This window comes from Xenopus laevis, chromosome 8L (genome assembly GCF_017654675.1).
Source record: "Xenopus laevis strain J_2021 chromosome 8L, Xenopus_laevis_v10.1, whole genome shotgun sequence".
Classification (NCBI taxonomy): Eukaryota; Metazoa; Chordata; class Amphibia; order Anura; family Pipidae; genus Xenopus; species Xenopus laevis.
Window position 1 is genome coordinate 32,262,823 of NC_054385.1, and position 70,348 is coordinate 32,333,170.

A 70,348-nucleotide genomic window follows, 5' to 3' on the forward strand; every position below is an offset into this window, starting at 1 on the left:
TTCTGTTATGTTACACATCCAGTTACTCCAGCCTTTATACATTACATTTTTGCCTAACTAACTATATTAGAAACACAGATGAGGGATGGTTAAAGAAAGCTGAATAGACACAGGCTGAATATTGGCACAGGATGATTTATGAATATGTAATATTTTGATTGATCACTCTTCAAGTGGAAATGCGGAGTTAGATTCTTGTTTCAGTATTAATTTTCCATCCATGGACCATCTCTAGCAGTAACTAAACCAAAACCAGTTGTGTATTACAATAGCTTCTACACTTTTCCACACTAATCTACCAATTTCATTTTTTTTAAATTAATTTAAACTCTTTTGGATCAATTATCATTACCCAGACCCAAATGCAAGAGCACTAAGAATTGTAAAATTGTGCCCCTTTATGAACAGAGCACTTGCTTCCAGGGCAGTTGTTGCACTCAGCATTTAGAGCCAGATTAAAAATCTGTTGCAAAGATCAGAGCGTAGCACGTCATCTGCAAGGCAACTCTGTGCTTAACACTTGCCATAGTTAGTTATTAATTATGTCTTTTCTCTGTCTTGCAGACCCAGGTACATCCTAGCCTGTTGCTTGAATGAAGCACAAGCGATGTGGCTACCTGGAAACTCTCACTAGCTGTTCACCACTCTTCCTCTTTGGGTGCAGCCCATAGTGCTAAATGCAAAGTACAAAAAAACATTTTTTATTGTTACACCTTGCAAATGATCTTAGTAGATGAATGCAAGTGACACTACCCCCTACTGTAAATAATAAAGATTTTCATTTTCATTAAGCGGTTGACAACCATTAAAAGGCACAAGGCTGCAGGCAGAGTTATACAGGAACTCTGAGTATCACTTGTGTATTATAAGGGATTATGTACCCCCACTGTAAATTTTAAGGATATTAAAAGTCACTGAGTGGTTCAGGACCATATAAATGCATATGGCTGCAGGCTGAATTAGTCATTTGACTATCACTCGTATTATAAGGGATACTGCAACCCCACTGTAAATAGTAAGGATATTAGAAGTCACTGAGAGCTTGTGACCATGTAAAGGTGCAGAACTACAGGCTAAGTGATACAGGGGACTCTAAGGGATACTGTACCCCTAAATGATATGGGCGTTAGATGTAACTGAGGGTTCTGTGACCATAAAAGACACAAGACTGTGGACTAAGTTATACAGTGGACCCTAAGTATCACACAGGTATTTTAAGAGATTGTGAGCCCCCTACCATAAATGTTAAGGATATTTGCTTTCACTGAGGGTTTTGTGACTATATAAAGTCATGAGGCTGCAGGTTGAGTTATACAGAGATCTTTGAGCATCATTCATATACTACAAGAGACCATACTCCCTACTTTAAATGATAAGGATATTAGTATTATATATATATATATATATATATATATATATATATATATATACTAGACATTAAGCCCGTTAAATTAACGGGCGCTAGAACATATCCGTGGGCAGGGCCGGGCCAAGTAGTTTGGCACCCTAGGCAAGGACTTCAATTAGCGCCCCCCTCATCTTGTATTATACACAGGTATTTTAAGAGATTGTGTGCCCCCTACCGTAAATGTTAAGGATATTTGCGTTCACTGAGGGGTTCTGTGACCATATAAAGTCATGAGGCTGCAGGTTGAGTTATACAGAGATCTTTGAGCATCACTCATATACTATAAGAGACAACATACTCCCTACTTTAAATGATAAGGATATTAGAAGTCACTGAGAAGTTCTGTGATAACAGAATGACATAAGTTTGGAGTTTTTCATCTATACAAGTGAGAAATCTCCATAAAACTATATATATTTGGTATTGGCGCATTCAGGAGACATAGAACATTCCAAATCTGCTGTGTTCTCTTACATAAATAAATTATGTTTCTGATATGTGTTTGATTTAGGGGAAACATGATTTTTCTTTCATTTTTTAGACACTTAGAAACCAATATCTTTTTACAGAAGTGGAATTACACCAAAAATCTACCACATTTTGAAAGCTTAGGTTGTCCTAAAAACGATATATTGTTTTTCTGGGTAAACTAAAAGACCCGCCCAGGAAAGGCCCCTAAAGTGAAAGAGCGCATAAAAGTACCAAATCAGCCAAATTGGCTGGCAGTGAAAGGGTTAAAGTTGAACTCCATTCAAAAACTTTTTTGGCTGATAAAAATGTAATTCTAAGCAGCTTCCCAATATCCATTCAGTCTTCATTCTTTCCTGTCCTCTGAATTGCTGGTTATAACTCCTGAAACAATGTACCTCTAAGCAATTTTTCTAATATCCTTTCGTTCCTCATTCATTCTATTCTCTGAACTGCTGGTTCGGACTCCTGAAACAATGTAACTCTAAGCCATTTTCAATATCCATTCATTACTCATTCTTTCATGTTCTCTGAACTGCTGGTTCTAACTCCTGAAACAATGTACCTCTGACCCTTAAACGATGTAACTCTAAGCAACTTCCAAATTTCAATTAATTCCTCATTCTCACTAGGTTTATAGACATGTGTAACTGTCACTGCAATTACCTGTCTGTCTCTTTCTGTTCTCTTAACTGCTGGTTCTGACTTTTGAAACAATGTAGCTGTAAGCAACTTTCCATTATCATTAATTCCTCATTCTCCTAAGTTTATAGTGATCGTGTAACTGTCATTGTGATTGGCTGTCAATCTCTTTCTGTTCTCTGAACTGCTGGTTCTGACTTGAAACAATGTATCTCTTAGCAACTTCCCAATATCAATGAACTCCTCATTCTCACTTGGTTTATAAACATCTGTCAATATTTGTTAACTGTATTAGCAAATGCCAAATAATACACAGTACCAGCTCCCCCAGTATGTTCCTTTATACTTATACTGTATACTGTCCTTTCCTTTCCAGAAAATACTCTCTTTCCGTGGTGCCATTGATTTGGCTCGGGTTAAAGGTGGCGAGATTGTGATCACTGATCTCAGCAATGCTTGCAGGAACAGATACCCCTTCCAGGTAAGTCAAAGAAGTTCCTTACACACATTGTCATTTATCAACACTGGGCAAATTTGCCCATTAACCCATTCAAATGACTGCATTCATTGTTCTGCTTGCAGCTGGCTTTAAACAGCTAATCACTGATTGGTTGCTATAGGTAACTGCCATGGGGTGTTGATAAATGAGCCCAATTGTCTTTTAACTGCCTTCCAATTATCTCAGATGTGGGTATGCACGTGAAAAGAGATGTAACATCATAGGACCCCATAGTCTCATTGGTCTCCTGTTTTACCTCATGCATTTTGTTGACAAAGTCCATGGAGATCTGAATGTGGAGTACTGTGTTTGCTACAGGAGTTAATTCTGCTTACAGTCGGCCTTAGAGGGGATTGTGTGGGGGTGAGAAGGAATGTAATGCTTCTCTGTCCATTAGCCGGACCCCCACCACCACTACCACCACAAAAGCTTCTCATAACCTGTACAGAGAGTTACCTAAAACAAATTCCATCATAAACATCCCCCCTATATCAAGCATATCCATTTATTAAATGCCTGTTATAGTATCAATGGGGCACAATGCTTAGAAATGCTGTTGGATTGTGGCCTATTGAGTAAAGCAATATTTAATACATTCCAAATCATTAGAGTTTCATATGAATAATACTATAGTAGGTAGAATGACCTTATCTCTGTGTATTTCAGCCCCATCATGTACATATTAACCCAGTCCCACAGCAGCAACTCACCTGCAGAGATTATTAAACCTCCAGTTCTTCAATTAAACCCATCTTTGAGCAACACCACACAGTTTTACCCAACCCTGTTCTGCACTTGCAGATGTTCATCAGCCCCAGCGGTATTATTTAGATACACAAAACGCACATCCCACACACACAATTGGTCAGTCACCTTAAGCAGAATGAGGCACAGGAGACCCTCCCCTTCATTATTCCACCATAGTTATTCAATTAAAAACACAGAGACATGTTTATGGGAAACCTGTTGGTGGGAACAGGAGATTTATTGATTTAAATACTCCATTCATTGGTTGGGATCAACAATAATCACAGCTGATGATCCAGAGGAGCAAAAAACCCCAGCACTTGGCCAATTTGAACTGAGGGTAAAAAATTTCTTCCTGACTCCTTCAAACGGCAGTCGTTTTTACCCTGGATCATGGCTAGACACGACACACACAACATAGACAAACACTCACAGACACACATAGACACACACAAACACACAGATATGCACAAACAGCCACAGAAGGCATGCAAGGAGCAGGGTTGCGTCGGTGGCAGCAGAACAGTCTGAAGAGTCTTCTGGTGGAATGCTGAAAAGAAAAAGTTTAGAAATTGTTAAAATAAAAATTAATTACAGCATATCCACTACCTGGCATGGCACCTTTTATTTTATATTGATCACCTGGTGCCAGTCTTGATTCCAATGAGAAACCCATTCCCAAAGGTGGATATGTGAGCCAGTGCTACAGCAGTCCTATCAGAGTTACCTACCTCTCCCCTCATTGGCCTACTAGAGAATCAGAACTGATATCTGTAGTCTTGGCCAGATTCTTACCCAGAGTACCTGGCACAACCTAAAGGCACCCCTACACCCGCCTAGCAGTTACGCACCATGACCGATCAGCACGTGAGTGTAGAAGGAGCCATACCCACTGTGGCCGCCATTCTTTTATTCTACTCATTCGGGCAGAGAGCCCATATGATTGGAACAGCAGGAAGTGAAATAGAGTTGCACTGGCCAACATGGGGCATCTGCAGATGAAAAGCAACAGCCAATAATTAGATACATTACCTAAATCCTCTGTAGTCCTTCCTTGGCCGTTTTCGGAGGGTCAGCCTTTCTACCTCCGGAGGAGCTTCTTCTCCATCTACTCGCTCTTCTTTATTCTCCGCTGCTGGATCTTCCTCTTCATTTCTTTTCCTCTTCATTCCTGCCTGTTCTTCCACTGCAGGAGATTGCTCCTCCATCTTCTCCTCCACTGCAGGGGCTTGATCTTCTGCAGGACCTCCTTCTTCTGCTCCCTCTTTCTCATTCTCTTCAAGAGCTTGCTGTACTTCTCCAGGAGCTGCTTCTTCCTCCTCTTCTTTCTCTTTTGCTCCTTCTTTCCCCTGTGAGGCAAGGGCTCCCTCTTCTGCTGCTGCAGTGGCTCCATACTCCTTTTCTTTAGCTGCAGGAGTTTGTTTGTGCGTTTGTTTCTTACTAGGTTTGAAGGGAAGAACATGTAAAATATTGAGTCATTATTGTCATTTGTTTCCAAAGTATTGCAACTACAATTCTGATCACTGGAGGATTAAAATAGCCAGATAGACTTGTACCTAAGTAGTAACATTGTACCTTCTACACACCTGTCCCTACTGTAACACATTGGGCAGTTACTGAGCTGAGAAAGTTCCATGCTGGGTTTCACGCAGTGATACATGCGGAGATAGGTGCTTTGGTTGTAGGGACCTAAAAAAGTTCCACAAGTTTCTGTGCTATTTATTATTAGTATGGCCAAAGCACCCAGAGCTATGAGAAAACATCTATTTTTTGAATATGTTATGTGCCAGTAACTGTAATTGAAAGTGGTAATTGCAAAGTACATACCCAGCAGCTTCCCGCAGCTTCTGCTCCCTCAAGAGCTCGATGTGGAAATGCCGAAAGTGATGTTTGATGGTCTGTCAGCACAGGGGAGGCACAAGGATAGGAGCAAAGAGGAAAGAATGGAGACAATTAGGATTATGCCTGTACGTGTGCTGCTAATAGTACCTTTATATGCTGAGGGCAGTGAGGGTGTGGGATTCCCCGCCGGCAGTTGATGTTGAGGCATTGTAATTATGAGCATCAGCCTTTTCTCATCATTGGGAGAAAAACCAGTTCGCCCCCAAATCACCCCAATGTACAGTTGTCCAGGTGAACTTACATTCTGCAGCCGCAGATACTCATAGTTCTGCCTCCGGTTTTGCAGTCGTGTTGGATGACCCTGTGGAAGAAGAGAGTCAGTGTTAAGCGCTTCTTTGTACCAATGCCAATATTGTGCCCATGTGGCCCCTTGTAATAAAACTCTACGCAGTGTCTGTGCATAACCCCATTTTTATTGCTGGTGAAAATGTCACTTGGATGGTTGACTTTAGATGCCCCCCCTCCTCCCAGGGGAGCAGGAGATAGAATAAATAATATTGTTCTTAATTATTATAGAGACACACAGTGAATAATAACCTCTCCTATAATAATAATATACTAGTGACACTTACAGGAGGCAGCTTGGCATTCTTGAGGGAGGCACGTTCCCTCTTGAGCACTTCCTGTAACATAAAGAAAGAAGCGTGAGATAAGAGCTGGCAATCTAATATCATTTGTTCCCTATTTATCAAAACCTCTATTCTGCATTACATACCAGTGAGTCGAGCATTAAACTGTATTGGGCAATGTTCTCCTTAGCCCTCATCCTCGGGTCCTCAATACACGTAAGAAGGAAGTGTTTTCTGAAAAGGAAAAATACCACTGAGCATTAATAAAATATTTTCCAGCCTTATTGCCCTTGCAATTAGCCCCGGGGCAATAGCAAATGATTCCCAACATGTCCATTTATGTTTTACTTACAGGTTGAGGTTCTTGCTGTTTTGGTCCTGGTAGTGATCTTCTGCAGAAAAAACACATTTCCATTAAATACTGAGCTAAAGGGTGAAAATTCACATATAATAAAACTAAAAACATTAGGAACTGATAAAGAATATTGGATTTTACCGTAATAAGAGGCAAGGGCCTCAAAGTCTGTATATTCCTCCCTGAAGTTCTTCAGGACGGAGTACAGCGTCTGTAAGTGAAAGGAAAGAGCATTAGTGACAGAATACTAAAGGGCTCTAAATGCTGCTCATAGTCAGTCTCGCTCTGAGGAGAGTAGAGACAGAAAAGGGTTTGGGGTTTCTATGGGGCAAACATGCCAGGAATAAGGACATTGTATTCTGAAAAGGAAATAAACATAGTGATAGGATTCCCTGGATGTCTGTTCTACCTGCACAGATGCAAATGGTATGGCAGCTCCCACCTATATGTATAAAGGAAATGGTGCAGACAGCCAGCCAGCTGCTTATGGAGAGCTTATATAGAAGGGTGAAAGGGAAACACCAGTTCAGATGAGAGAGGAACTTTTAACACACAGGCATTACCTTGAGAGATGGATTTCTCAATGATTTCTCCATCGTCGAAATCTAAAAGGACAAATGGACATAATCAGGCAAAATGAAGTCACAGTTAAAGGGTTTGTTCACCTTTAAATTATTTTTTTGTATGATGTAGAGGGGTGATATACTCAGACAATTTTCATTCGGTTATCATTTATTGTTTGTGGTTTTTGAGTTATTTAGCTTTTTTTTCAGCAGCTTTTAAAAATGTTAATGAAGACCAATTGAAAGTTGCTTAGAATTAGCCATCCTATAACATACTAAAAGTTAACTAAAAGGCAGGCCATCCATTTATTTCCTTATCTGTATTCCCCCATTTATATGAAACATTGTTCCACTCAATGATAAAAGCCCATTATTAATGCTGCTGATGGATTTGCTTCTTATAAATCCCATATACAGTAACTGTATGGGCTCATATGCACAAAGCCACGTGGGACTCCACCCCCCAAGTGAATTTAGGACAGACTCGCTGAAGAAGAAATCAAGTGCTGTTGAATTTGCAAGATTACCTCTTAAAGAAGATTCTCCTAAGGGGGAAAAAAAGGGGGCGGCACAAGGCCGGGCCACCCCGAGGGGGGCCTTCCCTAAGGAACCCCTGGCTCTCTCTTACACTGTTCAGATGAAGATGTTATTAACTGAACAATGGAGAAGCCAAAAAAACCCAGGTGTTATTAGGCAGGTGTGAAGCACAGAAGTCGCTGTCCAAAAATGCAGGAAAAGCACCGTAGCAATCTGTATAGAAAAGAGAATAAAAAGACAAGTTAATGAATTTAGTACTTAATATTTCCTATATAATACAGAGGAAGGCAGAGATCTATTTTCCCCTAAACTTGAGCTTTGTGTCACTTCTAGCAGGTACTGGGCCTCAGTTCTAGAATGCTGGAAGTTTCCTCACACAGTCAATTTGCTGAAAGCCCTGAATAACTGCCAAATCCTGGTCTGTGTCTCCCAACCAGCACTAACATTAAAGGCATCTCCCAAGCACATTTTATGGGAAAAGTCTCCAAATTCACTAAAATCAGGGAGAGGAGCAACATCTGCTAGTCTGTGGGCATCACCCAACCTTTTCCCCGTCTTTCTTTTACTATAGTAAAGGTTATTTGTCAGAAAATCTCTCAGATAGAATATACACTTAACACAGATCCAACCAACGGACTAAACTAACTGTCAAATCCCTAGGGTGAAGTCTCCTCTCTTCTATGGGACCTTGCTATATGTCCTCCACTTATTTGCTATCACCCCCGCCTGTCCCCATGGCACTTGCATCTGCTAGTTCCAGACTTGTATAAAGGGAACATGTATTTAGCTACAATGTTGGTACATAAGAGCAGGGCACATCATACACCCAGGGGGCAAAGGGCAAATCTCTAAGGAGCCTGTCAATACTGGGAACACTAATTTATCAGCTTATGTTGTGGTACAGGGGTCCCCAAATGTTACCTTCAGTAGATAATGTGAATATCTGCCGACAGTCCTGCATTAATTGCCAAATCCAGGGTCTGTGTCTCCCAACCAACACTAAGAGTAAAGGCATCTCCCAAACACATGTTAGGGGAAAATCTCTAAATTCACTAAAATCAGTGAGAGGCACAACACCCGCTAGCCTGGGGGGGCAGAAAATCGCCCCAATTCCCCCTCTTTTTGCACTAAAATAAGGGTTAATTGGCAAAAAATGCCCAGAGGGAAAGTTTGCTTACCTCTCACCACAGTGCCAACCAACGGACTAAACCAACTGTCAAATCCCCATGTGGAAAGTCACCTCTGTTCCCTGCTCTTAAAGGGGAAGTGTCCCTTGTTGATGAGTGAGGTTTATATGGCATTTATTTCTAATTAGATGTGCACTACATACACAGCCTATTAAGTACACAGAACATTGCTTTGTATGTGTGGCCTATTGAATCACTGCAGTTACTTCAGTTACTGCGCTGCCATATTTGTTGGATCCATTCATTCATCAGCCATGGTATCAATCAGTGCTTCTGCTGTTGCTTAGTCTGGTACAACCGGTTGGGGCCTTTGCTTGTAGGGGATCCCTTCTTCAGGTAGAGATGGGGGTTACAATTGTATTTATTGCTTATTGAGCATTTTGTGATTATTTGGAATATGTCCAGCCAATCTTGCTCAGGGATTGTGGTTTGAGTCCATTTCCCAAGACTTAGTACAGTTGGGTTAGTTGGGGGGTTTGAGTTCCAACAGGACCCTGTACGTTAGAAAGAGTCTGTGACGTGTATTCATAGCGCTATATGTTTCAAAGCTGGTTAGTGGTACACAGTATTTTCTATTGATATAACGTTTCAGCTGTAGGTACCTCCACTTGTTCCCAACTCACTGCTTTCTTTGTTTTTTAGGAACATGGGGATATGGTCTTTTTCCGTGCCTAGAAGGTGCCTCGATTGAAGATTCTGGAGCCCAAAAACAGTTTTGTATCCTTTATCTCAATCCCAGGTAAGTAGTCAGTATTGTTTCTTATTGGGGTCAGCGGTGATGGATGTGGAGCCAGTGAACAGTTTTTGTTTAGCTGGTGCCATATAATTAAGCTATTGGCGTTCAGTGGGTGTTCTAGGATGAGGGTTGGGGTTTTTGGATGTACAATTTATACAGGCATATGGTATGGTACAGACTAATTTGTATAGGAAATACATTAGCAGAAATTCCTTGGGTTAGCAAGCAAACAATGGCAGGGCTGTTGGCTTTTCAAAGCCTTATAGACAGGATGTAGGCCATAGAGTCTAAAGTAGGGATGCACCGAATCCACTATTTTGGATTTGGCTGAATCCCCCGAATCCATCTTGAATGATTTGGCCGAATACTGAATCCTAACCCTAATTTGCATATGCAAATTAGGGGTGGGAAGGGGAAAACATTTTTTACTTTCCTGTTTTGTGACAAAAAGTCACGCGATTTCCCTCCCCGCCTCTAATTTGCATACGCGGGTTCGGCCAGGCAGAAGGATTCGGCACAATCCGAATCCTGTTTAAAAAGGCCGAATCCTGGATTCGGTGCATCCCTAGTCTAAAGCGACCTTCTCAGGTAAGTATTCATTTAGGGTAGAGACTATTCCCAGTATCTTTGGAGTGCTGGGTATTCCAAAAGGGTGTGAAACTGCAATATGCTGTTTGCAGCAAAGGCATAGTGGTGAGAGCTCCCGAGTTTATTCTGTGCAACTTTTCTTGGGTATGATTAGCCCTATACACAAGATAAAGCTGTAGGATTTTACATCTAAAGTATCTCTTGCCATTGTGTATATGTCAGGTTGTCGCCCTCCGCTTCCCAGGCTACCTGGCACTTGAACTCAGACTTATTGTTCATATACTCCTGGATACTTCTATACACCAGTGAGAATTTGCACTTGGTCAGGTGAAAGTTTGTGACAGTTAAGGGAGTCCAGGAATTGGTGTATTTTTCCCAGGTGGTTTTTGCTGAGCCTGGAGCTATATAGGGAGGCATAGAAGTCTGTTAGAGTTTTGTTGAATGCGGGTTGGGTCAGTTGTTAGTTCTCTAGTGGGGAGTTTTAGTAGGGTAATGGCAGGGTAGTTGTCTGTACTCTATCCAGGTGCGCTAGCATTCTCCCTGCCTGCTCTCAAAATCAAGAATATTGAGTTGTTCCTGCGCTGTTTGCAATTGGCTAAACTTGGTGGACAGCCAGCTCATCCTGTAGGGCTTTAACTCGGTTCTCTAGCTCCTCTTAAGCTTTCTGTGCTTACTTTTTGAACCCCTTAAAGGAGAATTCAACCTGTGGGGGGAAAAAACTTGTACCCCCCACCCCAGTTAGACCCTGTCCCTCCTACCCCCAGGCTAACTACCCCCCCCGGGGGAAACGTCCCATACTCCATACTTACCCCACGGTGCAGATTCTTCTAGCGGAGTTGCACGCATCTTTCTTCCGTGTCCTCTGTAAGCTGACCAACCTGGCTATTAGGGTGGTGACTCCAGATGAGTTGGTGGAATAAGTGGAGTGGTACTCCCAGCCCACCCATGGTCTTTTTAGCGCCATAGCTTATACTGCCTTCAAAATGTGGTTCCTGAAGAACCACTATGTTGGCACCTGCTTTTTTTTTACCAGGTCTAGCACCAATCTACGTTTAATTGGGTCATTCAGCCACCCAACATAAGTCTCTTTGCAGGGAGAAAGTCAGTAAATAGGTAAACACAAGTATTGTTCTAGGGAGACAGTCAGTAAATAGTTAAAGGGGTTGTTCACCTTTAAATTAACAATTTGCAATCGGTTTTCATTATTATGGTTTTTGAGTTATTTAGCTTTTTATTCAGCATCTCTCCCATTTGTGATTTCAGCCATCTAGTTGCTAGGGTTCAAATTACCCTAGCAGCCATGCATTTGAATGAGAGACTTGAATATTAATAGGAGAGGGCCTGAATAGACAGAAGAGTAATAAAAAGTATCAATGACTATACATTTGTAGCGTTACAGGGCATTTGTTTTTAAGATGGGTCAGTGACCCCCTTTTGAAAGCAGGAAAGAGTCAGAAGAAGCAGGCAAATAATTGAAAAAATGATAGAAAATAAATAATGAAGAACAATTGAAAAGTTTTTTCGAATCGGCCATGCTATGACATACTAACTAACTTAAAGGTGTAGCACCCCTTTAAACACAAGTCTTGTTCCAGAGAGCCAGTAAAAAAGTGCAATATCTTTGCAGGAGAAAGCCATCTAACAGCAAATTTACACTTCCAAACTTTTGTAGGGAAAAGGAAGACGTGAAGCGAGTGCAGACGGAAGCCGGTTAGTCCCAAGTCAATGAAACATCAAAAGCCAGAGGAGAAGAATCAAGTCTAGGAAGGAGCCAAGTCGTAGCTTTAAATTGGTTCCAACGAAGCGAGAACTTTGCCAAAGTCAGGAGCAGAACAGGAGCGGAACTTGGTGAGTATCTTCTGAGTCACCAACGATAACTGCGCCCGCTAATGTGCAGAGGCATGTGTATGCACTGACCTTATTTTGGGGTACGGCAGATACTTTATTAATCCTATGTACAATGGGCAAACAAAATGTTCAGTGGACCCCTGGAATTCATCTCTTATACAGATAACTAGAATCTCAGCTGCCATAAAAAAAGCCAGGACTCTCTGTTCAGCAAACTTAGGGGCTGTTCCTGCTGAATTGTGCTTAGTACAGGGGAATACCTATACTCTATGCTGGCTGTACAAATATATATTTACTTATGTTGGATTCGCCAGAATCTGTTCTTTTTAATAATGTGTCATTTTCTAGGGTAAACCTACTGTTAGTGGAATGTTTGGCCTTGAAATCAGAAGTATGCAGTTTTGTGCTGCTTGTAGTGGTTCATCTATACAAGTGATTTTGCATAGAAGTCATTAGGGTTGAGGAGCCTCATACAGATTTAAATAAAGAAAAGGATTCCTTTTCTTTATCTATACAAGTGAGAAATCTCCATAAAACTATATATATTTGTATTGGCGCATTCAAGAGACATAGAACCTTTCCAAATCTGCTGTGTTAGCTTATATTAAATAAATCATGTTTGTGATATCTGTGTTTGTATTATGGGAAATATACTTGATTTTCATTTTTTAGACACCTAGAAGCCTATATCTTTTTACAGATGTGGAATTACACCACAATTCTAGCATATTTTGAAAGCTTAGGTTGTCCCTGAAAAAAACAATATATTTTTTTCCTGGGTAAACTAAAAGACCCTCCCAGGAAAGGCCCCCTAAACTGAAAGATAGCAAAATGGTCTGGCAATAAAAGTACCAATTCAGTCAAATCAGCTGACAGGGATAAGGGTTTAAGTGGAACTCCATCCAAGAACCTTTTTTGGCGGATAAAAATGTAACTCTGAGCAGCTTCCCAACATTTATTCATTCCTAAATCTCATTGGGTTTATAGACATGTGTCACTGTGATTGGCTGTCTGCCCCTTTTTGTTCTCTGAACTGCGTGTTTCTGACTCCTGAAACCTTGTAACTCTAAGCTGCTTCCCAATACATTCAGTCCTCATTCTTTTCTGTTCTCTGAACTGCTGTTTTCTGACTCCTGAAACAATGTAACTCTTATGGCAACTTCCCAATATCCATTCATTCCTCATTCTCACTGGAGTTTATAGTTATGTGTAACTGAACTGCAGGTTCTGACTCCTGAAACCTTGGTAACTCTTTGCAACTTCCCCAATATCCATTCATTCCTCATTTTCACTAGGTTTATAGTCATGTGTAACTGTCATAGTGCATTGGCTGTCACCAGTGGCGTAACTGCAGAGGAAGCCGACCCAGCAGTCGCGGGGGGGGGCCTGGGAGTACAGGGGGCCGAGCACCGAATATAAACATTGTGAGCAGAGCACACATCTTGCCAAGTTGCCGGCCCCACCACAGAACGCCGCTTATTATTTGCAGCTCGCACTTGTGCATTAAGAATAGTCGTGCCCCAAAGGCGGTATGTACTCGCGTGACGTCACAGCCTCGCAGCATGGATTAGAAAACTGTTTCAGAATATCTGGACTGTCCTACTAAAAGCGTGACTCTTGGGCGGCATGCCTTAGTATCTGTGTGAGCAGGACAGGGTCGTACCGGAGGGTACCATGGGAGTATTTACTCCAGGTTTAAGCTGGGCTGCCTGTTTGGCTGCTGTTTCTCACTTTGTTATTCAGGCTGGGCCTTCCAGAGTGAAATGCTTCCCGGGAAGGGCTGGAAAGAGGTGAGTTGTCGGCTACCAGCTGTGTTCACTCTGCTATTGCTGTTTCTTTCTAATGTGAGGATCGTGACGAGGGCCACAATTTTCTAGATAATGTTCTGGATATGCACACTGATCAAGCCTTGGGAGAATATATTTGGGTATTGCGCGGCGGTGGTATGACAAACTGCACTGAACTGCACAGCATGCTAATGATTACTTCCAAGGCGCCTGAAAATCTCATCTATTAAATAAAACAATATTATGCCGGCAAATGATTTCAATTGTTTTATTCTCATTTAGGGTTGCCACCTGTTCAGTTTGGCCCAAACCAGTTTTTCTTAGGCCTGTTCGGATCTCAGCTGACTGTTCAGTTTTCAGATTTGGGCTAGGAATGAAATTGTACATGGTAGAATTAATTATTTGCAGTGTAATTTAGAATTGCCATACCATAAAAATCATGACGGCATCCCTTTAAGTTCAGTGCAGATTTTTTTTATCCTTGGTCTCCTGCTCCCATCAACCTTCAATAAAAAAATTAAAGCAAAAGTATGTTGCAGTCCAGCAACACCTGAAGTGCACTATAATGTGTTTGTTGCTTAAAATTCCTAATTATTTTCCAGGACTGAGTTATCTTACTTGATGCCCTTTATAATTTTTCTTTTGAAAAAAAAACCCCTGTGCCACATGAATTTAACATGTGTGTGTTAACAGTGGCGTAACTACCGAGGAAGCAGAGCCAGCAGTCGCGGGGAGGCCCGGGGTACAGGGGGCCCAGTAGGGGGCCTGATTCCTCAGTAGTATGTGCAACTGGCAGGGACCATTTTGGGGGCAGAGCACTGTCATGTCGAATGAGCGTGTCCACCTAATCCTTCGCTCTCACATCAGTGAGGCGGGTGCTTGAGTGTTCTGTGGTACCGTGAGAGTTTGCACTGCGGATGGAGCTGGCGGCTGGGGCAGGATAAGCAGTGGGGGGGAGTCACAGCCAAAACAAACCATCTCTTGTCTGTTTACGCGTCTTCACACTTGGCTACTTTAAGCACAAAGCCTGGGGATCGAGCTCCGTTTGAAGGCCTCAGTCACAGTTCCTTGTTAGAACTTTTTCTTTCATTCTCTTTGCGGTTCTTAGAATGTTCTCCACCGTGAATGATGCCCAAAATAAATATAGTGGCAGGTGTGAATACCGTTTCATTTGCAAGACATGGAGTGCTGGAGTTGGAAGAACTTTCTGTGTTGTGTTGAAACAAACTGTACTTTCTACTTTTATTGTTGTACACTGAATATGATTTTTCACAGAGTTTGCTTTGCATTTTCTGAATCAGCTGCTAGGACTATTTTTTTTCAGGAAATGCAACCTTATTGGTGTGTGGGTATAGCTACCATAAGGGGACTGGAGAAGGTACAACAGACAGGTGACCCTTGGCATTCAAAATAGGCCCTGACATTTCTAGCATGCAGAGGCCCAAACAGCTCCCCCACAGGTCCAATAAGTAATGTATGTCTATGGCATGTTACAGCAGCCCCTCTGGCAGGGGAACTAAAAGAGGTGCAAAGTTTCTATTTGAGAGCCACTAAGTGGGCAGAGGTTGTGGTGAGTGGGTTGGATTTGATGGATCGAATCCAACTAATTTTACTGGAGGGGCTGGGAAATGGGTGTGAACAGTGTGCATGGCCCTGGGAAAAGTTAGGCCCAATATGGGAGCAATATGTCAGCCCAAACCCTCGTGACTCACAGATAAACCCGTAGGTTTCATCCTTGTCTACGCCATGGCGAGCACAGGGCTTATGGTCTGCAGGTACAGGTCGTACCTTTCAATGAAATAGCAATAGCCATAAAATACACAGGTAGGGATATAGTTAGTGTAGGGACCCATAGGTTTTACTATGTTCCTATGGCTTTAAATCCCTACCCTTTACTTCCCTAGTTACTAGGCAAAAGCCTATGTATCTAATTTTAAGCTCTATTTGCATAACCAGTAGTTATTGGCCATAGGGTGTAATGAACACTTCCTACCACACTTCAATAGTGTCTGGAAAGGGGTGGATCTTCCTCTTTGGCTCCTGGTGTCCTTCCAGCTGGGTTATTCCCATTGAGCCTGGGTACACCAAGGCCCAGTAAGCCACCGCCCTAAAGGGACAGCACCTTTAGTGTTTAAGTCGGGGACCAGGAATCCCCATGAATGAGGATTAGTAAGTGCGGGATAGATTGTTTCATAGACTCTCTAGGAGATTGAGATAGACAGCTTATATAGCCAAGAGCAGTTTGTGTGCTCCATCAAGGATCAGTAGCAGGGAGTAGCTTCCCAAATGGCTTCCTTGTATGCCTTTAGTGAAGGACCACAGTGGATAGGTGTTAGGCTAGACTTCTTCTCCCCTAACCACTCCACTGGATGGGATCCGGACCACTTAGAGGTGTATCTGCCTGAGGGAATTGATGTACGGCTTGACTACTATGCCTTATGGGAGTGCACATCCTTCATTGCCTGTATCATCCTCCTCTAGTCTACTTGAAACTGTGATATGTTAATACCTCTTCATACGTGAGTAAACCTGTAGTCATTGCTTGTGCTAAATAAACCATCCATTTGTTTTCACCCTAAGAACCTCCTGTCATCCAATCTTTTTCCTATGTCATGTACAGTAGCCTGAGTGTTGTAGTTCCACTACACCTTTATGGGAGACTTCCACTTAACGAAGGCCCTGATCCTGATGTGTGAGTCCAATGTAACCCTATGCTCATTACCATTAGCTGGACAATTAACTACTTGTGGTCTGGATAGCCCAGATTAGAGTTACATTAGTTAGCCAAAAATGTAATATATAAAGGCTGGAGTGACTGGATGTCAGAACACAACTCCCTGCTTTGCCAGCTCTCTGGTTCTACCAGGCAGTAACCAATCAGTGACTGAGGGGGGTCACATGGGTCATAACTGTTTGCTTTTGAATATGAGCTGAATGCTGAGGATCAATTGCAAACTCACTGAACACTTATGTCCCACGTTGCCCCCTCAAGTTGCTAACTAACTCAGATTTAGAGAGCTGAAAAGCAGGAAGTAGTGTTCTGTTATACATCCAGTCACTCCAGCCTTTATACATTACATTTTTTGCCTAACTAACTATATTAGAAACACAGATGAGGGATGGTTAAAGAAAGCTGAATAGACACAGGCTGAATATTGGCACAGGATGATTTATGAATATGTAATATTTTGCATGATCACTCTTCAAGTGGAAAGGTAGAGTTATTGGTCAGATTCCTGTTTCAGTATTAATATTCCGTCCATGGACCATCTCTAGCAGTAACAAAATCATCTACTGAAAAGGATTTCACAGGCCTTCCCTTCACATATATAGAAATTTGCTCTGCCTTATTTAGAGCTGCGCATTGAGATCTAATTCTTTTAAATTATACAGTTTAACATCAGCGCTATGTAACCCCAGAATGCACACCATTTGTGTATTACAATAGCTTCTACACTTTTCCACACTAATCTGGCAATTTCATTTTTTTTTCATGAATTTAACTCTTTTGGATCAATTATCATTACCCAGACCAAATGCAAGAGCACTAAGAAGTGTAAAGTTGTGCCCCTTTATGAACAGAGCACTTGCTTCCAGGGCAGTTGTTGCACTCAGCATTTAGAGCCAGATTAAAAATCTGTTGCAAAGATCAGAGCGGTAGCACGTCATCTGCAAGGCAACTCTGTGCTTAACACTTGCCATAGTTAGTTATTAATTATGTCTTTCTGTGTCTTGTAGACCCAGGTACATCCTAGCCTGTTGCTTGAATGAAGCACAAGCGATGTGGCTACCTGGAAACTCTCACTGTTCACCACTCTTCCTCTCAGGAATGCAGCATATTCATAATAAGGTGAATAATAAGGCTAAATGCAAAGTACAAACAAACATTTTGTTGCACCTTGGAAATGATCCCCTTTATAAGCAGGCAGACCATCTAGACATTCTTATCTGAAATAGATGGATGCAAGTGAAACTGTACCCCCTACTGTAAATAATAAGGATATTCGATTTCACTAAGCGGTTGATTCTGCAACCATATAAAGGCACAAGGCTGCAGTTTGTTAAACAGGAGATTATCACTCATGTATTATAAAGGATACTGGAACCCTCACTGTAAATTATAAATATATTAGAAGTCGCTGAGGGGTTAGAATTATTCAGGGAACTTTTGATGATCACTCATGTATTATAATGACTAATGTACTCCTACTGTAATTTATAAGGATGTTAGAAATCATTGAGGAATTCTGTGGCCATATAAACGCACAAGGCTGCAGGCTGAGTTATACAGGGATCTCTGAGTATCACTTGTGTATTATAAGGGGTTATGTACCCCTTTCGGTAATTTATAAGGATATTAGATGTCGCTGAGGGGTTTTGTCACCATATAAAGGCACAATGCTGCAGGCTGAGTTATAGAGGGAACTCTGAGTATCATCCAAGTATTATATGGGATAATGTACCCCCACTGTAAATTTTAAGGATATTAAAAGCCGTTGAGAGTTTCAGGACCATATAAATGCATATGGCTGCAGGCTGAGTTAGTCAGTTGACTATTACTCGTATTATAAGGGATACTGCAACCCCACTGTAAATTGTATGGATATTAGAAGTCACTGAGAGGTTGTGACCATGTAAAGGTGCAGAGCTACAGGCTAAGTGATACAGGGGACTATAAGGGATACTGTACCCCCTAAATGATATGGGTGTTAGATGTAACTGAGGGGTTCTGTGATCATAAAAGACACAAGACTGTGGACTAAGTTATACAGTGGACCCTAAGTATCACCACAGGTATTTTAAGAGATTGTGTGCCCCCCACCGTAAATGTTAAGGATATTTGCTTTCACTGAGGGGTTCTGTGACCATATAAAGTCATGAGGCTGCAGGTTGAGTTATACAGAGATCTTTGAGCATTACTCATATACTATAAGAGACAACATACTCCCTACTTTAAATGATAAGGATATCGGGATCATATATATATATGGTATTGGCGCATTCAGGAGACATAGAAAACATTTTCAAATCTGCTGTGTTCTCTTACATAATTAAATTGTGTTTCTGATATATGTGTTTGATTTATGGGAAACATGATTTTTCTTTCATTTTTTAGACACTTAGAAACCAATATCTTTTTACAGAAGTGGATTTACACTAAAATTCTAGCATATTTTGAAAGCTTAGGTTGTCCTAAAAATGATATATTGTTTTCTGGGTAAACTAAAAGACCGCCCAGGAAAGGCCCCTAAAGTGAAAGAGCGCAAAATGTTAAAAAATGGTCAGGCAATAAAAGTACCAAATCAGCCAAATTGGCTGGCAGTGAAAGGGTTAAAGAGGAACTCATTCAAAAACTTTTTTGGCTGATAAAAATGTAACTCTAAGCAGCTTCCCAATATCCATTCATTCCTCATTCTTTTCTGTCCTCTGAATTTCTGGTTATAACTCCTGAAACAATGTACCTCTAAGCAATTTTTCCAATAACCTTCCATTCCTCATTCTTTTCTATTCTCTGAACTGCTGGTTCGGACTCCTGAAAAAATGTAACTCTAAGCAGCTTTCCAATATCCATTCATTATTCATTTTTTTCTATTCTCCGAACTGCTGGTTCTTAGTCCTGAAACAACGTACCTCTAAGCAGTTTTCAATATCCATTCATTCCTCATTCTTTTATGTTCTCTGAACTGCTGGTTCTAACTCCTGAAACAATGTACCCTCTGACCCTTAAACGATGTAACTCTAAGCAACTTCCAAATTTCAATTAATTCCTCATTCTCACTAGGTTTATAGACATGTGTAACTGTCACTGCAATTACCTGTCTGTCTCTTTCTGTTCTCTTAACTGCTGGTTCTGACTTTTGAAATAATGTAGCTGTAAGCAACTTTCCAATATCAATTAATTCCTCATTCTCACTAAGTTTATAGTGATGTGTAACTGTCATTGAGATTGGCTGTCAATCTCTTTCTGTTCTCTAAACTGCTGGTTCTGACTTGAAACAATGTATCTCTTAGCAACTTCCCAATATCAATGAACTCCTCATTCTCACATGGTTTATAAACATCTGTCACTATTTGTTAACTGTATTAGCACATGCCAAATAATACACAGTACCAGCTCCCCCAGTATGTTCCTTTATAATTATATACTGTCCTTTCCTTTCCAGAAAATACTCTCTTTCCGTGGTGCCATTGATTTGGCTCGGATTAAAGGTGTCGAGATTGTGATCACTGATCTCAGCAATGCTTGCAGGAACAGATACCCCTTCCAGGTAAGTCAAAGAAGTTACATACACACATTGTCTTTTAATTGCCTTCCAATTATCTCAGATGTGGGTATGCACGTGAAAAGAGATGTAACATCATAGGACCCCATAGTCTCATTGGTCTCCTGTTTTACCTCATGCATTTTGTTGACAAAGTCCATGGAGATCTGAATGTGGAGTACTGTGTTGCTACAGGAGTTAATTGACATCTTTTTTCCCATAATTATATTAATAATGATTATGAAGATATAATTATAATGACCCAGACACCGGGTGCCAATAATACACAGCAGCACCCGTGTGTCACTTGTAGTAAACATCTTGCCCCTCAGGGGAGACAATCCCAGAGGAGTAAAACACAGCGAGCACCTATTCTCTCTCTAATAAAGAGGCTGTTCTGCCCTTTACCAACGCAGGGAACCCGCCCCTTTTACCCACACAGGGATCCCGCCCGCCCCGTTACCCACACATGGAAACTGCCTCTTTACCCACAGAGGGAACCCGCCTCTTTGCCCATGCATGGAACCCGCCCACCCAATTACTCATGTAGGAAACCCACCCTCCCCTTTACCCACGCAGGGAACCCGCCCACCCCTTTACCCACGCAGGGAACCCGTTTGCCCCTTTACCCATGCATGGAACCCGCACACTCCTGCCCCTTTACCCTTGCAGGCAACCCGCCCCTTTACCCATGCAGGGAACCCGCCTGACCCTTTACCCATGCAGGGAACCCACCTGACCCTTTACCCATGCAGGGAACCCGCCTGACCCTTTACCCATGCAGGGAACCTGCCTGACCCTTTACCCATGCATGGAACCTGCCCACCCCAGCCCGCTCCTTTACCATGCAGGCAACTTGCCCGCTCCTTAACTCATGCAGGGAACCCGCCTGCTCCTTTACCCACACAGGGAACCTGCCCACCCCCGCCCACCCCTTTACCCATGCAGAAAACCCACCCGCCCCTTTACCCCCGCAGAGAACCCGCCCAAACCTTAACCCATGCAGGGAACTGCCTGCCCCTTTACCCATGCAGGCAAACCACCCGCCTCTTCACCCACGCAAGGAACCCGCCTGCCCCTTTACCCATGCAGGTAACTCGCCCACCCCTTTACCCATGCAGGTAACTCGCCCACCCCTTTACCCATGCAGGAAACCCACCCGCCCCTTTACCAACTCAGGGAGCCCGTCTGCCCATTTACCTATTCAGGAAACCCATCCGCCCCTTTACCCATGCAGGCAATTCACCCGCCCCTTTACACATGCAGGAAACCCGCCTTCTCCTTTACCCACACAGGGAATCCGCCTCTTTGCCCATGCAGGAAACCACATGCCCATTTACCCACGCTGGCAACCTGCCCGCCCCTTTACCCATGCAGGGAACCCGCCCGCCCCTTTGCCCACGCATGGAACTTGCCTCTTTACCCACGCTGGCAACATGCACGTCCCTTTACCCATGCCTGTAACCCGCCCACCCCTTTACTTATGTAGAAAAGTCACCCACCGCTTTACCCACTCAGGCAACCCGCCCACTCCTTTACCCACGCAGGGAACCCGCCCCTTTACCCAAGCAGGGAAACGCCCGCCTTTGACAAAGCTACTAATTTTTAAACTATTAGGCAGGGAGACGGTCCATTTAGTTTGCGGGTTGGTGAATGGGGGAAGGGTTGGTTTGGATGGAAGCAAATGGTTTACACTATGCTGAGAGTCTGAATTCACTTCTGCTGAGACTTTTAAACTTTCCCCTACAGTACATGGTGGTACACGCACACCAAGGAAACTGAGCGGCTATATTCCGGGGTGCCAAATGAGAAGCACATTAAGAGAACAGTGCTGGTAGAATCCGGAAGTGTATAATTTAAAGTACATCTATGGTACTGTGCGGGTGAAGTCCTCTGTGCTTTGTCATTTAGTACTATAAACGAATGGTGCGGGTGGAATCAGCGATGCTTAATTGCAAGCACACTAATTGTACAAAAATGACTGGAGCTTTTGAAAAGTAAGTTGTCCAAAAAAATCCTGATATAGGTATTTTTTTATTGATAATGTTCATACATTTGTCTTTATCAGGAATATGCAGATAAGAAGCAGAAGAAAAGAGCAGGGGATGGAATTGAGATCAGAAGACAGAGGAAGACAAGACATTTCCCTGGGACACACTCATGGTAAGGATTATGGCTTTGGTCGTATAGAACAGGTTCAGACTTAGTCCGGCATTGCTGTGGGAGGTACTTCCAGAGACAGTTTAGAACTCAGCAGTGAGAGTTACATCTAACAACATGTCAGTTGAGATGACTTCCGGATCATAGAACCTCTGATTTCTTAAGAAATTGCAGGTGAAACAACACAGATAATGGGGCAATTGCAGCTTTCCTGCAGCCCCACGTGCATTATTGTATTTATAATCAGTGTAACATAGTAAGTTAGGTTGAAAAAAGACACTTCTATCAACTCTATTTTAACCTGTCTAACTACTAGCTGATCCAGAGGAATGCAAAACACCCCATTTGAAGACTCTCCAATTTGCCTCAGAGGGGGAAAAAATTCCTCCCTGACTCCAAAAACAGTCCCTGGATCAACTTGTACTATGAGCTAACTTCCATAACCCTGTATTCCCTTGCTAAACACCATCCAACCGCTTCTTAAAGCTATCTAATGTATCGTGCCGCATTTGAAATCACGGGGCACCATACAACAACATTTTCTGGGCCCCTCCCTCACTGGCTCCCAAGCCCCACCCCAGATCCTGCCCACTCCACCCAAGCCCCACTCCATCCCGCAAAAAGACCACACAGACATCAGCCCTAAAAAAGTAAACCCCCCCCCCAGACAAGTTCTATAAAAAAAAAAAAACATTGGTGCCAGGGCCCCCCTTACAAGTTAAAAAAAATTGGGGCCCCAAAAAATATTTTTTAAAAAACATTGATGCCAGGGCCCCCCCTTACAGGTTAAAAAAAAACATTGGTAGCAGGGGCCTATAGAATATTAAAATAATACATTGGTGGCCAGGGGATTAAAAAAAAAAACAAATTGGTGTTCAGTAGGAGGACTTCACCTCCTTTTGTGACTTTGGGTCTTTTCGCCGCTTCAGGACTTCAGCTTAGGCTATTTTCGTAGCTTCGGGTCTTTTGGCCACTTCGGCTTCGGATGTTTTTGTGGCTTCGGGTCCTTTCGCTGTTCGGCTTTTCAGCACTTCCACATTTCCGCCGTTTGGGATAGCCGCACAGCTTTGGCACTCGCTTCACTCTCTCTTCCCATGATTCAATTTTCTCTGTTTCCTCTCTCATTCTTTCTCTTCCAAATTCTCTTTCCTTGAATACTCCATAAAACTATCATGAAAAAAAAGATGAGGGGAATGAGATGTTACTGGGGAATAGTGTGTATAGTAAAGACAAAGTCTATCAAGTCCAACCCCCCCAAATGAAAACCCAGCATCCATACACACACCCCTCCCTACTTTCACATAAATTCTATATACCCATATCTATACTAACTATAGAGCTTAGTATCACAATAGCCTTTGATATTATGTCTGTCCAAAAAATTATCCTAGCCATTCTTAAAGGCATTAACTGAATCAGCCATCACAACATCACCCAGGAGTGCATTCCACAACCTCACTGTCCTGAACCCCCTACGTTGCTTCAAATGAAAGTTCTTTAATTCTAGTCTGAAGGGGTGGCCTCTGGTGCGGTGATCCACTTTATGGGTAAAAAGATCCCCTGCTATTTGTCTATAAAGTCCTTTAATGTACATATAGCAAGATGGTCTTATAAACAGAGACTGTAACTGTGGGATAGGGTGTATAGTAAGTCAAGATGACCTTATTGGTAGTGAGTATAACAATGGGATAGTGTGTGTAGTAAGGCAAGATGTTCTCAGGAATAGGGGCATGTTTTTCTCCATATCCACTTTTTTTTACTGTAATTTTCTGTCCTGTACTCTGGGATTTTGCTAAAGTTCCACTCACGCTGCTTCCTTTATGTTAACAGGATTCGAGTTGCAAATTTTTACTAGTGACTTGATATACAGTGTTGTACCTAAAATGGGTCAAGCGAGAGCAATAATTAAATGATGTATAGGATGTATTATGGGACAGATCTTGTGTAATCAGTGGCGTAACTAGACCCCTTGGGGCCCTGGTACGGAATTTACAACTGCCCCCCCCCACACACACACAATGGGCTGGAACATTGGGATCAACCATCATTTTTACCGGCCAGGCCGGTAAAATACCGGCCAGGTGACAACCCTAGATGTTGGGACCCTGTGAATCTGAAACTCAGGCAAAATGCTTCTCTACACTACTATGAAACTACTGGATGCATATCATTTTGTGTGTCCTTTGTGTGCACATCCTTGTCCAAAAGCAAAAGATGCCCCAGTAGCTCCCCATCTTCTTTTTTGCTGATTCACTGCACATGCTCTGTGCTGCTGTCACTTACTGAGCTTAGGGACCCTCTCAAAATATACAGTACACATAGAATAGAAATGTCACAATATAAAGCTGATTAGTAATTAATACAGATAATTACTACATGGCAGCTCAGAAATCAGTGCAGTTAGCACCAGAATTTAATAATCAGCCCTGTAGCATCAGCTTATATTACAGGCCAACCTCATTTTCTTAATTTGTTAGTAATCCATATTATGCAAAGCTTCAAACCTGCTGTCTGGTTTCACCTCTCCCAATAACTTGCATAAAACTCCATTGTAAGATCAACGGCCCCCAAGATCTATAGAATCGTATTGGTTAGGGAAAGAAGGGATAAAAGGAGCCAAAGAGCCCTACTCTGGAATGTTTCTATACAGTAGGTGCATATGCTTTTATCTGCCATCATTTAAAATCATAGGAACATATGATTGAATTGATGAATATGAGTTGCTGCATGGAAAATTTTTGCAGCCAAAAGCCACCCAATAATAATTAGCGAAGGCAACACTCTGACATAGCAAAAGGCTCTACTTCAGTTATACTACTAATGGGGGGTCTAGAAAAACTCAACCCGCAGCCAGCTTCCTCCCTCCATTTATAGGCCCACCCCACTGATGACATCACAAAAGAGGCAGGACAGGCGCAAGCCTATAAAACAGAAGTCGGAAGCCAGCAGTCTATGGTCGCGGGCGGGAGAGCAGGCAGAAAAGCCCAAACCCACCTGTGACCAGAAAGAGGTGCAGCAAGGTTGGCCCGAACCCACCTGACCCCTGGGTATCGACCCACCCCGCACATCACTAATTGATGATTAAAGGAAAACTATACTCTCTCCAACAATCTTATTCTCTATAAAAATATAATGTATAAAAGCTTCATCTCAATAAACCTTTTCATAGAAATAGACCTTTGAGTAGTATGTACCATTAGGTATTCCTAAATAAAATATGTTAAGGGCTGCCCCTGCGATTGTACAGTGCACACAAACTAACCAAGGGCAAACATACATGTTATGTGACATGAGCCAGTTAAAGGGGTTGTTCGCTTTTGAGTTAAAGGACCAGTAACATCAAAAAAAAATGTTTAAAAATTCCTTCCCCGTGGATCGGCTTCCCTCCTTCGATCTCCTCACCTTCCTCTCTGTCTTCCCTCCTCCCCTACTCAGAGATAGAGATGAGGCAAAGACAGCAGCAGCAGCAGCCGCGGGGCACAGAATGGGTAGTGATTTAGGAGTCGGTGTGAGCGGAGGCAGGGGACGGAGCACTTGTCTGTGTGTGAAATCCAATCCATCCCTTCGCTTCATACAATGGCAGAGCACGGGAGAACGGCAAACAATCCTAGCACTGTGTATTTGATTGTCTGCTTCTTTTGCCCCCGCAGAGAGAAATACAAAACAGGCTGCCAAAGTCCCCAGACTGAGCTAAGTTGCCTGCTCGTTCCTGTGAGGAAAAGATACGTGGAGCTGCTGGGATGGGAGCAATACCGGCAAAGACTTACCAGTATGTGTATAGAGCTCTGTCCCCTGCCTCCGCTCACACCGGCTCCTACATTATTACCTCTAACTCACGCTGAATCCCATTTGTCGCCGGCAGCGGCTACAGGAACAGCCCGGGCAGAACGCTCCCAGTCAGCGGCGCATGGTATATACAGTAATGGGAGCAGCCTGCACCCCCAGAGCCCGGCCATGGTCTGCAGGGGGCAACAGAAGCAGACAATCAAATACACAGTGCTAGGATTGTTTGCTGTTCTCCCGTGCTCTGCCATTGTATGAAGCAAAGGGATGGATTGGATTTCACACACAGACAAGTGCTCCGTCCCCTGCCTCCGCTCACACCGACTCCTAAATCACTACCCACTCTGTGCCCCGCGGCTGCTGCTGTTGTCTTTGCCTCATCTCTATCTCTGAGTAGGGGAGGAGGGAAGACAGAGAGGAAGGTGAGGAGATCGAAGGAGGGAAGCCGATCCACGGGGAAGGAGAGACACAGCTGCTGCTGGATGCCTGTCAGTGAATAGCCAGGAAGGAGAAATCGATTGCTGCAGTGTGGATGGTCGCCTTTTCGCCGTTTCTGAAGAGGACAGGAAGTGGATTTTCTGTAAGTTATTTCTTAATAAAGGCTTTGCTTTTTAAAAGTTTTATTTGTCTTGGTGTTTATTTTTCGTTGTGCACTAACGAATTTTTAAACATTTTTTTTTGATGTTACTGGTCCTTTAACTTTTAGTATGATGTAGAGCAGTGATCCCCAACCAGTAGCTCGTGAGCAACATGTTGCTCTCCAACCCCTTGGATGTTGCTCCCAGTGGCATCAAAGCAGGTGCTTATGTTTGGCTTGGAGGCAAGTTCTGGTTGTATAAAAACCAGGTGCACTGCCAAACAGAGCCTCAATGTAGGTTGAAAATCCACATAGGGGCTAGCAAATGGCCAATCACAGCACTTATTTGGCAGCCCAAGAACATTTTTCATGCTAATGTTGCTCCCCAACTCCTTTTACTTCTGAATGTTGCTCACGGGTTCAAAAGGTTGGGGATCCCTGATGTAGAGAGTAATATTGTGAGACAATTTGTAATTGGGTTTCATTTTTTATTATTTGTGGTGATTGAGTTATTTAGCTTTTTATTCAGCAGCTCTCCAGTTTGTAATGTCAGCTATCTGGTTGCTAGGCCCAAATTACCATAGCAACCATGCAATGATTTAAATAAGAGACTGGAATATGAATAGGAGAGGCCTGAATAGAAAGATGAGTAATAAAAAGTAGCAATAACAATAAATGTGTAGTTTTACAGAGCATTTGTTTTTTTAGATGGGGTCAGTGACCCCCATTTGAAAGCATTTGAAAGCTGCAAAGAGTCAGAAGAAATGATTACAAATCTATACAAATTAAATAACGTAGACCAATTAAAAAGTTTCTTAGAACTGGCCATTCTATAACATACTTCACATAAAGGTGAAGCACCCCATTAATGGACAAAGTTCTGTCTTTTACTTCCACACTTCTTCCTGTTACACTTAGAGCTGCAGAGTATTTCTGGTCAGGTGATCTCTGAGGCAGCACAGAGATTATCATAAAATGGGGGCGCAAGGGGTGAACCTGGAATAATAGAGAAACGAAAATTGGAGATTTTATTAGAAAGAATAAAATTATTTCCTTGGCAGATATCCAAAAGAAGTGGGGCACTCACCCGAGAGATACGTGGGGGTATAACCAATTACACGGATATATTCAACCATTTGTAATTAGTGATTGGGAGAGACCGGATACAACATGGGAAATTATCCTGCTAGGAAATAAAGATGTCACTAGACCGCTCTTAAAATTATATGATCTGTTGACTGAAAATCAGTCTCAAAGCCCTTTATCCACATGGTTAGAATGGGAAAAAGAACTAAAACTGGATCTGCCGGAAATTATGCCGGTCTAGAATTCTAAAATCAGTGCATAGGTCGTCCAGAGCAGTGAGAACTAGAGAAGCAAATTACAAATTAATTATGAGATGGCACTATACACCTCTAAAACTGAAAAAAATGTATCCTGCTAGTTCAGGACTGTGTTGGAGATGTTATTTATCAGAAGCAAATCACACGCATATATGGTTGACCTGCCCTGTTTTACAAGGATTCTGGAGCAAAGTGTTAACAACAATAAATCGGGTGACAGGGAGTAATATAAACATTGGTAATCCCGAAATTACTTCCAAAATACAAATACCTTGATTACAAATCCTCTCACTATACAACTACTTCAGGCAGCTAAATCACTAATTCCGAAGAAGTGGAAAAACCTTGAAGCTCTCACGTTAAACGAATGGTTAGCAATAGTAGAAGAAGTAAGAGTACTGGAGGAAATCACTTATATATCACACAATCAAAGTGCAATTTACTGGAAGATTTGGTATCCATGGCAGCATTTTCTGAAATCTTTGAAATAATCAACAATTGGTCCTTACATACCTGTTTTCAAAACGTGTTCATAGGATTTATGCTAAACTGTTTAATAAAAGGCGATATAACTCTTTTATACAGCAATATATATCTTGGCGTTAATATTTGGCGTATAATATAAGTTACTTGGATATTTTAGCATTACTCTGTTTTAAGATATGACTTACTGTTTCTATGCTTGTATACTGTATTATATCTACATTGCGGTGGTATTACTTTATTCCTCCCCCCTTCCTTTCCTTCTTGCTTTCTGTATCCCCCCCCTCCCCATAAAAAAAAAAAAAAAAAATGGGGGCTCAAGGGAAAAGATGTAAAAGGGCAATATTTACTGATATCTACAGTATATTCCAGTTTGGTAAGATTCTTTAATAAGCCATTTAATATGGTATTAACTCTCTGTTGGTTAAGGATTCATTCTGGAGGTATGGTTTTCCTTTAAGTCTGCCAAAAAAATATTTATACATTAAACCCAACCGGATGATTTTGCCACCAATATGGATTCACAGTGCTTAGTTACCATCAAGTATTGTCCATCACTCTGTCTGTAGGTCCTTTGGGCATCAGTTTTGAGTGACTGATATTTGGTGGGTGATGACCTCCACTACACTTGACACTATACCAGGGGCAGCATGGTGGGTAGCAATTCTGCCTTTCAGCACTGGAGTCTTGAGTTCACTTCTGGCCTGGGCACTATCTACAAAGCATTTGCAAATTCTCCCCGGGTTTGCATGGGTTTCCTCCAAGTGGTTTCCATCCACACTTTAAAAACGTTAAATGGCTTCTGATTAAATTGAATTAAGGGGCAGATTTATTAAAGGAGAACTAAACCCCTTCGGCGCTAAAATCCCTCCCCTGTGTTGCCCCCCCATCTCATCTGGATTCCAACCTCAACAGAATGAATCCCGGACATTTGTTTAATCTGTAATTAAAGTTTAAGTTGGGCAAACATTCTAGACAAACATTTTAAAATAATTTCTTGTTTCGAACACACCCAATTTCCAAACCCCTCTGTGATGCCGTGATGCCCAGAAACCTGGCAGAAAATTGAAGCCAAACACTTAGCGCAGGAGCAGCTGTTGGGAAGAGTGGAGACAGAGACTCCTGACACTTACTGGCAGTGGCAGCCGCAGGAAGCGCGGAAACCATGGAGACTGCGATGACGCTTTCCTCTGATTTACTGGCTCTCTGCTGCTCTTGGACTTGGTTGCGGGCGGCCCTTTGCACCCTCGGTAGTTCCGCCACTGTGTGTAATGTGCCTCTAAAGTAGTGAGATTATGTAAGGCAGGGGTTTGATGCAGATCACTAGATCTAACTCACCTCTCTTACCCCTAAAGTGACACAAGGGGATGGAGTTACTAAAGAAATCTCCTCTAATCCCATGTCTGATGATGCCGGATAATCTTGTACCCACCGCTGTGACTAATAAACTCCATTGAGCAATGCCTCTAATCCCTTCCCACTGCTCCGGCCCTTTTTACCCACATTTTAATGATATTCCACTACTTAGTGGATCGATACCGAATGTAATTGTCAAGTCAGGGTCTAGAATTACGCCTAAAGATTTCTTTGGTCCTTTTCACATGTGTGGTTTTTTCTTCAAGTATGAAATGTTTTATGTTCTCTGTCTAATTTATCCTTTTAAAAGCTGTAGTCCCATTCTTTTCTTAACTGTCACTTCAGCGCCATCTAGTGTCCATTTCCCTTTACTCCTGAATGATGTGATTTATGGAACCTTTGCTCTAGCGCCATCTTGTGTTCACTTTTTTCCCTGCAGTTTATGGAATGAATTGAGGCGCGGCACAGTCCGGAACTGATCAGTGCAAGGGAGCCGGTTAGTACTTAAATACTTTGGGTTTGTCATTCCTTTTCAGAATTTTTACAGAATATATGCTAATACCTCACTATTTAATCTCAGACAATCTTCCCTGGTCGTTTCTCAGGGAGATGCTTGACTTTTCACTATTACTATGGTGCAAGAACAAACATATTAGTACAATACCTGCCTCATTGAATGAGGATATATTATTGTAAATTTGTTTTCTACTTTACTTATATTTCTATGTTTATCTGCTTTATTTTCATGTTTTTTATTTTGGTTCTGTTTTTCTTTATTTACAGATATCCCGGTGGTGGATTTCAAGTTTTAGGAGGGGCACAGGTAACCGCCAAAGGGAGACAAAGCCGCCAAGGAGAATGAAGAAATTGCCAAGGAGGAAAAAGACAGAAGGTAAGTTCCATCGAACACCATTTTTTAAAACTCTGGGCCACTAATGTTTGTTTTTATAACCCGTAATGTGGGCTCTAACCACCAATGATTTTTTTTTACTTTTATGAGGGTCCTGTCCACCAATGTTTTTTTACTTGTAGGGGGGACACTGGCTAGCAATGTTTCTTTTTTTATTTGATGGGGGAGGTAGCCTGGCCACCAATGGGTTTTTACCCAGTGTTTTAATATCAACTGAAGCCCTCTGGTGGCTGGAGGTAAAACACACCACATTACTGGAGGGGTGGTGTATGTTTTGGCTAGGTGAGCTAACATCTTTCCAGCTCTTTCACCACAGTCATTTATGGCTAGTTTCCTAAAATCCAAACTGGCTTGGGCTTTCCCCTTTAGCAGTTCCTCATATTTATTTTGTGCCTTATATAACTCAGCAAATTTCCCAGCTATCGGGATTATTTATCACCTCCAGCTCGAGCCTATTAATTGCTTGTTCTAGTTGTTCCTGTTCCAACCTTGATTGTTTTTTAAATGAGTTAATCTCGTTGTTGAACAGCCCTCTAATATGCGCCTTTAGGGCATCCCAGAGTACTAAATGGTCCACCGTATGTTCATTAATTAACATATATTCAACTATAGCATCGTCTATGGCTTTTTGGTTATCTAGTATGTTTAACCAGGCAGGGTTCAAGGACCAACGTGGTTTTACCTGTTGGTTTTCCAGTATAATTTGGATTTCTAGGGGCGCGTGATTGGACACCCCCCTGGTTAGGTATTTGGCACCCCTTACTCAGTGTAGTGCTCTTCGGCTGGCAAATGCAAAGTCAATACGCGACAGAACCTTATGTGATTGAGAGTAACAAGAAAATTGGCTAACATCTGGATGTAGATGCCTCCAGGTTTCTATTAGGCCCGCCTGCGCTGTTAGCTCATTTAGGTTAGTGGCTTTGTTATGGTGTATACTATTGTCCTTCCTAAGCCTGTCCAGGTTTGTGTCAAGTAAAGGGTTGAAGTCCCCCATAGCTATTACCTCAGCGTGGGTAATTTGCAGCAAACTCCATGAGTTGGTTTAACCAGTTGTCCCGATAGGGGGGAGGTATATATATATTGAAGCTAGTATCACTTCATGATTGAATAAAGCCATGTATGAATATATAGCTGCCTTATAGCTGGTTTAACCAGTTGTCCCGATAGGGGGGAGGTATATATATATTGAAGCTAGTATCACTTCATGATTGAATAAAGCCATGTATGAATATATAGCTGCCTTTGCGGTCCTACTTTGCATCTATCAATCTGAAGGGGATACCACGGGAAATTAGGATTGCTACTCCTGAGGAATAGTTGGAAAACTCGGCATGGTAATACCATCCCACCCAAGGCTTTTTCAAAGCTAGGGCTTTCTCGTCGGCCCTCCGGTTCGGGCCTACTAGAAAAACATTTATCGTAAGTAAGTATGCTTCCTGCCCTGGTGGTGCAGATCTCTCTAGACAGTCGGCACTCGTCAGTACAATGTAGAAGATTTAAGAGAATAGCACAACACCATGTATGTTGCAGGTGGGGAGCTTACCCCTTTTATTTAAAGTGACCACATTGATGCACAGGTGGTCACTTTAAATAAAGCGGTAAGCTCCCCACCTGCAACATACATGGTATTGTGCTATTCTCTTAAATCTTCTATTTTGTTGGTACAGAACATGCTCAGGTTTTGCCCAATAAGACAATTTCTGGTAGTGGGCTATAGAAGTAATTCATAGATAAGGGTTGAGAATGTTTTTTTTATTATACTATACAGCAGATGGACAGCAGCCAGATATGCATTTATTTGACAGGCAGTGTCAGAACTGGGACCCACTGGCATGTCCACGTTATTAGTTTCATTATATTTCCAACCCTTGGCTCTACATTGTCCTTTCAGACCCAACTTCTTTCTCTCCGCTGCCTGAGGAAGCTTGCTGCCCCCCCTCGTGTGCTCATCTTTTTGCAACAGAGGGGGTCAAGGGGGAGGTCCACAATGTTGGCGGAGGGGTCCAGGGCCAATGTGCTCTCTGCGCTTGTATTTAGATTTTTTTTTATCTTGGTAACTAATAGTATTTGAGAGATAAGATACTTCAAGGTGAAAACTTTTAGGGGATTTTTGGAAATGTAACCACATATAAACATTTAGGAAAGGTTTGCGGCTTGATGCTTTGGAGTAGAAAGACAAGCATATCTACAGTTATTGGGATTCAGTGGAATGTGTACTTAACAAAAATATGTTTTTGGGGTTTAATGTCCCCTTTTCTACCTTTGCCCCTCAAAAGAAATCTGAAAATGTGTTGATTTTGCAGTATCTGGAATGACAGAACTGATAGCTCAAATGGGGTGTCTTCATTTCAGGGCCCCCATATGCCACATACTTAGATAAACCTATACGTATACATGTCCGACCACAGAGTCAGCCTATATCAGTGGTACAAGGATATCTAATAGAAATAATTTCATAAAAATGTTATCTGTAGGTGTATAGAACTGACACTTTGCTGTGACAGCGGTGCCACCAACCAGTGTGTCAATCAATAGGAGCTGCAGCCACAGAGTGCTGTCCATGGTACTGAATGGAAAAGGCAGTTTAAGCTTCCCTCAATGGCTGCATTAGTTATTGCAGTATATGTACCATAAGTCACATGTTAGATATGTACTTACTATAGCAAATGTGTTTTATCCACACAGGAATCCCACCCGAACCCTCCCACCAACACAGAAGTTGCATTCTGATTGGCCGACCAGGTTGTTCTCTCTCCTTTATAATAAACACAAGGCAGTGATTGTTACGCAGCACATGAAACCCATTGTTTGTGTTTTTCTGCCCAACTCCCTGCACCTCTGGCACACAGAACTGGAGAATATTCCGGTTTGACCAATTGTGTTTGTGCAATGAAAAGAAACACCCGCTTTGTTTCTAACAATAGAATGTAATAGAATGCAGGGAACCTGCCTGCCCCTCTACCCACGTAGGGAACCTGCCCACCCCTTTACCCACACAGGGAACCCGCCCACACTTTTACCAACGCAGGGAACCCCCCTACCCCTTTACACGCTGGCAACATGCCTGTCCCTTTACCCACCCAGGGATCATGCCTGACTTTGACAAAGCTTGTGCACAAGCGAGTGAAAAGGCACATCAGGTGATACAAATTTTTAAACTATTAGGCAGGGAGACGGTCCATTTAGCTTGCGGGTCGCTGAATGGGCGGAAGGGTTGGTTTGGGTGGAAGCGAGTGGTTTACACTACGCTAAGAGTCTGAATTCACTTCTGCTGAGGCTTTTAAACTTTCCCCTACAGTACTTGGTGATACGCTCACACCAAGGAAACTGAGCGGCTATATTCCGGGGTGCCGAATGAGAAGCACATTATGGGGCAAATTCACTAAGATGCGAAGTTGTGCCAGGCGCAACTTCGCCGCACTTCGCCAGGCGTAGTTTCGCCAGGGCTCCGCAAATTCACTAAAATCCGAAGTTGCGCACAGGGGTAGCGTAAGGTTGCGAAGTTGCGCTAGCGTTGATTCGCTATATAAAGCGAAGTTACGCTAGCGAAGGCTAATTTGCATACGGCGCGAAATTCAAATTTCAATGGAGGAACACGTATCTGCACTACAAATGCCTAGAAAACCTTCAAATCAGCAAATAAAATTTTTATTTTGCCCTAAACGTGTGCCCACTGTCTAGGTAAGTTGCCATGAGTCAGGAAATGTAGGGGGGGAGGAAGGGGAGCCCCAAAAAATTTTCGATCTTTTTCAGCCTATCAGCCATCATGTAGAAAACACGCCAGCGTTTTTTGGGACTTAGAAAAAAAATTGACTTTTTCTTTAAACAATCCCTATCTACTCTATTGCGCTTCGCCAGGTCTGAGGTGGCGAAGGAAGTCTAGCGTAAAAGGTAGCGTTCAGTACACTGCGCAAGTTAGTGAATTTGCGTAGTTTCGTCGCTAGCGAAAATTCGCCAGGCGTAAGGTTGCGAAGTAACACCAGTGAAACTACGCCAGCGTTCGTCAGTGAATTTGCGCAGTAGCGAAAATGCCAAACGCTAGCGAATTAACGCAAGCGTTCGGCGCTTCGCGGCTTAGTGAATTTGCCCCTAAGAGAACAGTGCTGGTAGAACCAGGAAGTGTATCATTTTAAGTACATCTAGGGCACTGTGCGGGTGAAGTCCCCTTTGCTTTATCATTTAGTACTATAAATGAATGATGCGGTGGAATCAGCGGTGCTTAATTGCAAGCACACTAAGAGATGTGTGGGTGTCGGTTTCCATCTGACCACCTGAGGGCTCTCAGGCTAATTTGGATGCTGATTGCAGCCTGACAGAGTCGCATTGGCCCCACTGTCACTGGAGATCGCTCTGCAACAGGAGGGATGGCTGCCAGAAGTCGCCACTCATTGCTCAGTGTTCTGCCGGGGCTGGTTCTGGACATTCGCCTCCAGGTTTATCCTGCCCAGAGTGGCCGAGCTGCAGAGAGCCAGCCGGAGGAGAGCGGGTGCGAAGGGGGGTCTGTCAGGTGGACAGGCTGTGAGCAGCGGGTGACAAGTTGCATTAAGGAGTGATTACAACGGGGTAATAGGTTGGCAGCAAGCAGCAGCTTCACAACGACATGTTGACACATCAGCATCACATCACTGACACATTTCCTGTCGCTGCCAAAGTCGCATCGCTTCCGGTTTTGGCAGAAGGCGGGTTAGGGGCAAGATGTGGAGCGCAGATCTACAGAGTGAGTTGCCCTATCGCCGTTTTTGAGTATACAGGAAGCAGTTTTTTCAAACAGTATTTTTTTAATAAAACATTAATATTAATAGACTTTATTCAGGGTAGTTCTATTATTAGTGTGGGTAGAATTATACATGTAATTGCCACTGTAACATCTTTCTCTGAGTTCTAGGGTATTTATACATGTAATTGCCACCGTAACATCTTTCTCTGAGTTCTGGGTTATTTATACATGTAATTGCCACCGTAACATCTTTCTCTGAGTTCTGGGGTATTTATACATGTAATTGTCACCGTCCCATTCCTCTCTGAGTTCTGTGGGTATTTATATATGTAATTGCCACCGTACCATCTTTCTCGGTGTTCTGGGGTATTTGTACATTTAATTGCCACGTATCATTCCTCTCTGTCTTCTGGGGGTATTTTTACATGTAATTGCCACCGTACCATCTTTCTCTGAGTTCTGGGTTTATTTATATATATAATTGCCTCCGTACCATCTTTCTCTGAGTTCTGGGGGTATTTATACAAGTAATTGCCACCGTACCATCTTTCTCTGAGTTCTGGGGTATTTATACATGTAATTGCCACCGTACCATTCCTCTCTGTCTTCTGGGAGTATTTATACATGTAATTGCCACCGTACCATTCCTCTCTGTCTTCTGGGGGTATTTATACATGTAATTGCCACCGTACCATCTTTCTCTGAGTTCTGGGGGTATTTATACATGTAATTGCCACCGTACCATCTTGCTCTGAGTTCTGTGGGTATTTATATATGTAATTGCCACCGTACCATCTTTCTCTGTGTTTGTACATGTAATTGCCACCGTACCATTCCTCTCTGTCTTCTGGGGTATTTATACATGTAATTGCCACCGTACCATCTTTCTCTGAGTTCTGGGGTATTTATACATGTAATTTCCACGTATCATTCCTCGCTGTTTTCTGGGGGTATTTTTACATGTAATTGCCACCGTACCATCTTTCTCTGAGTTCTGGTTTATTTATATATATAATTGCCTCCGTACCATCTTTCTCTGAGTTCTGGGTTTATTTATATATGTAATTGCCTCCGTACCATCTTTCTCTGAGTTCTGGGGGTATTTATACATGTAATTGCCACCGTATCATTCCTCGCTGTCTTCTTGGGGGGTATATATACATGTCATTGCCACCGTACCATCTTTCTCTGAGTTCTGGGGGTATTTATACATGTAATTGCCACCGTACCATGTTTCTCTGAGTTCTGGGGGTATTTATACATGTAATTACCACCGTACCATCTTTCTCTGAGTTCTGGGGGTATTTATACAAGTAATTGCCACCGTATCATCTTGCTCTGAGTTCTGGGGGTATTTATACATGTAATTGCCACCGTACCATCTTTCTCTGAGTTCTGGGGGTATTTATACATGTAATTACCACCGTACCATCTTTCTCTGAGTTCTGGGGGTATTTATACAAGTAATTGCCACCGTATCATCTTGCTCTGAGTTCTGGGGGTATTTATACATGTAATTGCCACCGTACCATCTTTCTCTGGGTTTGTACATGTAATTACCACCGTACCATCTTTCTCTGAGTTCTGGGGTATTATACATGTAATTGCCACGTATCATTCCTCGCTGTCTTCTGGGGGTATTTTTACATGTAATTGCCACCGTACCATCTTTCTCTGAATTCTATGTTTATTTATATATGTAATTGCCTCCGTACCATCTTTCTCTGAGTTCTGGGGGTATTTATAGATGTAATTGCCACCGTACCATCTTTCTCTGAGTTCTGGGGTATTTATACATGTAATTGCCACCGTACCATGTTTCTCTGAGTTCTGGGGGTATTTATACATGTAATTGCCACCGTACCATCTTTCTCTGAGTTCTGGGGGTATTTATACAAGTAATTGCCACCGTACCATCTTTCTCTGAGTTCTGGGGGTATTTATACATGTAATTGCCACCGTATCATCTTGCTCTGAGTTCTGGGGGTATTTATACATGTAATTGCCACCGTACCATCTTGCTCTGAGTTCTGGGGTATTTATACATGTAATTGCCACCGTACCATTCCTCTCTGTCTTCTGGGGGTATTTATACATGTAATTGCCACCGTACCATCTTGCTTTGAGTTCTGTGGGTATTTATACATGTAATTGCCACCGTACCATTCCTCTCTGTCTTCTGGGGGTATTTATATATGTAATTGCCACCGTACCATCTTGCTCTGAGTTCTGGGGGTATTAATATATGTAATTGCCACCGTACCATATTTCTCTGAGTTCTGGGGTATTTATACATGTAATTGTCACCGTCCCATTCCTCTCTAAGTTCTGGGGGTATTTATACATGTAATTGCCACCGTTCCATCTTTCTCTGTGTTCTGGGGTATTTATACATGTAATTGCCACCGTACCATTCCTCTGTCTTCTGGGGGTATTTATACATGTAATTGCCACCGTACCATCTTGCACAATGTCTTGTAAGGCTATACGTTTATTGCTACTTTTTTTTTTTTATTCAGGCTCTCTGCAAATCAATTTATATTTGCTACGGTAACGTGGACATTAGCAAACAGACTGCTCAATCTGCAAACTGGAGAGCTGCTGAATAAAAGGCTAAATAATAAAAAACATTGCAAAGTTTCTCAAAATATCCCTCTCTGCACCATATTAAAGTTAATGTAAAGGTGAATGACCCCTTTAATGCTGCACTGATTAACCCTTGCCATTAGCACAGTAAAAATGTATTTCAGACTCTCGTGCTTAGATCGTTTGAGAACAGGTATGGGACCTGTTATCCAGAATGCTCAGGACCTAGGGGTTTCCAGATAACAGATCTTTCAGTACTTTTGCTCTTCATACCTTAAGTCTACTAGAAAATCATGTAAACGTTAAATAAACCCAATGATCTGGTTTTGCTTCCAATAAGTATTACTTTCATCTTAGTTGGGATCAAGTACAAGGTAATGTTTTATTATTACAGAGACAAAGGAAAATAATTTTTAAAAAGTTGGATTATTTGATTATAATGGATCCTATAGGAGACAACCTTTCTGTAATTCAGAGCTTTTGAAGGGAAGTGCCTGAGATCCTCACTCAAGGTGATAGTAGTGCCGAAATGGCAAATAGCTGTACCCCACTGGTCCCCCCTCACTGGGTGGCAGAAGAGGCAGGTGGGGGGGCAGGTAGGCAGTGCTGTCTGTAGGGAGCTCTTATATATCAGGTCCTTTAGTCATATACTAAGAAATTCATTAGGTAGAAGTACTAATCCTGATACATAATGTATTCATCCTCTCTGTCTTCTGGGGGTATTTTTACATGTAATTGCCACCGTACCATCTTTCTCTGAGTTCTGGGTTTATTTATATATATAATTGCCTCCGTACCATCTTTCTCTGAGTTCTGGGGGTATTTATACAAGTAATTGCCACCGTATCATCTTGCTCTGAGTTCTGGGGGTATTTATACATGTAATTGCCACCGTACCATCTTTCTCTGAGTTCTGGGGGTATTTATACATGTAATTACCACCGTACCATCTTTCTCTGAGTTCTGGGGGTATTTATACAAGTAATTGCCACCGTATCATCTTGCTCTGAGTTCTGGGGGTATTTATACATGTAATTGCCACCGTACCATCTTTCTCTGGGTTTGTACATGTAATTACCACCGTACCATCTTTCTCTGAGTTCTGGGGGTATTTATACATGTAATTGCCACGTATCATTCCTCGCTGTCTTCTGGGGGTATTTTTACATGTAATTGCCACCGTACCATCTTTCTCTGAATTCTATGTTTATTTATATATGTAATTGCCTCCGTACCATCTTTCTCTGAGTTCTGGGGGTATTTATAGATGTAATTGCCACCGTACCATCTTTCTCTGAGTTCTGGGGTATTTATACATGTAATTGCCACCGTACCATGTTTCTCTGAGTTCTGGGGGTATTTATACATGTAATTGCCACCGTACCATCTTTCTCTGAGTTCTGGGGTATTTTATACAAGTAATTGCCACCCGTACCATCTTTCTCTGAGTTCTGGGGGTATTTATACATGTAATTGCCACCGTATCATCTTGCTCTGAGTTCTGGGGGTATTTATACATGTAATTGCCACCGTACCATCTTGCTCTGAGTTCTGGGTATTTATACATGTAATTGCCACCGTACCATTCCTCTCTGTCTTACTGGGGGTATTTATACATGTAATTGCCACCGTACCATCTTGCTTTGAGTTCTGTGGGTATTTATACATGTAATTGCCACCGTACCATTCCTCTGTCTTCTGGGGGTATTTATATATGTAATTGCCACCGTACCATCTTGCTCTGAGTTCTGGGGTATTAATATATGTAATTGCCACCGTACCATATTTCTCTGAGTTCTGGGGTATTATACATGTAATTGTCACCGTCCCATTCCTCTCTAAGTTCTGGGGGTATTTATACATGTAATTGCCACCGTTCCATCTTTCTCTGTGTTCTGGGGTATTTATACATGTAATTGCCACCGTACCATTCCTCTGTCTTCTGGGGGTATTCTAATATACAAGTGTAATTGCCACCGTACCATCGTGCACAATGTCGTGTAAGGCTATACGTTATTGCTACTTTTTTTTTTTTATTCAGGCTCTCTGCAACAATCCAATTTTATATTTGCGTACGGTACCTGTGGAACATTACAAAACAGACTGCTCATCTGCCAAACTGGAGAGCTGCTGAATAAAAGGCTACTAAATAATAAAAAAAAAACATTTGCAAAGTTTCTCAAAATATCCCTCTCTGCACCATATTAAAGTTAATGTAAGGTGAAATGACCCCTAATGCGGCACTGATTAACCCTTGCCATTAGCACAGTAAAAACTGTATTCTTCAGACTCTCGTGCTTTAGATCGTTTGAGAACAGAGGTATGGGACCTGATTATCCAGATGCTCAGGACCGTAGGGGTTTCCCAATAACAATCTCAGTACTTTTAGCTCTCGTTCATACCTTTAAGTCTACTAGAAAATCATGTAACGTTAAAAGTAACCCAATGATCTGGTTTATGCTTCCAATAAGTATATACTTTCATCTTACGTTGGGAGTTCAGTACAAGAATGTTTTATTATTACAGAGACAAAGGAAAATTATTTTAAAAAGTTGCGAATTATTTGATTATAATGGATCCTATAGCGAGACAACCTTTCTGTATTCAGAGCTATTTGAAGGGAAGTGCCTGAGATCCTCACTCCAAAGGTGATTAGTAGTTGCCGAAATGGCAATAGCTGTACCCCAACTGGTCCCCCCTCACTGGGTGCGAAGAGCAGCGTGGGGGGGCAGGTATGGCAGTGCGTTGTAGGGAGCTCTATATATCAGGTCCATTATTAGTCATATACTAAGAATATTCATTAGGTAGAAGTTACTAAATCCTGATACATAAGATTCACTAAAAATATTTTGTCAATACTACAACTCTGACACCTTTACTATGTTTTTTGATAACCTATAATCAAAACACATTACCAAATAGAGAGCCACTATAAGGCAGTGTGCTGTTGGGCATCACTCGTGTTCTCTCAGATCGATGCCAACCTCTCGAAAAGTCCCAATTGAAACAGCCTGATTGAGACTCAGACTGGAACCCCCTGCTCCCTGGTACTATGGTATTAGCAAAATACAGCATTGCATTCCCCTTGTTCTGATAACGTGAGGCAAGAATGGTCTCTTGGATTGTTGCTGTAAACTGTGGTGATAGTGTTTAGTAAGACAGACGGTCTCTGGAATTGTTGCTTTTTCTTCGGAATAGTGTTAGTAGGTAAGATGGTCTCCGGGATGTGTTGCTGTATCTGTTGGGATAGTGTTTAGTAAGGACAAGAATCGGCTCAGGGATTGATACTGTTACTGGGATAGTCATTAGTTACGCAAGATGAATCTCCAGATTATTGCTGTTGTGACTGTAGGGTAGTGTATAATAAGGGCAAGATGGTTCTCCAGGATTGTTGCTGTTACTGGTTACTGTGGATAGTTTTTAGTAAGGCAAGATTTATCTCCGTCCAGGATTGTTGCTTACTGTGGGATAGTTTTTAGTAAGGCAAGACGGTTTCTGCGATATGTTGCCTGTTTTTGTTTTTGAGGCCCCTTATAGGCCAGCTACTTACATTAACCCATACACATTGGTCCATTAAAACGTCAGTGGAAATCCTGGCATCATAGAGTGTTACCTTAGGAGAACCAATGATATGGGCATATATATTCTGTAGGGACTAGAATCTTTGAAGCTAATTTTTCAAAAAATTCACTAGTGTCTACAAAAAGATTTATAATTTTAGAAAAGAATTGCAACTTGTATAGTTGAGTACGTTAGTATATACGCCGCCGCTCCCTTACCCCGTGCCCAACCGCATCGACTTACCGGGGTCTGCTTTTATAGACCCGCTGCGACCCGAGCATGTGCAGCGTCTATAAAGACGAAGTCAATGCCGATATTGACAGTGGCGGACGTGGGGAATCAGAGGGTAAACCCGTGAAGGGTCTGGCCTGACCCGCACATCACTAGTACATAGATATATGTCTATTTATTTGCCAGCAATCGCTTTTTCTAATGTGTGAGTATTTCTAGGGTTAGAACCTACATAGATGAATGTTTTGCCCTTGAAATCAAACTATATGGAGTTTTGCGGCAGCAGTGCTTCTGCGAATTTTTAGTAGTGAACTGCTAGAGTTTTTTAATCTATACAAGTTGAGAATATTCAATTAATATTATATCCATTTTGGTATTGACGTCGTATGTGGACGAACTTTCCCAAAAATAGTACTGTGTCTCGTACATAAATAAATTATGTGTCCTGATATGTGTGATTGTATTATGTGAAACAATGATTTTTTTTTTTATTTCAAATCAGCCATTTCGGGCTGCAGTGAAAGGGTTAAATCTGTAATTACAGTTTAATTACCAGAGATGGGGTTAGATTAGACATTAGCTGTATGATATAGTGTTTGGCCACTAGAGGAGTAGTTGAGAACACATAGAGGTTCTAAGAGGGGGAGTTTAGAAGAATAGTGACAAGGAGACAAGTCACAGAGGGCAGCATGGGCATCAGAGGAGGAAATCTATGAAGAAGCCCACTTTGCAGTTGACCACAGCAGGACCAAGTAAGTGGAAGTGTTGAGCCTGGTTAGCATAAGATTAGTTTTGCTTATAGTCACTGCTCAGCCCTTTAGAGGGGAATTGGTGTGACAGGTCCCCTAGCATTAGGGCTTGCATAAGCATTGGTGGTTTTATTCAATGTTATTTATTTTAGTGGGGTTGCACATTAATTATGGTAGATTTGAAATCTTAAGTAAGCCCCAAAAAAAAAAACCCTGGGTTTTTTAAATTAACAATTTTCATTCAAATTTTCTTGATCAAGAAGTATGCCATTAAGAAGCAGAGAAAAGATAAAAAGAAGAAGGGATGGAATTGAGATCATTAATACAGAAGAAGACCCAAAGACATTTCCCGGGGACACTCTCATGGTAATCTTTATGGCTTTTGTTGGTAACAGAACATTTCAGGCTACTTTGCCCAATAAGACAATTTCTGGTAGTGGGCTATAGAAGTAATTCATAGATAAGGGTTGAGAAATGCTTTTTCTATTATACTAATACAGCAAGGATAGACAGCCAGCCAGATATGCGATTTATCTTGACAGGCAGTGTCAGTGTCAACAGGGGAGCAAGGAGAGGTCCATAATGTTGGCGAGGGGTCCAGAGCCCAATGTGCTTCTGTTGTAGTATTTAGGATTATTTTTTATTTATACTTGGTAACTAATAGTATTTGAAAATAAAAATGACTTCAAGGTGAAAAACTTTGAGGGGATTTTTGGAAATGTAACCAAAGTATAAAAAGTTTAGTAAGTTTACGGCTTGAGTGGCTTGAGAGAGATAAGACATAGGCATTCTACAGTTATTGGGGATTCAGTGAATGACTGTACTTTCCAAAAACTATGTTTTTTAGGTGTTAGAGTTACCTTTCTACTTTTGGCCCTCGTAAGAAATCTGTAAATGTGTTTGATTTGCAGTATCTCGAATGAAAGAAGGTATTATACATGCGAATTAGCCAACACGCCGACCATGCCTCTCCTTGTCTCTCTGGATCTCAGAGGCTATTTTATACATGTAATTCAGACCGGTACCATCTTGACTTGACTTCTCTGGAGGTATTTATACATGTACATTTGCCACCCTACAGTTCCCTGCTGTCTTCTGGGCACGAATCGGGGATATTTACTATGTATATGCCACCGTACCATCTTGCTCTGTAAGACGTCTTCTGGTGTCACTAATATATGTCAATTGACACCTACCCATATTATCTCTGAGCCTCTCCTGGCAGCTCAGGGTACTTGAGAATATACACATACTTATTGTCACCTCCCATCCCTCTCTAAGTTCTGGGACAGTTGTGGTATTCTTATACATGTTAAATCGCCACCAGTTCGCATCCTTTCCTCTGTGTCTGGGGAGCTTATCTCTCTATTACATCCGTAAGAGTTGCCTATCCAGATTACATCACTCCTGTCTTCTGGCGCACCCTGTCACGATTATAAACGGTTGTACTACCATGTAATTGCCCTCCCGTACTCATCCTTGCCACGAATGTCTTGTAAGGCGCTATACGTTTATTGCTTACTTCTTTTTTTTTTATTCAGGCTCTCTGCCAAATCAACTTATATTTGCTACCGGTAACGTGGACATTAGCAAACAGACTGCTTCAATCTAGCAAAACTGCTGTGAGAGCTGCTGAATAAAAGTGCTAAATAATTAAAAACATTGCAAAGTTTCTCAAAAAAATATCCCTCTCGTCGGCAGCCATTATTAAAGTTAATCGTAAAAGGGTGAAATGGACCCTCTTATGAATGCCTGCCACATGATTAACCCTTGCCATTAGCCCACAGTAAAAAAAGCTATCTTCAGACTCTCGTCGGCTAATATTAATCCGTTTGCACGAACAAGGTACTGGGACCCTGTTATCCAGACATAGCATAGACCTACGGCCTTTCCACGATAACAGCGCATCTTTCAGTACTTTTGCTCTGTCATACCTTCTAAGTCTACCTCTAGAAAATCATGTAAAACGTCTAAATAAAACTCCATTACATGATCTGGTCTTTGCTTCCCCCTAATAACAGTGACTTCTCACTCTTAGTATGCGGCATCAAGTACAAACTAGGTAATGTCTATATATTTACAGAGTAACCAAAGGACAAATACATCTTTTTAAAAAAGGTGGATTATTTATCGAACCTCGATTAATGGATCCTATAAGGAGAGAACAACCTTATGCGTAATTCAGAGCTTTTGAGGGAAGTGGACCTGAGATCCCTCACTCAAGTGATAGTAGGCCGAAATGGCAAATAGCGCTGTACCACTGGTCCCCCCCTTCACTGGGCATGCAGAAGAGCAGGTGGGACGGCGGCAGGTAGGCACGTGCACTGTTGTAAGGAGTAGCTACTTACTACTATCAGAGTCCCTTTGAGTCATATACTAAAGAAACTTATTAGTAGAAGTCACTACAACAAATCCTGATACATCTAATATGTATTCACTTAAAATATTTGTCCAATACTCACAACCTCCGACAGTCCGGACTCTAATGGTTTTGATTAATATCAATCCAAACATACAAATGAGAGCACTATAAAGGCAAGTGCTTAGCTGCTTGGGCATCATCTGCTAGTGTCTCTCCAGTCACTGATGCCAACTCTTCATCGATGTCCAATGAAACTCAGAATCGACTGAGATATCGAACTGGACCCCTCGCTCCCTGTCACATGGTATTAGTCAAATACCGCATTTGCAACTTCCCCTTTGTCTGATAATAGGGCAAGATTGGTGGTCTCTTGGATGTTGCTGTAAAACTGTGGAGATAGTGTTTAGATAAATCAGGACTGGTCTCTGGATTGTTGCTTTTTCTTCGGGAATAGTGTTTAGTAGGGTAAGATGGTCTCCGGGATTGTTGCTGTATCTGTCGGGATAGTGTTTAGTAAGGGCAAGATCGTCTCAGGGATTGATACTGTTACTGTGGGATAGTATTTAGTTACGCAAGATGATCTCCAGGATTATTGCTGTGACTGTAGGGTAGTGTATAAATAAGGCAAGATGGTCTCCAGGATTGTTGCTGTTACTGTTACTGTGGGATAGTTTTTAGTAAGGCAAGATTATCTCCGGGATTGTTGCTGTTACTGTGGGATAGTTTTTAGTAAGGCAAGACGGTTTCTGCGATTGTTGCTGTTTTTGTTTTTGAGGCCCCTATATGCAGTATACTTACATAAACCCATACACATTGGCCATAAAACTGTTCAGTGGAATCCTGGCATTCATAGAGTGTTTTACCTTGGTAACCAATGATATGTGGCATATATGATGCTGTAGACTAGAATCTTTGAGCTAATTTTTTCAAAAAAATTCACTAGTTTCTACAAAAAGATATATAATTTTAGAAAAGAATTGCAACTTGGTAGTTTGGAGTACGTAGTATATACCCGCCCTCCCTTACCCGTGCCCACCGCATCCGACTTCCGGGTTGCTTTTATAGACCCGCGCCGACCCGAGCATGTGCAGCGTCTATAAAAGACGAAGTCAAATGCCGGCATTTTGACAGTGGCGGGTGGGGAGATCAGAGGGTAAACCCGTGGGGTATCGGGCCTGCCCGCACATCACTAGTACATAGATATATGTTCTTATTATTTGCCAGAATCTGCTTTTTCTAATGTGTAGTTTTCTAGGGTAAACCTACAGTTAGTTGAATGTTTGCCTTGAAATCAAACTTATGGAGTTTTGGGCAGCAGTGCTTTGGAATTTTAGTAGTGAACTGCTTGGAGTTTTTAATCTATACAAGTGAGAAATATTCATTAAAATATCATTTGGTATTGACGTGTTGTGGAGAACTTTCCAAATATACTGTGTCTCGTACATAAAATAAATTATGTGTCTGATATGTGTGATTGTATTATGTGAAACATGATTTTTTTATTTCAAATCAGCCATATCGGCCTGCAGTGAAAGGGTTAAATCTGTAATTACAGCTTTAATTACCAGAGATGGGTTAGATTAGACATTAGCTGTATATATAGTGTTTGGCCACTAGAGGGAGTAGTGAGACACATAGGAGGTTCTAAGAGGGTGGAGTTTAGAAGAATATGAAAGGAACAAGTCACAGGGGCAGATGTGCATCAGAGGAGGAACATCTATTGAAGAAGCCACTTTGCAGTTGAACCACAGCCAGGACCCAAGTAAGTAGGAAGTGTGAGGCCTGGTTAGGCATAGGATTAGTTTTCTTATTAGTCACTGCTCAGCCCTTTAGAGGGGAATGTGGTGACAGGTCCCCCTTAGCATTAGGGCTGCATAAAGCATGGTGGTTTTTATTCAATGTTATTTATTTAGTGGGGGTTGCACATTAATTATGGTAGATTTGGAAATCTTAAGTAGCCCAAAAAAAAAACCCTGGGTTTTTTAATTAACAATTTTCATTCATTTGTCTTATCAAGAATATTGCCATTAAGAAGCAGAAGAAAAGAGTAAAAAGAAGGAAGGGATGGAATTGAGATCATAATACAGAAGAAGACAAGACATTTCCCGGGACACTCTCATGGTAATTATAATCGGCTTTTGTTGGTACAGACATGTTCAGGCTTTGCCCAATAAGACAATTTCTGGTAGTGGGCTATAGAAGTAATTCATAGATAAGGGTTGAGAATGCTTTTTTATTATACTATACAGCAGATAGAACAGCAGCCAGATATGCATTTATTTGACAGGCAGTGTCAGTGTCAAAGGGAGTCAAGGGAGAGGTCCATAATGTTGGCGGAGGGGTCCAGAGCCAATGTGCTCTCTGTGCTAGTATTTAGGATTTTTTTTTATCTTGGTAACTAATAGTATTTGAAAGATAAAATACTTCAAGGTGAAAACTTTGAGGGGATTTTTGGAAATGTAACCAAATATAAAAATTTAGTAAAGGTTTACGGCTTGATGCTTTGGAGTAGAAAGACAAGCATATCTACAGTTATTGGGATTCAGTGGAATGTGTACTTTCCAAAAAATATGTTTTTTGGTGTTAATGTAGCCTTTTTCTACTTTTGTCCCTCAATAGAAATCTGTAAATGTGTTGATTTTGCAGTATCTGGAATGAAAGAACTGATAGCTCAAATGGGGTGTCTTCATTTTGGGGCCCCCATATGCCACATACTTAGATAACCTATACGTAAACATGTCCAACCACAGAGTCAGCCTATATCAGTGGGTACAAGGATATCTAATAGAAATTATTACATAAAAATGTTATCTGTAGGTGTATAGAACTGACTCTTTGCTGTGACAGCGGTGCCACCAACCAGTGTGTCAATCAATAGGAGCTGCAGCCACAGAGTGCTGTCCATGGTACTGAATGGAAAAGGCAGTTTAAGCTTCCCTCAATGGCTGCATTAGTTATTGCAGTATATGTACCATAAGTCACATGTTAGATATGTACTTACTATAGCAAATGTGTTTTATCCACACAGGGAGGATATGGGAGTTGTAGCAAGAGGGCCACACACCTGGCAGTCAGGATTTAGAAACATCTATTTCAATTATCTACACACCCTGAAGAGTCACTATGGGGGGTTATATTAGGCCAACAGCTTGAAGGTTCTGTCGAAGGAACAGGTGGTGATTAGTTCTCCGTCCCATGAATGTTCAATCCTGTGACTTTCCCTTTGTGGGCCAGCGAGAGTCGTTGTTGGCCCCCACAGAGGGTATGTCCCACACTTTGGCTGTGTTGTCATAGGCGCCAGTCAGCAGATAATTCCCACTGGTGGCTGTTATGCAATGAGAGAGGGTATAACAGATTTTTTTCCTCCTTGCCTGCTTGTGGGCTGCACCACACCCTGCATCTGCCCTCCCTCCTTGATGCCTGCTTGTAAGCTGTGCTCCTTTCCCACCACTGGAATCTCCCCAACATAAGGGCAGGTAAGGGGCAGCCCAACATCAGCATCTTTTTTCCCATAATTATTTTAATAATGATTATGAAGATATAATTATAATGACCCAGAACAACGGGTGCCAATAAAACACAGCAGCACCCGTGTGTCATTGTAGTAAACATCTTGCCCCTCAGGGGAGACAATCCCAGAGGAGTAAAACACAGCGAGCACCTTTTCTCTCTCTAATAAAGAGGCTGTTCTGCCCCATTACCCACGCAGGGAACCCGTCCACCCTTTACCCACGCATGGAGCCCACCCACCCGCCTTTTTACCCACAAAGGGAACCCGCACGCCTGCCCCTTTACCTACACAGGGAACCTGGCCCGCCTGCCCCTTTACCCATGCAGGGAACCTGCCCTCCCCTCTATCCAGACAGTGAACCCACGAGCCCCTTTGCCCACGCAGGCAAACCGTGCACCCCTTTACCTATGCTGGTAACCCATGCACCCCTTTACTCACGATGGGAACTCGCCAGCCCATTTTACCCACGCGTGGAACCCGCCCACCCCTTTACCCACGCAGGCAACCCACCCGCCCCTTTACCCACACAGGGAACCCGCCTCTTTACCCATGCTGGCAACATGCCTGTCTATTACGCATGCATGGAACCCGCCCACTCCTTTACTCACATAGGAAACCCACCTGCCCCTTTACCCACACAGGGATCCCACCCCACCCCCTTTACCCACGCATGGAACCCGCCCCATTACCCACACAGGGAACCCGCCCCTTTACCCAAGCATGGAACTTGCCCCTTTAACCCCGCACAGGGAACCCGCCCCATTACCCACGCAGGGATCTCGCCTGCCCCTTTACCCACGTAGGGAAACCCGCCTCTTTACCCACGTCTGGCAACATGCCTGTCTCTTTACCCATGCATGGAACCCCACCCCTTTACTCATGTAGGAATCCTACCTGCCCCCCCTTTACCCACACAGGGATCCCGCCCGCCCCGTTACCCATGCATGGAACCTGCCTCTTTACCCACACAGGGAACCCTCCCCTTTACCCACGCAGGGATCTCGTCCACCCCTTTACCCATGCAGGAAACCCACCCGCCCCTTTACCCATGCATGGAACCCGCCTACCCCCCATGCAGGGAACTCGCCCGCCCCTTTACCCATGCATGGAACCCGCCTACCCCCCATGCAGGGAACTCGCCCCGCCCCTTTACCCATGCATGGAGCCGGCCTTCCCACCCCTTTATTCACTCAGGGAACCTGCCTGCCCCTTTACCCACGCAGGGAAGCTGCAAAACCCTTTACCCATGCAAGCAAACCGCTCCTTTATCCACGCAGGGAACTCACCCACTTCTTTACCCATGCAGAAAACCCACCTGCCCCTTTACCCCTACAGGGAACTCACCTGCCCGCCCTTTATCCATGCAGGGAACCTGCCCGCCCCTTTATCCATGCAGGGAACCTGCCCGTCCCTTTATCCATGCAGGAAACCTGCCCACTCCTTTACCCATGCATGGAACCCTCCCATCCCTTTACTCATGCACGAAATCCACCCGCAACTTTAACCCACGCAAGGAACCCGCGTGCTCCTTAACCCATGCAGGGAACCCGACCGCCCCTTTACCCATGCATGGAACCCGCCCACACCTTTACCCATGCAGAAAATCCGCCTGCCCCTTTACCCACGCAGGGAACCGCCCACACCTTTATCCATGCAGGTAACTCACCCGCCCTATTACACACGCAGGGAACCCGCCTGCCCCTTTACCCATGCAGGGAACCCGCCTTCTCCTTTACCCACGCAGGGAACCCTCCCACCCCTTTACCCATGCATGGAACCCGTCCACCCCTTTGCCCATGCATGGAACCCGCCCGCCCCTTTATCCATGCACGAAATCCACCCGCCCCTTTACCCACGAAGGGAATTCGCCCGCCTCTTTTCCCACGCAAGGAACCCACCTGCCCCATCACCCATGTAGGGAACCCGCCTCCCCTTTACAACATGCAGGGAACCAACCTGCCCCATTACCCATGAAGGCAACCCGCCCACTTCTTTACCCACGCAGGGAACCCGGCCACCCCTTTACCCACGAAGGGACCCGCGGCCTTGACAAAGCTACTAATTTTTAAACTATTAGGCGGGGAGATGGTCCATTTAGCATGTGGGTTGGTGAATGGGCGGAAGGGTTGGTGTGGGTGGAAGCGAGTGGTTTACGCTATGCTGAGAGTCTGAATTCACTTATGCCGAGACCTTTAAACTTTTCCCTACAGTACTTGGTGGTACACCCTTAAAGGCATTGCTTTAAAGTACAAGACTGCCGTTTGGAGTTGGAGCATTTTCCTGGTTCGCTACAACTGCGCATGCGCCGAAAGTGATGAAAATTACCAAAGCGCCAGAAGAAGAGCAGGACCTGGATCAGAGCGTAGCACGTCATCTGCAAGGCAACTCTGTGCTTAACACTTGCAATAGTTAGTTATTAATTATGTCTTTTCTGTGTCTTGCAGACCCAGGTACATCCTAGCCTGTTGCTTGAATGAAGCACAAGCGATGTGGCTACCTGGAAACTCTCACTGTTCACCACTCTTCCTCTCAGAATTCAGTGTATTCATAATAAGGCACAGCTCTTTGGGTGCAGCCCATAGGGCTAAATGCAAAGTACAAAAAAAAAAACCATTTTTAATTGTTGCACCTTGCAAATGATCCCCTTTATATGCAGGGAGATCATCTAGACATCGTTATCTGAAATAGATGGATGCAAGTGACACTGTACCCCCTTCTGTAAATAATAAGGATATTCGATTTCACTAAGCGGTTGATTCTGCAACCATATAAAGGCACAAGGCTGAACGTTGAGTTAAACATTAGACTATCACTCGTGTATTATAAAGGATAATGAACCCTCACTGTAAGTTATAAATATATTAGAAGTCGCTGAGGGATTCAAAGTTATTTAGGAAACTCTTGATGATCACTCATGTATTATAATGGATAATGTAATCCATATAAAACTCACGAGGCTGCAGGCTGAGTTATACAGGGAACTCTGAGTATCACTTGTGTATTATAAGGGATTATGTACCCCCTTTCGTTAAATTATAAGGATATTAGATGTCGCTGAGGGGGTTTGTCACCATATAAAGGCACAAGGCTGCAGGCTAGAGTTATTGTGGGAACTCTGAGTATCATCCAAGTATTATATGGGATAATGTACCCCCACTGTAAATTATAAGGATATTAAAAGTCACTGAGGGTTTCGGGACATATAAATGCATATGGCTGAGTTAGCCAATTGACTGTCACTCATATTATAAGGGATACTGCAACCCCACTGTAAATTGTAAGGATATTAGAAGTCAATGAGAGGTTGTAGCCATGTAAAGGCGCAAAGCTACACGCTTATTTATACAGGGACTATAAAGGATACTGTACCCCCTAAATGATATGCGTGTTAGATGTAACTGAGGGGTTCTGTGACCATAAAAGAGACAAGACTGTGGACTAAGTTATACAGTGGACCTTAAGTATCACACAGGTATTTTAAGAGATTGTGTGCCCCCTACCGTAAATGTTAAGGTTATTTGCTTTCACTGAGGGGTTCTGTGACCATATAAAGGCACAAGGCTCCAGTCTGAGTTCTAGAGGCAACTCTGAGTATCACCCAAGTATTATATGGGATAATGTACCCCCACTGTAAATTATGAGGATATTGAAAGTCACTGAGGGGTTTGAGACCATATAAATGCATATGGCTGCAGGCTGAGTTAGTCAGTTGGCTATCACTCGTATTATAAGGGATACTGCAACCCCACTGTAAATACCGTAAATGTTAAGGATATTTGCTTTCACTGACGGGTTCTGTGACCATATAAAGTCATGAGGCTGCAGGTTGAGTTATACAGAGATCTTTGAGCATCACTCATATACTATAAGAGACAAAGTACTCCCTACTTTAAAGGAGAAGGAAAGGAGGAAAACCATACCTTGCTCATAATATAGTACTCCCCCAGACCTCCTGAACCGCTATATTGGAATTGCCATTGCGCTGATGAAATCCGTTATAACCGATGTTACTGTGCGCAACGGCGCCATATTAGTGCAGGTGCGCCCTCTTCCTGTACTTCTTAGTTATTAATGCGCATGCGCAAGAAAAAAAAACAATCGCATATGCTGATTACTATGCGCGTCATCATGGCTTGAGGAAAGGAAGCGCCCACTGTACTTGCGCAGTGGATGTTAATTGTACACAATGCACATCGAGGCTGCCTCTGGCAGCCTGAAACAAGATGCCTCTGCAAAGCGTGACGTCACCCCACTCTGCCACTGCAGTCTGCGTTTGAGAGCAACAGCTTACTGTCCATTGAACGGATTAATATTTTCAAAGGCTGTGTAAGTACTATTTGTAAAAGCCTTTGATTAGAGGCCTATTTATCCTTTGCCTTTCCTTCTCCTTTAAATGATAAGGATATTAGAAGTCACTGAGGGGTTCTGTGATAATAGAATGACATAAGTTTGGAGTTTTTGATCTATACAAGTGAGAAATCTTCATAAAACTATATTTATATATTTATATATAGATATTGGCGCATTCAGGAGACATAGAACTTTTCAAATCTGCTGTGTTCTCTTACATAAATAAATTGTGTTTCTGATATATGTGTTTGTTTTTATGGGAAACATGATTTTTCTTTCATTTTTTAGACACTTAGAAACCAATGCTTTTGCGAAAAACTTTTTTGGCTGATAAAAATGTAACTCTAAGCAGCTTCCCAATATCATTCATTCCAAATTCTTTTCTGTTATCTGAATTGCTGGTTATAACTCCTGAAACAATGTACCTCTAAGCAATTTTTCCAATAGCCATTCATTCCTCATTCTTTTCTGTTCTCTGAACTGCTGGTTCGGACTCCTGAAACAACATAACTCTGACCCTTAAACGATGTAACTATGCAACTTCGCAATATCAATTAATTCCTCATTCTCACTTGGTTTATTGTCATGTGTAACTGTCATTGCGATTGTCTCTGTCCCTTTAATTTCTTATTCTCGCTAGGTTTATAAACATGTGGAAATGTCATTGCTATTATCTGTCACTAATTGTTAACTGTATTGGCAAATGCCAAATAATACACAGTAGCAGCTCCCCCAGTATGTTCCTTTATAATTATATACTTTCCTTTCCAGAAAATACTCTCTTTCCGTGGTGCCATTGATTTGGCTCAGATTAAAGGTGTCGAGATTGCGATCACTGATCTCAGCAATGCTTGCAGGAACAGATACCCCTTCCAGGTAAATCAAAGAAGTTACATACACACATTGTCTTTTAATTGCCTTCCAATTATCTCAGATGTGGGTATGCACGTGAAAAGAGATGTAACATTATAGGACCCCATAGTCTCATTGGTCTCCTGTTTTACCTCATGTATTTTGTTGACAAAGTCCATGGAGATCTGAATGTGGAGTACTGTGTTGCTACAGGAGTTAATTCTGCTGACAGTCGGCCTTAGAGGGGATTGTGTGGGGTTGAGAAGGAATGGAATGCTTCTCGTTACCAGGACCATTAGCAGGACCCCCACCACCACTACCACCACAAAAGCTTCTTATAACCTGTACAGAGAGTTACCTAAAAACAAATCCATCATAAACATCCCCCTATATCAAGCATATCCATTTATTAAATGCCTGTTATAGTATCAATGGGGCACATTGTTAGAAATGCTGTTGGATTGTGGCCTATTGAGTAAAGCAATATTTAATACATTCCAATCATTAGAGTTCAGTATGTATAATACTATAGTAGGTAGAATGACCTTATATCTGTGTCTTTCAGCCCCATCATGTACATATTAACCAAGTCCCACAGCAGAACCCACTATAGCAACTCACCTGCAGAGATATTAAACCAGTTCTTCAATTAAACCCTCTATGAGCAACACAACACAGTTTTACCCAACCCTGTTCTGCACTTGCAGATGTTCATCAGCCCCAGCGGTATTATTTAGATACACACAAACGCACATCCCTTCACACAATTGGTCAGTCACCTTAAGCAGAATGAGGCACAGGAGACCCTCCCTTCAATATTCACCATAGTTATTCAATTAAAAACACAGAGACATGTTTATGGGAAACCTGTTGGTGGGAACAGGAGATTTATTGATTTAAATATGCAATTATTGTTGGGCATCAACAATAATCAACAGCTGATGATCCAGAGGAAGGCAAAAAACCCCAGCACTTGGCCAATTTGAACTGAGGGTAAAAATTCCTTCCTGACTCCTTCAAACGGCAGTCGGTTTATACCCTGGATCATGGCTAGACACAGACACACACAAACATAGACAAACACTCACAGACACACATAGACACACACAAACACACAGATATGCACAAACAGCCACAGAAGGCATGCAAGGAGCAGGGTTGGGTCGGTGGCAGCAGAACTGTCTGAAGAGTCTTCTGGTGGAACACTGAAAAGAAAAAGTTAGAAATGATTAAAATAAGAATTAATTACAGACTAATACTTGTTTTTTATTATATAAAAGGCTCATTCTCAGCTACCTGGCATGGCACCTTTTATTTTTATATTGATCACCTGGTGCCAGTCTTGCTTCCAGTGAGAAACCCATTCCCAAAGGTGGATATGTGAGCAAATGCTACAGCAGTCCTATCAGAGTTACCTACCTCCCCCCTCATTGGCCTACTAGAGAACCAGAACTGATATCTGTAGTCTTGGCTGGATTCTTACCCAGAGTACCTGGCACAACCTAAAGGCACCCCTACACCGGCCTAGCAGTTACGCACCATGACCGATCAGCACGTGAGTGTAGAAGAGGCCATACCCACTGTGGCCGCCATTCTTTTATTCTACTAATTTGGGCAGCCCATATGATAGGAACAGAAGGAGGTGAAATAGAGTTGCACTGGCCAACATGGGGCATCTGCAGATAATAAGCAATAGCCCATAATTAGATACATTACCTAAATCCTCTGTAGTCCTTCCTTGGCCGCTTCCTTGGAGGAGCTTCTTCTCCATCCGCTCCCTCTTCTTTATTCTCCGCTGCTGGAGCTTCCTCTTCATTCCTTTTCCTCTTCATTCTTACCTGTTCTTTCACTGCAGGAGATTGCTCCTCCATCTTCTCCTGTTGCTCCTCTTGCTGTTCTTTTCCGGGAGCTGCTTCTTCCTCCTCTTCTTTTTCTTTTGCTCCTTCTTCTTTCCCCTGTGAGGCAAGGGCTCCCTCTTCTGCTGCTGCAGTGGCTCCATCCTCCTTTTCTTTAGCTGCAGGAGTTTGTTTGTGCGTGTGTTTCTTACTAGGTTTGAAGGGAAGAAAATGTCAAATATTGAGTCATTATTGTCATATGTTTCCAAAGTATTGCAACTACAATTCTGATCACTGGAGGATTAAATAGCCAGATAGACTTGTACCTAAGTAATAACATTGTACCTTCTACACACCTGTCCCTACTGTAACACATTGGCAGTTACTGAGCTAAGCAAGTTCCATGCTGGGTTTCATGCGGAGATAGGTGCTATGGTTGTAGGGGACCTAAAAAAGTTCCACTAGTTTCTGTGCTATTTATTATTAGTATGGCCAAAGCACCCAGAGCTATGAGAAAACATCTATTTTTTGAATATGTTATGTGCCAGTAACTGTAATTGAAAGTGGTAATTGCAAAGTACATACCGAGCAGCTTCCGCAGCTTCTGCTCCCTCAAGAGCTCGATTTCAAACTGGCAAAAATGATGTTTGATGGTCTGTGAGCACAGGGGAGGCACGAGGATAGGAGCAAAGGGGAAAGAAAGGAGACAATTAGAATTATGGCTGTATATGTGCTGCTAATAGTACCTTTTAAACACCCAAGAAAGCATCAGGGACAGTGATCCCAGGTGAACTTACATTCTCCAGCCTCTGATACTCATATTTTCTGCCTCCGGTTTTGCAGTCGTGTTGGATGACCCTGTGGAAGAAGAGAGTCAGTGTTAAGCACTTCTTTGTACAAATGCCATTATTGTGCCCATGTTGCCCCTTGTAATAAAACTCTATGCAGTGTCTTAGCATAACCCCATTTTGTTGCTGGTTAAAATGACACTTGGATGGGTGACTTTAGATGCCCCCCCCCAGGGGAGCAGGAGAGAGAATGAATAATATTGTTCTTAATTATTATAGAGACACACAGTGAATAATAACCTCTCCTATAATAATAATACTAGTGAAACTTACAGGAGGCAGCTTGGCATTCTTGAGGGAGGCACGTTCCCTCTTGAGCACTTCCTGTAACATAAAGAAAGAAGCGTGAGATAAGAAGCTGGCAATCTAATATCATTTGTTCCCTATTTATCAAAACCTCTATTCTGCATTACATACCAGTGAGTCGAGCATTAAACTGTATGGGCAATGTTCTCCTTGGCCCTCATCCTCGGGTCCTCAATACAAGTAAGAAGGAAGTGTTTCTGAAAAAGAAAAATACCACTGAGCATTAATAAAATATTTTCCAGCCTTATTGCCCTTGCAAATAAGCACCGGGCAATAGCAAATGATTCCCAACATGTCCATTATGTTTACTTACATGTTGAAGTTCTTGCTGTATTGGACCCAGTAGTGATCTTCTGCAGGAAAAACACATTTCCATTAAATTACTGAGCTAAAGGGTGAAAGGAATTCACATATAATAAAACTAACAACATAAGGAACTGATAAAGAATATTGGATTTACCGTAATAAGAGGCAAGGGCCTCAAAGTCTGTATATTCCTCCCTGAAAGTTCTTCAGGACGGAGTACAGCGTCTGTAAGTGAAAGGAAAGAGCATTAGTGACAGAATACTAAAGGGCTCTAAATGCTGCTCATAGTCAGTCTCGCTCTGAGGAGAGTAGAGACAGAAAAGGGTTTGGGGTTTCTATGGGGCAAACATGCCAGGAATAAGGACATTGTATTCTGAAAAGGAAATAAACATAGTGATAGGATTCCCTGGATGTCTGTTCTACCTGCACAGATGCAAATGGTATGGCAGGCTCCCACCTATATGTATAAAGGAAACGGCGCAGACAGCCAGCCAGCTGCTTATGGAGAGGCTTATTATAGAAGAGTGAAAGGGAACACCAGTTCAGATGAGAGAGGAACTTTTAACACACAGGCATTACCTTGAGGAGATGGATTTCTCAATGATTTCTCCATCGTCGAAATCTAAAAGGACAAATGGACATAATCAGGCAAAATGAAGTCACAGTTAAAGGGTTTGTTCACCTTTAAATTATTTTTTTTGTATGATGTAGAGGGTGATATGATCAGACAATTTTCATTCGGTTATCATTTATTGTTTGTGGTTTTTGAGTTATTTAGCTTTTTTCGAGCAGCTTTTAAAAACGTTAATGAAGACCAATTGAAAGTTGCTTAGAATTAGTCATCCTATAACATACTAAAAGTTAACTAAAAGGCAGGCCATCCATTTATTTCCTTATCTGTAATTCCCCCATTTATATGAAACATTGTTCCACTCAATGATAAAAGCCCATTATTAATGCTGCTGATGGATTTGCTTCTTATAAATCCCATATACAGTAACCGTATGGGCTCATATGCACAAAGCCACGTGGGACTCCACCCCCCCAAGTGAATTTAGGACAGACTCGCTGAAGAAGAAATCAAGTGCTGTATCAGTTGAATTTGCAAGATTACCTCTTAAAGAAGATTCTCCTAAGGGGGAAAAAAAGGGGGCGGCACAAGCCGGGCCACCCCGAGGGGGGCCTTCCCTAAGGAACCCCTGGCTCTCTCTTACCACTGTTCAGATGAAGATGTTATTAACTGAACAATGGAGAAGCCAAAAAACCCAGATGTTATTAGGCAGGTCTGAAGCACAGAAGTCGCTGTCCAAAAATTAGGAAAAGCACCGTAGCAATCTGTATAGAAAAGAGAATAAAAAGACAAGTTAATGAATTTAGTACTTAATATTTCCTATATAATACAGAGGAAGGCAGAGATCTATTTTCCCTAAACTAGAGCTTTGTGTCACTTCTAGCAGGTACTGGGCCTCAGTTTCTAGAATGCTGGAAGTTTCCTCACACAGTCAATTTGCTGAAAGCCCTGAATAACTGCCAAATCCTGGTCTGTGTCTCCCAACCAGCACTAACATTAAAAGGCATCTCCCAAGCACATTTTATGGGAAAAAGTCTCCAAATTCACTAAAATCAGGGAGAGGAGCAACATCTGCTAGTCTGGGGGCATCACCCAACCTTTTCCCGTCTTTCTTTTACTATAGTAAAGGTTGTTTGTCAGAAAATCTCTCAGATGGAATATACACTTAACACAGATCCAACCAACGGACTAAAACCAACTGTCAAATCCCTAAGTCTCCTCTCTTCTATGGGAACCTTGGTGTATGTCCTCCACTTATTTGCTATAACCCCCGACTGTCCCCATGGCACGTGCATCTGCTGTTCTCCCCTAGTTCCAGACTTGTATAAAGGGAACATGTATTTATCTACAATGTTGGTACATAAGAGCAGGGCAACATCATACACCCAGGGGGCAAAGGGCAAATCTCTAAGGAGCCTATCAATACTGGGAACACTAATTTATCATCTTATGTTGTGGTACAGGGGTCCCCAAATGTTACCTTCAGTAGATAATGTGAATATCTGCCGACAGTCCTGCATTAATTGCCAAATCCAGGGTCTGTGTCTCCCTACCAACACTAAGATTAAAGGCATCTCCCAAGCACAAGTTAGGGAAAAATCTCCAAACTCACTAAAATCAGTGAGAGACACAACACCCGCTAGCCTGGGGGCAGATATCGCCCCAATTCCCCCTCTTTTTGCACTAAAATAAGGGTTACTTGGCTAAAAAATGCCCAGAGGGAAAGTTTGCTTACCTCTCACCACAGTGCCAACCAACGGGACTAAACCAACTGTCAAATCCCCATGTGGAAAGTCACTTCTGTTCCCTGCTCTTAAAGGGGAAGTGTCCCTTGTTGATGAGTGAGGTTTATATGGCATTTATTTCTAATTAGATGTGCACTACATACACAGCCTATTAAATACACAGAACATTGCTTTGTATGTGTGGCTTATTGAATCAGTGCAGTTACTGCGCTGCCATATTTGTTGGATCCATTCATTCATCAGCCATGGTATCAATCAGTGCTGCTTCTGTTGCTTAGTCTGGTACAACCGGTTTGGCCTTTGCTTGTAGGGCATCCATTCTTCAGGTAGAGATGGGGGTTACAATTGTATTTATTGCTTATTGAGCATTTTTTATTATTTGGAATATGTCCAGCCAATCTTGCTCAGGGATTGAGGCTTGAGTCCATTTCCCAAGACAAGTACAGTTGGGTTAGTTGGGGAGTTTGTGTTCCAACGTTAGAAAGAGTCTGTGACGTCTATTTATAGCGCTATATGTTTCAAAGCTGGTTAGTGGTCTACACACAGTATTTCTATTTGATATAACGTTTCAGCTGTAGGTACCTCCACTTGTTCCCAACTCACTGCTTTTCTTTGTTTTCTAGGACGTGGGGATATGGTCTTTTTCCGTGCCTAGAAGGTGCCTCGATTGAAGATTCTGGAGCCCAAAAACAGTTTTGTATCCCTTATCTTCAATCCCAGGTAAGTAGTCAGTATTGTTTCTTATTGGGGTCCGTGGTGATGTATATGGAGCCAGTGAACAGTTTTTGTTTAGCTGGTGCCATATAATTAAGCTATTGCGTATCAGTGGGTGTTCTAGGATGAGGGTTGGGGTTTTTGGATGTACAATTTATACAGGCATATGGTATGGTACAGACTAAATTGTATAGGAAATACATTAACAGAAATTCCTTGGGTTAGCAAGCAAACAATGGCAGGGCAGCCTTATAGACAGGATGTAGGTCATAGGGTATAAAGTAGGGATGCACCGAATCCACTATTTTGGATTTGGCCGATTCCCTGAATCCTTATCCAAAGGTTCGGCCTAATACTGAACCAAATCCTAACCCTAATTTGCATATGCAAATTAGGGGTGGGAAGGGGAAAACATTTTTTACTTTCCTGTTTTGTGACAAAAAAGCGACCTTCTCAGGTAGGTATTCATTTAGGGTAGAGACTATTTCTGCCCAGTATCTTTGGAGTGCTGGGTATTCCAAAAGGTTGTGAAACAGCTATATGCTGTTTGCAGCAAAGGCATAGTGGTGAAATCTCCGGGTTTATTCTGTGCAACTTTTCTTGGGTATGATTAGCCTTATACACAAGATAAAGCTGTAGGATTTTAAGTCTATAATATCTCTTGCCATTGTGTATCTGTCAGGTTGTCCACCTCCGCTTCCCAGGCTACCGGGCACTTGAACTCAGACTTATTGTTTATATACTCCTGGATACTCCTATACACCAGTGAGAATTTGCGCTTGGGAGTGGCCTTACTGTACCAGTGCAACCAGTGGTTATCCATATCACTGTGGTTCCTTCAAACTAATGTTGAACTATAGAATTAGCTAGAAATATTGTACATTGTGTTTTGTGCTTCTGTACCAGCCCAAGGCAACCATAGCCCTAAAGCAGTAAAGATCTGGTGTCTCCAAATATGCCCCAGTAGCTCCCCATCTTCTTTTCTGCTGATTCACTGCACATGCTCTGTGCTGCCGTCACTTACTGGGCTTAGGGACCCACTCACAATATACAGAATATAAATGTCACAATATATAGGCTGATGAAGTTATTTAAATAAAGATAATTACTTAATGTCAGCTCAATATGATGGGACTTACTGTGAGGCTTGTAGAATTCTATGGGCAGACCATTAGGGAACAAGTCTATGGCTTCTGCACTTCAGTCACTGTTATTTCTGAGTCTAAAAACACTGGCATGGTCAGGTTAAAGTTTGTGACAGTAGGGAGTGCAGAATTGGTGTATTTTTCACAGGCTGTCTTTGTTTAGCCTGGAGCTATATAGGGAGACATAGAAGTCTGTTAGAGTTTTGTTGTATATGGGTTGGTTCGGTGTTAGTTCTCTAGTTTTAGTAGCGTAATGGAATGTGGTTGTCTGTACTCTATCCAGGTGGCGCTAGCATTCTCCCTGCCTGCTCTCAAAATCAGAATATTGAGTTGTTCCTGCGCTGCTTTGCAATTGGTTAAACTTGGTGGACAGCCAGCTCATCCTGTAGGGCTGTAACTCGGTTCTCTAGCTCCTCTTGAACTTTCTGTGCTTACTTTTTGAACCCCTTAAAGGAGAATTCAACCTGTGGTGGGAAAAAACTTGTACCCCCCACCCCAGGTAGACCCCCCCCCCTTCAATTTGCAATCAGTTTTCATTATTTATCGTTTTGAGTTATTGAGCCTTTTATTCAACATCTCTCCCATTTGCGATTTCAGCCATCTGGGTGCTAGGGTTCAAGTTAACCTAGCAGCCATGCATTTGAATGAGAGACTGGAATATTAATAGGAGTGGGCCTGAATAGACAGAAGAGTAATAAAAAGTATCAATGACTATACAGGGCATTTTTTTTTTAAGATGGGTCAGTGACCCCCTTTTTGAAAGCTGGAAAGAGTCAGAAGAAGCAGGCAAATAACTGAAAAAATTATAGAAAATAAATAATGAAGAACAATTGAAAAGTTTTTTAGAATCGGCCATGCTATGACATACTAACTAACTTAAAGGTGTAACACCCCTTTAAACACAAGTCTTGTTCCAGAGAGCCAGTAAAAAAGTGCAATATCTTGGCAGGAGAAAGCCATCTAACAGCAAATTTACACTTCCAAACTTTTCTAGGGAAAAGGAAGACGTGAAGCCGGTTAGTCCCAAGTCAGTGAAACCTCAAAGCCAGAGGAGAAGAGAAGAATCAAGTCTAGGAAGCAGCCAAGTCGTAGCTTTAAATTGGTTCCAACGAAGCGAGAACTTTGCCAAAGTCAGGAGCGGAACTTGGTGAGTATCTTCTGAGACGCCTGTGCACCCCAGATACAGCTGCAGAGGCATGTGTATGCACTAACGTCATTTTTGGGTGTCTAACGCCCAGATACTTTATTAATCCTATGTACAATGGGCAACAAAATGTTCAGTGGACCCCTGGAATTCATATTATACATCATATCTGTTATACAGATAACTAGAATCTCAGCTGCATAAAGAAAGCCAGGACTCTCTGTACTGGCTCTCTGTACAGCAAACTTAGGGGCTGTTCCTGTTGAATTGTGCTTAGTACAGGGGAATACCTATGCAACAAATCAGCCGACAGTGAAAGGGTTAAAGAGGAACTCAATCCAAAAACTTTTTTGGTAAATAAAAATGTAACTCTAAGCAGCTTCCCAATATCCATTTATTCCTCATTCTTTTCTGTTCTTTGAACTGCTGGTTCTGACTCCTGAAACATTGTAACTCTAAGCTGCTTCCCAATATACATTAATTCCTCATTCTCACTAGGTTTATAGTCATGTTGTAACAGTCATAGTGATTGGCTGTCACCAGTGGCGTAACTACAGAGGAAGCCGACCCAGCAGTCGCGGAGGGCCTGGGGAGTACAGGGGGCCCGAGCACCGAATATAAAATTGTGAGCAGAGCACACATCTTGCCAAGTTGCCGGCCCCACCACAGAACGCCGCTTATTATTTGCAGCTCGCACTTGTGCATTAAGATAATCACGCCCCAAAGGCGGTACGTACTGGGCGTGACGTCACAGCCTCGCAGCATGGATTAGCAAACTATGAGTTGTTTTCAGAATATCTGGACTGTCCTACTAAAAGGCGTGACTCGTGGGCGGCATGCCTTAGTATCTGTGTGAGTGTGACCAATAAATGAAAGACATCGAAATATTATGATATTCACCTTGATTTTTTTTCAACATGGCTTACTTATCATCAAGCACAGTTTTCTATTTTTACAGAATGTATTTCAAAGCTTTTTGGATACCTGGTTTCTTTATAATAGTTCCCATACTTTGGGCTTACTCATCAGGCAGAATATAGACAGGGCAATGGTTGCCACATGTCCAGTTTTAAAATGGACATCCCAGTTTTAAAAGGACTGTCCGTTCAAAACTTTCTATCCAGTTTAGAACATTGAAAATACTGGACAGAAATCCAGCCAGTTGGAGTGAAACTCCAGCATCATAACCTCAACTAACATCATTGTGCCCTCCTCTGACATCATCATCACGGCTGGATTTCCCTCAGAGGCACCCTGAAGCCTCTAGGTCCTAGCGCCAGCTGTATGCTTTCACACGCACGCCCCCCACAAGTGCACATACGCATTCGCTGGAGCACCAGGGACCTGTGACCTTACTACGTGACTTCTGCACTGAAACCCTTTTTCAAAAGAGCAAACAGATTTGTTTATATTTAATTTTGAAATCTGACATAGGGCTAGACATATTGTCAATTTATCAGGTCCCCCAGTCAAAGTGACTTGTGCTTCAGTCACTCTTTACTGCTGGCACCGCAAGTTGGGTTTCCCCCCCCACACACACACCAACAGTCCATCAGCAGAACAATGGATAAGTAACCAGATAACAGCTCCCTGGTAGATATAAGAAAAGCACTCAATAGTAAAAAAAAAACATGTCACGGAGAGACTGTCGTTACATTATGTAGGACAATAGCCTGTCCGAAAGCAGTTCCGTAGTGCTGCACTGGCTCTTTCTGAAAGCCTATGACCAGACAAAATGACCTGAGATGGCTGCGTACACACCAATATTACAACTAAAAAATTGACTAGGAATGAAATTGTACATGGTAGAATTAATTATTTGCAGTGTAATTTAGAATTGCCATACCATAAAAATCATGATGGCATCCCTTTTAAGTCCTGTTTTTGTATGTTGCAGACCAGCAACACCTGTAGTGCACTAAATGTGTTGCTTAAAATTCCCTAATTATTTCCAGGACTGAGTTATCTACTTGATACTTATAATTTCTTTTGGAAAAAAAAAAAAACCCTGTGCCACATGAATTTACATGTGTGTGTTAACAGTGGCGTAACTGCCGAGAAAGCAGAGCCAGCAGTCGTGGGGGGGTACAGGGGGCCTGGTAGGGGGCCTGATTCCTCAGTAGCATGTGCAACCGGCAGGGACAATTTTGGGGCAGAGCAACGTCACGTCGAATGGGCGTGTCCACCTAATCCTTCACTCTCCCATCAGTGAATTCAGGTGCTTTTGAGTTCTTTGTTACCCGTGAGAGTTCGCACTGCTGAGGGAGCTGGCGGCTTGGGGCAGGATAAGCAGTGGGGGGAGTCACAGCCATGTGACGCACAAACTAGGGTTGCCACCCGGCCGGTAAAACACCTGCCAGGGCCGGGGCCGGTATTACAAATTTACCGGCAATGTTTACAAAATCCCCCGCCGATGAAAACTTACATTTTCGTTGGCTTCGGGTGTTGGCCTGCCCCTTTTGTGATGCTACTCCACATGGCTCCGCCTTTGCGGCACCCCTCATCGGCCGGTAATTTTGTTTTTTAAAAGGTGGCAACCCTACGCACAACACAACTGACCATACGTGTGCCGATTAGAGAACCCTGAGGGCCTGCGGGTTGTGTCATCTGGGCTCTTGCAGCAGCTGGTACTTACAATCCACCTGGTCCTGTTTCCACGTCTTCACACTTGGCTACTTTAAAGCACAAAGCCTGGAGATCGAGCTCCCTTTGAAGGCCTCAGTCACAGTTCCTTGTTAGAACATTTTTTTCTTTCAATTCTCTTTGAGGTTCTTAGAATGTTCCTCTCAGCGTGAATGGTGGCCCAAAATAAATGTAGTGGCAGGTGTGAATACTGTTTCATTTGAAAAACCGTTTCATTTGCAAGACATGGAGTGCTGGAGTTGGAGAACTTTCTGTGTGGTGCTTGGGAAATACATTGTCGTCTTATTAAATGCCCATCACACTGACACTGTTTTGGTGTTCGTGGGGGGAAACAGGGACGCCCCATCTGTGTAATAATGATATGATAATAATAATATTGGTTGGTATCATTTTTAAAATTTTTAATATAATATTATTTTGAATTTGTACAGTGTGGATTCGTTTTTGCCCAGAGTTTGCTGCATTTACTGAATCAGCTGCTAGGACTAATTTTTTTCAGGAAATGCAACCTTATTGGTGTGTGGGTATACGCCAGGGGTTGCTTCGCCAATGAGGCAAGTTGAGGCTGTCGCCTCAGGCGGCAGCGCCCACCTAGTACCAGGGGCAGCAAAAATGCTGCTCCTGGTACTTTAAGAGCGAATTTCCGGGGGAGGGGGGGCAGCAGCAGGCAGCGGATGGGCCAGGATCGCCCTGGGTATAGCTACCATAAGGGGATGGAGAAGGTACTACAGACAGGTGACCCTTGGCAGAGGCAGGTTCGGACTGGCATTCAAAGTTTCTAGCATGCAGAGGCCCCAAACAGCTCCCCCACGGTCAATAAATAACGTATTTCTATGGCTGGTACAGCAGCCCCTCTGGCAGGGGAACTAAAATACCTGCAAAGTTTTTATTTGAGAGCCACTAAGTGGGCAGAGGTTGTGGTGAGCGGTTGGATTTGATTTGATCATAGACCAGACAGGTCAGGTCAAATGGGAGAGTGTGTGGTAGATCAGAAGCAACCCATATATGCATAGGGCAATTTTTACATTGGGTTGGTTTGCCTTTTGGCCTGGTTGAATCTGGCAGGGGCTAGGACGTAGTGAACGGCGGTTGCTGATCGCCCTTAATCATAGGGAATCTGTCCAATTTTTCCTAATTTGGAAAACTAGCCAGGCAGTTTTGACCTGGGCAGCCCTTAAAAAACCTTGGTCAAAACCAGACAGGTGGCAACCCTAATTGGGTCCATTGATCTATGGGGGTAGGGTCTGCCCTTCCGGGTTACCAACTTACCATATAGTCACAGTAGCATGTGCAACCAGCAGGGACCATTTCAGGGGATGGTGCTGCTTAATCCCGACCTCTGCAGGGCTTCTGATTTTTTATCCAGAGTGCCTCACTGCCTTACTGATTATTAAGGAGCGATTGCGTTCCACTTACGTTCCCTAAACTCAAGAAATTGCCACTGTGCCATCCTTCTATGAGTTCTGAGAGTATTTTATACATGGATTTGCCACTGTGCCATCCTTTCTATGAGCTGTGGGGTATTATACAATAAATTGCCACTGTGCCATGATTCCATGAGTTCTGAGGGTATTGATACTTGGAATTGCCACTGTACTATTCTTCTATGAGTTCTAGGGATATTATACATGAAATTGCCCTCTTTCTTTCCTCTAGCCCCACGTTTCACTTTCAAGATCTTGTAACCTTAATATGACAGGACCTGAGGTGAATGCTGTTCCCCCACATTGCAAAGCAGTTATAAAGGTGGGGGCTCTAAAGCATTGCCCTGCCTAAGACCCCATCTAGTCTTAATCTGGCTCTGATCATGGATGAGCTGAAAGGTACATGTGGTAGGGTGGATCCTGGGTCTTCCACGATTATGTGCAGAGGGGGCCAGGATTTTTTTTTGCGGGGGTCACTCTTTTCTGTTCTCTGAACTGTTGCTTCTGACTCCTGAAACAATGTATCTCTTAGCAACTTCCCAATATCAATTAATTCCTCATTCTCACAAGTTTACAGTCATGTGTTTAATTGTCATAGTGATGGCTGTCACTCTTTTTCTGTTCTGTTCCTCATTGTTTTTCTGTTCTCTGAACTGCTGTTTCTGACTCCTGAAACAATGTAACTCAATGCAACTTTCCAATATCAATTAACTTCCACATAAGGTGCTTAAGACTGGAATATGAATAGGAGAGGGACTGAATAGAAAGATAAGTAATAAAAAAGTAGCAATAACAATACATTTGTAACGTTACAGGGCATTTGTTTTCTAGATGGGATCAGTGACCCCTCATTTGAAAGCTGAAAGAAGAATGCAAATAATTCAAAACTTTAAAAAAGAAAAAAATGACGACCAGTTGAAAAGTTGCTTAGAGTTAGCCGTCCTATACATTACTAAAAGTTACCATAAGGGTGACCCCTTTATAACCTACACCCTTAAAGGCATTGCTTTAAGCAGAAGACAGATGTTTTACAGAGACTTGAGGGGGGTCACATGGTCATATCTGTTGCTTTTGAATGCTGAGTTGAATGCTGAGGATCAATTGCAAACTCACTGAACACTTATGTCCCACGTTGCCCCTCAAGTTGCTAACTAACTCAGATTTAGAGAGCTGAAAAGCAGGAAGTAGTGTTCTGTTATGTTACACATCCAGTCACTCCAGCCTTTATACATTAACATTTTACCTAACTAACTATATTAGAAACACAGATGAGGGATGGTTAAAGAAAGCTGAATAGACACAGGCTGAATATTGGCACAGGATGATTTATGAATATGTAATATTTTGATTGATCACTCTTCAAGTGGAAATGCGGAGTTGGTTAGAATCTTGTTTCAGTATTAATTTTCCATCCATGGACCATCTCTAGCAGTAACTAAACCAAAACCAGTTGTGTATTACAATAGCTTCTACACTTTCCACACTAATCTACCAATTTCATTTTTTTTTAAATTAATTTAAACTCTTTTGGATCAATTTATCATTACCCAGACCCAAATGCAAGAGCACTAAGAATTGTAAAATTGTGCCCCTTTATGAACAGAGCACTTGCTTCCAGGGCAGTTGTTGCACTCAGCATTTAGAGCAGATTAAAAATCTGTTGCAAAGATCAGAGCGTAGCACGTCATCTGCAAGGCAACTCTGTGCTTAACACTTGCCATAGTTAGTTATTAATTATGTCTTTTCTCTGTCTTGCAGACCCAGGTACATCCTAGCCTGTTGCTTGAATGAAGCACAAGCGATGTGGCTACCTGGAAACTCTCATAGCTATTCTGTTCTTCCTCAGAATTCAGTGTATCTCATAATAAGGCCCTATTTGGGTCAGCCATAGTGCTATGCAAAGTACAAAAAAACATTTTTTTATTGTTAACACATTGCAAATGATCTTAGTAAGATGAATGCAAGTGACACTACCCCCCTACTGTAATATAAGATTTTCATTTTCATTAAGCGGTTGATTGTGCAACTATAAAGGCACAAGGCTGCAGGCAGAGTTATACAAGGAACTCTGAGTATCACTTGTGTATTATATGGGGATTATGTACCACTGTAAATTTTAAAGGATAGATTACAAGTCACTGAAGTGGTTCAGTGACAATAATGCATATGGCTGCCAGGCTGAATTAAGTCAGTTGACTATCAACTCATATTATAATGGACTGCAACCCAGGGCCGCCATCAGGGGTCACAGGGAGACAGTCCTCCTCGGCCCGGTGGGTTTTCAGATACTAAGGGGGGCCCGGCCGCGCCACCCTTTACCTAATATAATGGAGGCCCGCACGCACCTTTTTACCTAATCTAATGCTAATGGGCCGGGCCCGCCGCTCCTCCGCCCTCCCCTGAATTTCATTGGTGGTGCAGCGGCAGTTCCAGTTTTGGCTTGGCAACCCGTGCGTACACTTGACGTGAGTACGCACGGGCGCAGTTGTAATAGAGAAGTGTGTAGCCTGCCGGGGCTGACTCAGAGGATTAAAGCGCGAAACCGGCAGGCGGTGCTCTTCCTTGGGAGACGGCGGTGCTTCTTCCTGGAGAACGAGAGACGGCCGCAGGAAGAAGAAGCCATCTGAGAAGGGAGACGGCCGTGGAAGAGACATCGTTAAGGAGGCACAAGAGAGACCCCCGTTGCAAAGGTAAAGTTCTCTACTGAAGCAATGTAACCTGGCCAAAATGTGTTTTCATAATTTTGTTAGGAGTACTGGAGATAATTATTTTTTACACTTTGGGCAAGGGTTTTTTTGTAATCTTTAAAAGGGGGCCTGGTTTAAAGAAACTTGTAGCGGGCAGGTGACTTGTTTTTTTTTAACCCTGGTCATCAATGTGTTTTTTATAATTTAAGTTAGAGGTTCTGGCACCAATTATTTTTTTATAACTATGTAACATATTTTTTGGAAATTTTTTAAGGGGGGGACTGGCCGCTCATTTTTATTTCTTCGTTAACTTGTAGGGGGCCCTGGCGCTCTGGGTTTTTTATTCTTAACTTGGTAGCGAGCCCTGGCATTAGTTTTTGTTTTCTTAACTTGATAGGGGCCTAGCCTTGGGTTTTTTTTTTTTCTCTTTACTTGTAGCGAGCTGCGACTTTGGGTTTTTTTTTCCTTAACTGTAGGGGCCTGGCCGCTCAGGTTTTTTTTTCTTTACTTGTAGGGGGCTGGCATTCAGGTTTTTTATTTCTTTTATTTTTTGGTAAAGTTTTTTCATTTAATGCTGGTGCTTTGTGGTGCTTGTGCTTAGCTTGAAGGTTTTTTTTTTAAATTTTACTTGCACTTTTAGTGAGGGTGAAAAGCTTTTTTGCACCTTTGCAGTGGCTTTATTTTTGGCCAAATTTGCACTTTATTTTCATTTTGCTCTGTGGATTTGAGTAATTTTTTGCTAGGATTTTGGTCCTGTGTAATAATTGGTATTTTGCACTTTATACAAAAGTTATAGGACTGGTTTTTTTTATGACGCGAGGGGTTTAAACGAATGGCTTCTTATTGTACAGATTTAATGCAGATAATTGTATTTTTAGGTTAGAGAGGTACATGCTTCGGAGGCCTACCTTGAAGTGGTGGCGGCTTATAACCTTGGAAATGATTTCTTCTGTTTTAGTTGCTTTGTTTCTGTGAATTTGTAACATTTGTGAAGATTTGTATGTTGGGGGGGGCGTGGCAGGTAGACGTGACGAAGGAGATGGGAGCGTGGTGAGGGAGGGGGGGGCCAGAAAATTTTGTTGTGGGCGGGGCGTGATTTTGATGGGGCTGATGCACCATGTAATAGTAAGGATATTGAAGTACTGAGAAGGTTGTGACATGTAAAGTGCAGACTAAAGGCTAAGTGATATAGGGGACTCTAAGGGATACTGTAGCCCTAAATGATATGCGTGTTAGATGCTAACTGAGGGGTTCTGTGACATAAAAGAGAGAAGAACTGTGGAATCGTTATAAAAGTGGACCCTAAGTATCACACCAGGTATTTTTAAGGAGAATTGTTGTGCCCTACCG

The 70,348-nt window shown here is 42.5% G+C and overlaps 1 protein-coding gene and 2 long non-coding RNA genes across 3 annotated transcripts; 1 reads left to right on the forward strand and 2 right to left on the reverse strand.

Moving 5' to 3' along the window:
• Positions 1 to 3,969: 3,969 nt before the first annotated feature.
• Positions 3,970 to 7,264, reverse strand: LOC121397289. Its single transcript, XM_041573900.1, has 9 exons — positions 7,154 to 7,264; positions 6,732 to 6,801; positions 6,588 to 6,627; positions 6,382 to 6,469; positions 6,239 to 6,289; positions 5,908 to 5,967; positions 5,592 to 5,662; positions 5,011 to 5,204; positions 3,970 to 3,980 (listed from the first exon to the last, which is right to left on the reverse strand). The coding sequence occupies exons 1-9, from the start codon at positions 7,184 to 7,186 to the stop codon at positions 3,970 to 3,972; spliced, it is 618 nt and encodes a 205-aa protein (XP_041429834.1). The 5' UTR covers positions 7,187 to 7,264.
• Positions 7,265 to 11,943: 4,679 nt separating this feature from the next.
• LOC121396988 lies at positions 11,944 to 30,770 on the forward strand. The gene is made up of 5 exons (XR_005963300.1): positions 11,944 to 12,049; positions 20,001 to 20,105; positions 22,168 to 22,262; positions 30,241 to 30,297; positions 30,585 to 30,770. It is a non-coding gene; the product is annotated as an uncharacterized LOC121396988 (long non-coding RNA).
• A 25,517-nt stretch (positions 30,771 to 56,287) lies between these two features.
• On the reverse strand, positions 56,288 to 56,755 carry LOC121397005. Its single transcript, XR_005963327.1, has 3 exons — positions 56,731 to 56,755; positions 56,587 to 56,637; positions 56,288 to 56,323 (listed from the first exon to the last, which is right to left on the reverse strand). It is a non-coding gene; the product is annotated as an uncharacterized LOC121397005 (long non-coding RNA).
• Positions 56,756 to 70,348: the final 13,593 nt, after the last annotated feature.

Excerpts from the sequence above, each read along its gene's own strand:
- LOC121397289 (XM_041573900.1), bottom strand. The coding sequence starts at position 7,186 with ATGGAGAAATCATTGAGAAATCCATCTCTCAAG. Across the intron at positions 5,968-6,238 it reads AGAATGCCAAGCTGCCTCCT|GGTCATCCAACACGACTGCA; the intron begins GTAAGTGTCACT and ends CTTCTTCCACAG. Across the intron at positions 5,663-5,907 it reads AGTATCTGCGGCTGCAGAAT|ACCATCAAACATCACTTTCG; the intron begins GTAAGTTCACCT and ends CTGTGCTGACAG.